Here is a 56,062-nt window from a genome sequence, read left to right as displayed (position 1 = left end):
CTTGGAGGTTTCCTGGGAGAAGGCCCCCTCTCCTCTGCCATTCAAACTCCCAGGCGCCCGCGTCTTTTCCTCCTCCCCTTCTTCCCTAAGGCAGGGTTCCCTTTGTAATTAATCCCAACACTCAAACCAGAGGGGAGGAAAAATGTGTTAATGAGGGAGCGTCCCAGACTGACTGGGGCGGTCGCTGCTCGCAGCTAGAACTCCAAGTAATTAAATTATTTTTGGAAGGAGGGGATATGGTGGTGATGGTGTCAGGGAAATCCCCGTATGCATGGGAAGAGGCGTGCGCCTCTCGCCACTAATTAAAATCAGGGATGACCCTCCCTTCTTGGACCCCTAGGGGGAAAAAAAAAATCAATCTTCCCACGTCCCAGATTCCATTGGATTTTGTGTAGTCGGGTCCGTGGCCCTAAAGAGAATATGGCCAGCCCCAGGGATCTGGGGGCTCCTTCTCCGACAGGAGGGGTCGAGGAAGACAGCCCCAGGAGGGACTGCGGGCTGGGCCAAGTCCAAGAATCGAGGCATTCCCCTGCCTACCGTTCGGGACCCGAGTGTCAGCCCCACCGCGGATTCCCAGGATCGGGGAGGGCCGCTGGGCATCTGAAGGCGCAGGGCTGGGGGAGCGGCGACTCCGGGAAGAGCGGGGCCGCAGACAATGGACGCGGCGGTAGGAGGGGCGGCGGCTGTGGGAACAGCCGGGAGGCGGCACCCGGGAGCTCGCGCTCCCCCGCCCCCTGCACCCCCCACCCTCATCCCCTCCCCCTCCGCCCCCTCCCCCCTCCGCCGCCGGCTCCCGATCTGATTCCTGATCCTTGATTCCTTGATCCTTGGTCCCGCCATGGGAGCCTGAGCGCCCCCTATTCCCCCCTGGCCCCCAGCCCCCGGGGCCTTGAGGGGGAAGAGGCAGCGGTCTGGGACGGAGCAGGGGGTGACCAGACTCAAGAACCCCCCCCTCAACATCCCCCATCGCGCGCGCTGCCTGTCCAGGAGCGCCGAGTTCGGAGCGACCCGGAGCGCTGCGGATACAAAGGCGACGGGCCGAGCGGGGCGCCCGCGGAGCCCACCCGGCAGTTCGCAGCGGCGGGTGAGTGCCGGGCCGCGGGGGCGCGGGCAAAGTTTGAAAAAAAAAAAAAAAAAGAAAGAAAGAGAGAGAAAAAAAGAAATGGAAAAGGAGGAAAATCATGCAAGGGGCCAGGGGGTGACCGACCCCAGAGCGAGCGGGGTGGCTTATGGGGGAAGGGGGGCTGGACTCCGGGCAACCCCCTTCCGGTCCGCTTCCCCACTGCACAGCGGAGTACCCCCCCAACTTTGGGGAGGGGAAGGGGCTCGTGGGGAGGGGGCGGAGCCCAGGCCTGGAGAGCCGGGGACTTTCCTGGGCCCGGGCGGGGGCCTTAATGATCCCAGGGGAGCCGGTTGAAGCCGGAGACTGGGAGCTTGTGTTGGAGGTGGGGGGAGAGGCGTGGAAGGATCGGAGTCTGGAGGTATTGGAAGCCAAGGGTGTTTTGGGGTGCATACACCCCTCAGGAGCGTGGGGAGGGACGGAGGCAGGTATGCGTTAAGGGTGTAGAGTGGAGTCAGGGGGGCGGGTTGGGCAGAGTAGATAGGGTGTATGTACAGACCGAGGATGGGGCTGGAGGCGGTAGACTGTGTATAGGGGCCGAGGGGACAGGCGCTGGCATCCCTCTCCCCACTCATATTTACCCATTTGGGGGACTGTGGGCTCTGCGTTAGTGAGTTTTGAAGGGTTGGTGGAGGATCCGTGTGCATGATTCTTTGTTTTGGTGTGTGTGCACGCCTTGACGTGCTGCATGTTCCTGCAGGTGGGCCCCTGGTTTGGATGTGTAGGTGTTTTTCTGTGCTTGAGTGTGTGTGCACCCAGGGAGCGGCTGACCATGCATCTACTGTGTGTTTGGATATGTGTTTATATGTATACTTAGGGGAGGGCGTGTATGTCTATGTGTGTGTACTGGGAGAGGGGTTCACGGGAAAGAGGTGTGTAGGTACTGAGGAAGGTGGGTGTGTAAGAGCAGAATGGAGTGTATGTGGATAGGCGTGTGTGCACCTGTGTACTGGGAAGGGGTGTGAATCTGTGTTCTCTTGTGTGTAACCTGTGTTGATGGGTATCAGTGTGTGTGCCTGCCTTAGCTGGTATGTATGTTTCTGAGTGTGTGTCGGCGGTACCTCTAGACTCTGCAGGCAGATTTTCCTGGCAAAAATCCCGAAAGGAAGGCTGTCTGCAGGATTTTGAGACTTCGTGGATGGCCTCGCCTGGGTTTAGGGGTAGTGCCTTAAGTATCTGAGACCTATGGGTGGGAGGGAATGAGTTGTCTTATGAAGTGCCTGTTTTTGGGGGATGGGTTTTTCTGGAAGAGGGCGTGTGTTGTGGGGAATAGAGAACAAGGGGTCTGGTTGTAGTCCTAGAGGAATTTGGAAGATTGGCGGGGTCAGGGAGAAGAATAAGAGGAACTTCCTCCCCCATCGTCATAGGCTGGGTTCCAGCGCTTGGAGAAGCTACACTCTTGGATTCCCAGCCTTAGTTAAAAGCTTCAGGCCACAGTTCTCTTGGAAAGCCGTCTCAGAGTTTGCTGCTTCATAGCCTTCTAACTCTGCCCTGACTCTAAGATCCTAAAGTTCCTGAGGAGTCTTGAGATTTTGGTGTGGGATGGAAACAAGAGGAGGAAGCATGTCTGGAGGGTTGAGACCTGGTGGGGAACAGCTTGGGTTCCCTGCCCATGGGGTTGAGAAGGTGGCATAGGGTGTTTCTTCAGCAGCTTTTGCAAGTGAGTCTGTGTGGTTTATCAGACCAAAAAGTTTCCCTTTTCCCTGGTGTCAAGCATGATTGAGATGGAGCTGTGGGTGTGGGGCCAGGGCTGAGTGTCTGTGTGTCGGGAAAGGGCCAGGTACCCATTGCAGGCTATACTGCTATACTCATCATCATGATAGTGTGGTGGGAAGTCAGTGACTATCCAGGAAGTGAATGTCTCTTTCCACCAAGAAGCCACAGCTCCCTTCTCTCCCTGTCCTCTCTCATCCTTTCTCTTTTGGGGTATAGGAAAGGGGTTGCTCACCTCCTTCTTTAGGATGCTAGCCTTCCCCCATTGCACACTCTTGCAGTTTTCTTTTTGCTGCCAGTGGCTGGGTTGAGGCACCCAGTTTTAAGAGCTGAGGTGAGATTGCACATACCCATTATGGTCTCTGGGCAATTGCAATTGGAATATTAGAGTCTCTAATGGGCATGTGCAATTGGAATGTTCCCTCTTTAGTCCTCAGGGCTCCCTACCCTCCCTAAGGCCTGGAGATAAGAGTAGTAGGGGTTAGAAAATGTTTGAACGAGGAACAAGGAACGGGGTAGAGTAGGAAAAGACCTTTAAAAGACCTTTTTTTTTTTTTTTAATGGATCATTCCCCCAAATCCAACACCTGTCTGATAGTTAGGGCTCCCAGGGCTAGTAAGGCACTTGCATCTAAGATGGTGTGCCCTGGCCCTCTGGGGTCCCTTGTTTGCTCTGTATACGCTGATCACATGCATGATATATTATGCTGGTGGGGGCTCTCTTCCAAAGAGGAGGAATTGTGGTCAGATAATAGGAAATGCCATTTCTGAAAGTACTTCCAGATTGGGAGTCAGTGGCCACGTTGGCCCCTCCTCACCCATTGTCTTGCTCCTGACTTCTATTTCCTCTAATTCTTCCGGGGCAGGCCTCTCTGGTGTGTTTGCCTCTCCTCCTGATCCTTTTAGATCTGAGGAAATATCCCCCCTTCCCTGGCCCTAGAGCAGGACAGTTTTTTATCTGCTCATCTGGTTTCCAGGTCCTTCCAGTTAATGGGGAGGGAACTTGACTAACAGAAGCTTTGGCAGGGAAAAGGAAGAGATCTGATCCCCTCTGAGTTTTAGGGACTCCAGTCTTCTCCTTCCCTCAAGTGTTCATCACATTGTGAGGCCAGAGAAAGGAGTCAGAGTTGGTTGGAATTAGTACTTAACAGTGGTGTGATCTGGGCAAGTAATAAACCCCATTCCCCAGCCTCTTAGGTGTCTTAAGGCACATCCTCCAAGCCTAGACTGAGCCCTTCCACAAGGAATCCCTGGTCCTCCACCAAGTGGCTTTCTTCCCTGGTTTGCTTTTAAATTCTGGCTTTGCCACTGTCTAATTCTGTGACATCAGACAAAACTGGTAACTTTTTGAAGCCTCACCTGTAAAATGGAATTAATAATAGGCCCTACTTCTTGGGGTTATGAGGATTAAATGAAATAATAGAGAAAGCACGTTGCACAGTTCCTGGCACATAGTAAATGTTAGCTGGATGGTTCGGATTCTGAGGGATAATCATCATTAAGGGAGAGAGGTCGGAGTCGGGATAGGAGAACTAGGCTTTGGTCCTGATCTTCCTCTGGCCGACCACATTAGGCACTCTCTCCTATCTGCCAGGCGCAGTGTGAAGCACAGGGGATGGAGGGGCAAATAAGATGTTTTCCCAGGGGAGACATGCAAAAACATGTTGATTCACTGCAGCCTAGTGAGTGCTGTGTGGAGGTGTGTTCAGGAGGCCACTGGAGCATAGAGGAAGAGTGCTTGGCCCTGGGGTGAGGTGCCAGGGAAGGTTCCTGCAGGAGATGCCCTGTTAGCTGGATTTTTAAAAAATTAAGGTGAAATTCACATAATAGGAAATAAACCATTTTAAAGTGAACAGTGGCATTTAGTACATTCACAGTGCTGTGCAACAACCACCTCTGTCTAGTCCCCAAACATTTGCACCATCCCGAAACAAAACCCATACCCATTACACAGTTGTCGCCATTTCCCCTTACCCCAGCCCCTGGCAACCACCAATTTGCATCCTGTCTCTATGGATGTACCTATTCTGGATATTTCATACAAATGGAATGATAGAATGCGTGACCTTTTGAATCTGGCTTCCTTCGCTTAACATAATGTTTTCCAGGTTAATCCACATGGTAGCATGTAGCATGTATTAGTACTTCATTCCCTTTTATAGCTGAATATTATTCCCTTGTGTGGACAGACTTTACCTGGTTAAAGGATGAGTTAGGCCAACAGGAAGGGTCTTAGGATGGCACTCCTGGTGGAGGCTGAGCGTGAGCAAGAAGGCACACAGGGTATTTGGTAGTCCTGTACCTTGAAGTATGAAGTGGGGATTTGGCCTCAGTTTCTCTGTCTGTAAAACAAAGTTAATCATCCCTTTCCTGCTTGTGCTATGGGCTTGGTAGAGTTGGAGGTATTAGGGGAGAAGAGAGGCTAGGGTATTATTGCCTCTTCTCAGGGTCTGGGCTGGGGATGGGACTTTTAAAACTTGCTCTTTCCTGGGCAGCTCACTCCTGTATGCATCAACCCTCATCCTTGTGGGGAGCCATCTCCCTGTTCACTTGACATCAGCTTCCCCTCTCTCTGAATTGACCTGAAATTTTCCCTTTTACCTTCCACAGGTGGGTAACCCTGTGCATGATGAGATTTTGGCAGCAGAGGTGAAGGAAAGGCCTGGGACTAAGTCCTACTCACATTCTACCCTACCGCGGCCCTCCCCTTCTTTATCCTGTCTCTTGGTGATGTGGCTTGGGCAGCCCTCTTTCACCTTCTCTGTTGTGGTCTGGATAGAACTGTGGTGGGCCAGGGAGAATGTTTGCATTCCTTGTCTCTACCCTGCTTGGTACAGAGTAGGAGGCAGAGGCCCTTTATGGTGGGGCCCTTTGGAAATGAGGTTTTGCTGTGCTTTGTCGGATGCCCCTGGCAAGATTGGTAATTACAGACATAACAGCTGGGAACTGGTTTGAGAGAAGCAGGCTTGGAATCAGCAGACCTGAGGATATCCTGGTAATCAGGGTGGGGCAGGGAGAGGGGAGAGTGGGATGAAGCTGGGGGCTGGGTAGGGTGGGAGGCTTGGGGCCTCCTTCCCCTGCCGCTCCACACACAGCTGGGCTTAGAGCCTAGAGGAGAGTGGGAGGTGATTGGAACCCAGGTCTGCTTTACTGTAAGTGAGGAAGGAGGAAGGAGAGGAGGAAAGGTGGGGGATCCAAGGGCCTCTGAAGAAAGAAGCAGAGAAGAGGAAGAGGCATGTTGGTTGCTCTCTCAGGCAGTACCTGGATGTGGTCTAATTTAGAACAGGGCCAACCCTGCACCTAGAGGTGGTTCCATCTTATTTTGGGGTGTTTCTCCTTACAGTGAGGTTATGGGAGCAGGAAGTGGAGGGGATTCGCTGTGGACCCACTAAAGGAGAAAAGGTGGGAACTAACATTTTTTTAAGCATCTATTGTGTGCCAGAATCTGTAATATTCTGCATACATTATTTTGCTGAAAACTCTTAACCTTCTGAAGTAGGCACTATTATTGCCATTTTATAGATAAGGGAACTGAGGTTTGGAAAAGGGGAGCGACTCACCTGAGATTACATAGCTCGTAAAAGGCTGTGCCAGGTCTGACTTCAGTGCTCTTCCTTTTCCCAAAGTCTCTTCACCTTCCCCTACTGTCATTCCAGTTCGGTCTGATTGCTCATTATTGCCTTTAATCTTGCACTTGAGTAATTCCCCTGTTTTCTGAAAAGCAAACATGAGTCCAGTGTCAGCCTAAGGAGTAGAGAAGCCTACCCTTGAGGGTGGGAGTCAGAGAACGATCTCATCTCCAGGAGGAGCACCTTGGTGTCATAAGCCTGGGGCGGGGCCAGCATCTGGGCAGAAACCTCTCCTGGGGTGGGTCTCTTTCTCCTTGCTGGGCCATGATTTTGGATGGGGGTTGGGGTAAAGGAGTGACTGTAGGCTCTGGCCACCATGGCCCATGGGGTCTTGTTTGTGAATGGGAGGAGCCTGGTCCTTATTGTCTATAGGGTTTTCTCACAGCCCCTAACAATGTCCTTCAGACTCCTGTTTTCACCAGAGTGTTCTTGGCTCCCTCACCCTGGTCAGAGAGAGAGGGTGTGTTTGTTTGTGGGTCTAGGGAGGGGGTTCTGTTTTTTTTTTTTTTTGAAACAGAGTTTTGCTCGTTGCCTAGGCTGGAGTGCAATGGCGCGATCTTGGCTCACTACAACCTCCACCTCCCTGGTTCGAGTGATTCTCCTGCCTCAGCCTCCCGAATAGCTGGGATTACAGGCATGCACCACCATGCCCGGCTAATTCTGCATTTTTTGGAGAGGCGGGGTTTCACCATGTTGGTCAGGCTGGTCTGGAACTCCTGACCTCAGGTAATCTACCTGCCTCGGCCTCCCTAAGTGCTGGGATCACAGGCGTGAGCCACCACGCCCGGCCCAGGGGGTCTGGTTTTTTAGGGTAAGTAGGGTTTAGATAGGAACAGGTGCTGAGCCCGAGATGTGAATGCAGTCACTTAAAAAACAACAGACTGTGAACAAAAACACGCATTTTGTCACCTGCTTTACTTCAGGAATGGAGGTGGCAGATATAAGGGATGGGAGAGTTGAGAATTTTCAGCAAAGAGTGAGAATCTCAGGTAGGGGGGTGGTCACGATGGTGGAGGCCGGCTGGTACTTGGGCCTTTCAGCTGGCTCTGGTTTTCTAGATAAGAACTGGCCAAGTTGCCAGATCCAAGGCATTGGGCTGAGGCAACAGGAGGTTCTCAGGATGGGGATACCCAGCCCTGCCACCCTCATCCTCAGTCACACTGCATCTCACACCCTGAGGCCCACTCTACCACTTTCCTACAATCCAGCCTTTGCTGACAGTGCCCCCATATGTTCTTCCCTCACACTCCATCCTCACAGCTCAACTCTCCCCATCCACAGCAAGCCCGAGGTTGGCTAACTTCCCCTTCCCAACTAGCTGCTTTTCACATCTTTGCACCCCAGGGCAGGGGCTGGGTGAGCAGGCTTTGAAGGTCTTTTGGGGCCAGGGACAGTTGGGGCCTACCTCGAGCAGCAGGCTATGAAGAGGGGGGCATTTGTTTTTGGAGTGTACAGGAAGCTGGCTTATGGGTCAGCACAACTCACCCACCTCCCATTGTCCACCCTCTCCCTGAAGACACCTCAAGCTGCCTGCTTTCCTTCTTGGTTCTTCCACAGCTCACCTGGTGGGCAGGTACGGGCCAGTTCTCTGCCTAGGCCAAGGGAGGAAGCAGCTCAAAGCCCGGTGGTGGAAATTGTGGGGCCTGCCTGTTGGTAAAAATTAAATGGAGAATCCAGAAGCCCTGGTTACCTTCCCACCAGCTTAGTGTCCCGTCTTCCCACTGGCCCCCACCTGGGACAGATGCCAGGGGGATTACTCACCTTTTCTCCTGCAGCCTTTCCACCCCCAGTGTTCTCTTCAAGACGGACTAGGAATGGGTCTGGGGAAGGCTAGGGAATGGGGTGCTATGGGACATGAATGTGCACACGTGTCTGCTTTTGTGTGCTGTGTTGGGGGGCAGGTACCTTCTGGGAGCTGGGATGGGGGTGGGGGTGCCAGAGAGACAGCAGAGCAGGTCTCTACAGAACCTGCCTAGCCAGGGTGGGTGGAGCTGGGTGGGGCAGGCAGGAGTGATTCCAGGTTTCAGAGGGGGAACAGAGTGTGGGTGTATATGTGTATGGGTGGGTATTTCGGTGTGTTTGTGGATTTAGAGGTCCCCAGCCTCACCCCCGGCCTTAGACTGAGGGAAATTAAGGAAGTAGGTGGAGAGGGGCTTGGCTCTGGCTTCCCCAACTGCTTTTGAAGTAGAATGCAAGCTCAGGTATCCTGGCCAGGAGCCCAGTCTGTGGGCCCTTCCCCTGCGGTGCACCCTGCACTGGGGTCTGCTGTTGAGAAGCTGCTCTGGAAGCCTAGATGCCTGGATGACACGAGCACGGCCAGGATCCCACCCCTCCTCTGCCACTCAGCCCAGTAAGGAGAAGGATCCTGCCCCCACCCTGGGGCTATGAGGATGGTGAGCTCATGTCTGGGGCTGTCCTGGGAGAATGCCTGGTTAACAGGGCGGGGGTGGGGCACCTGGTGCCAGCTCCTGGGCTCCCTGCTCTGCCCTTCCCACCCCTCAGCCCACCAAGATACAGCTGTTCTCTCTGGCCTCCTGGGCAGCACTGTCACCCAAGGACAGCCTTTTTCAGGGTTTAGGAATGAGGGTCAGGGCAAAATCTTCATCCTATTTTTGGTCCAGGGCTGGAGCTGGTCCTTGCCCACTCTGTACCTTAGTCTTTTTGGTGATAGCAAAAGCCCAGCCTCTCTGGATGGGTGGCTTGCCCACAGCCCAAGGCTGGATGGGGATGAAGGAACATCAAGGTTCTTAGTTGTGGTAGATGGATGGGTGCAGAAACCACCCCTTTTGGGGATAGAGGCTCTTTGGTTCTGGCTGTCTTAGCTGAGGCCTGTCTAGTCTCTGTCTCTTTGTCCCTGGTGAGAAGAGTGGGCAGGACAGAGTCAGCAAATCCTCTCCTGTCGTGGCCCTCTTGCAGTTGTGGCTACTCAAGGAACCAGTGTCCAGAGCAGTCTCATGGAGAAACCTGGTCTCACTCCAAGAGGAGCACTCCTTAAAGTCAGTGTTAGCACGATTTTCCAACAATTAGAGGAGGCCAGAAATGGGCTGCCGTAGAAGTAGTGGCCATGGGCTAGTCACCTTCTCTCTCTGGGTCCCACTTTTTTATTTGTAAAATTTGAGGTTGTCCCTCTAAGGCCCCTTTCAGCTTGGTGCTGGAAACTGCTGAGAAGAGGGTGGTTCAGCCAGCTGTGTCCTCCTGAAGGGAAAAGGGAAAGGGAAAGGGAAAGGGGAAGGGGTGTCAGGGGAATGATATGGGCATAGTCAGAAGCTCAGGTACCTTCCTTCCGTCTGTGGAAGCTGTGTTGGATGTCTGCATTTTCAACCCACACCCATCAACTTCAGCCCCCCACCAGGGCCTGACAGTGCTGCCTGGGTTGAGCACATCTGTGAAACTCAGGGGAGGTGTGTGACAAGGAGGAAAACCAAGCAAGTCTCTGAAGTGCGACAGCTGTGTCTCGAGTCTCTGCTCTGCCTTGCACTGGCCTTAGGCCTTGGTGAGGTACTCTGACTGTACTCTGAGCTAGCATGGAGAGCTAGCTCCTGGGATCCTGGGCTGGGAGGTTGGACCCTGGGCTTAGTTCTTGCCACCTCCATGGCTGAAGGTGGGCTTCCAGCACTTTGAGTAGAACTTATATTGATATCCTTGGACCTTGGCACTATGGTTGGTGATGATTAGGGAGCCAGGCAGCTAGGGGGTGCCCACATGCATATCCCTGCCCACGGGCTGCAGTGGGAAAGGGGTGCAAGGCATATGCAGGAAGACCCAGGCTCCTGTGTAGGAATCGGAGACCTTTAGTGGGCAGGGGCCCACAGACGACTCTTCAGGCAGGTTCTGAAGCAGTAATCACACCCATTTCCCTGTGTTCAGGCAGAACCACCCTTCCCTAGTCCCTGACTATGGAGAGAAAAATGGTCCTATCAGAGATCTCTGCCCCTGTCTGAGGAGAACTTGAGGCTTCTTGTCCTCTTTCCCATCGTCTTCCCGTCTGGCTGGAAGTCTTTTAAAAATCAAACCCAAGCACCCTTCGCAGCTGCTTCCAGCCCTGTCCTCGGTGGAGATGAGGAACACTAGGTGCCCTTTTTAGGTGCATGTTTGTGCTCTGTCCCTGCCCCCCTTTTCTTCCGTGGCCTACTCACCCTGGTTTCCACAGCTCTTTCTCCCAGCCCCGTCTTCATCTATGCTCTGTCTCATTACCTCACCCCAGGCCTAAAGTAGCCGGGACTGGGCTGCGGGGTGGGCCCGGGCTAGAGCAGTGGCAGGAGGTGGCGTCTGGAGCTGCCTGCGTCTGGTCATCGGCCCCCAGCACGCGCCACACATGGGGGTGCTGGCGTTTGTGTTCAACGCCTTGCCCACTTGAGCCGCCTCCTTTGAGTGGGAAATGGGAAAGGGTTGGTCCGCCCTGGTCTGTGTTTTGGCCAACACCCACCCCCCTTATACACACACACACACACACACACACACACACACACACACACACACGCACTACTCTAGGGCCCTGCTCCCTCTGCCTGTTGCCAGGTTCTGAGTGTATTTTTTCCAGAGGCCTCCAATTGTTTCCTGAAGAAACCTGATCCCAGAGCTCAGACAAAAGCTGGGGCCGCCAGAGGAGAAACCCCATTCTCTCCTCCTCTGTCCCTATTGCCCCCACCTCCATAACCTCCCTCCCTTTGGATGCTGGGTATGGGTTCCAGGACCCGGCTGCCATCACCTAGGCAACAGGGGGCTTTTGTTGCCATGGTGATCAATGTGGGAGAAGCTGGGCAGCAGGGACAAAAGCCCCCACATTCCCCCCTGCCAAGCTCCCCCCAGTCCCCTTGGGATGATACTGAGACACATTCCATTAATTTTATTTCTGAAAGGCCTTTGGAGGGGAGAAGGGTCTCCTTTTTGTAACAGGCTCTCTCTTCTCTCCCTCTCTCCTCCCTGGCCTCATTTTAACCCCAGATAATCCATGGTTGGTTTGAGCAGGGGACTGAGTGTGTGTGTTTGTGTCTTGGGAAGTGGGGGGCAAGGTGAAAGGCAGTGGGGCACATTCCTTTTCTATAGCCTCCCCCTTCCCCAGACTAGGGCAGCTCCCTGTCCTGCACCAAGTCCGGACTTCCCTCCCTGTCTCGTCATCCCTCTTGACGTTTCCACTTGTTGATCTCATCCAGCGATCCCCTCCCCCCATCTCTTCCCTGGGAACGCTGCCCACCCCGGAGACCCTCCAAACCCCTGATCCCTGAGACTGATTAAATAAGGGGAACTGCTGCCCTTCTCTTTACTCCCCTCTCCTCCCTTCTCCCAGGCCCCCCAGCAGCAGTGCTTGGATTAGTTCCCTGGTGTACTTGAAGACACAGCAGGCAAGGGTCTCAGAAGTCGGGTTCATTTTTGGCACCTGTGTTTGGTAGGGAGGAGAGAAGTGTGTTTTGGTGCTTTTTGGGCACTCTGACTTGGGTTGGCAGGCCAGGGGAGCAGGATTCACGTTGAGTCTTTAGTAAGTAGCAGGGGAGGAAGATAGGGGGCACTAGGCTGGGCAGCTCAGAACAAAAGGGGACTGGTACCCTTGTCTGGTTTGAAATTTATCTGTAGGGGAAATGAAATGGCATCAGTTTACCTTCTGGGTGTGTTTGAAGTGGTGGTTCTGGTTGGTGTGTGTGTGTGTGTGTGTGAGACTTCTTTATTTAGTTGTACTAACAGCAGGGTTTATTTATACCACCTCTTTCCCTAGTCTCAGAGGAAGTGTCTGAGGATTGGAGTATGAGTGATCCTGGAGCTAAAACTTGTTAATTGCTTAACTAATTACTAGCTGAACCATTTATAAAAGCACTTCTTTCACCCTCGTGATCCTTACGGCTACCCCATGAAAAGGCATCATTGTCTTCCCTATTTTACTAATGAGCTTACCAGGCTACAAGCACAGAGGTGTTAAGTAACTTGCACATGGTCACACAGCTAGTCAGTGGAAGAGTTAGGTTTTGAACTCAGATCTTTGAGTGCACATCCCTGGCTCTTGTGGCTGTTGGCTTTGGCAGATGATGGGTATACAGGAGGATGAGGAGATGGACAGCCTGGGATCTAGTGTGTGTGTCTAGACTCTAGTCCGTGGCAGTTGTTTACTTCTCCACCCCCTTCTCTACCCCCATGTCACTCTGTGACCCACTCGTTGCCTTTGAGCCTCCTGGCAAAATTCAGTTTTTATGAAGAAGACTAGAAAGAATAGGCTCGAACCACAAGAGAAATGCAGGTCAGATGTCTAAACTATAAGGAGGAGTAGGCCAGTAGAATGGGTCCTCAGGAGAGTGGGTTGATGAGCCCAACATATATTTTTCAGGTAGGGGGATAAATAAGGGTCATTTTTGCTGCAAAGTTTTTTGGAAAGGCTTATGGTTGGGTTAAGGTATTATGTCCCTGTCCTCTAAGTGTGTCCTTATCACGCACGTGCTTTGACATGGGGATACTGACAAATATAACTAATCCTATGGAGGATTGCCTCCATTGAACTCTGTTAAGAAGATGAATGAATAGATTTCACATGCTTTCATCTCCCTACAGTCATTATAGTTTCCCTGAGAGCCAGAGAGGCGTACAGTCATGGATGTTTTGGTCAACGATGGACCACATATATGATGGTGGTCCCATAAAATTATACTATTGTATTTTTACTGTACTTTTTCTATGTTTAGGTACACAAGTACTTACCATTGTGTTACAGTTGGCTACAGTGTTCAGTACAGTAACATGCTGTACAGGTTTGTAGCCTGGGAGCAATAGGCTATACCATAAGGCCTATGTGTGTTGTAGGCTATACCGTCAAGGTTTGTGTAGGTACATTCTATGATGTTCCCAGGATGCAGCTGCCTAATGACACATTTCTCAGAAGGTATCCCTGTGGTTAAGCGAGGCATGACTATGTTCATTTACTAGGTTGGTATCAGTTCCTTGCTCTGTGCCCATGGGAGGCGAGATGGATATAAATATGTATCAATCATATTGCTTATTCTCAAATTACTGATGGTTTAGAGTAGTTGGAGTAAAGGTAACGATACAAAGCAAATCCATTCTAGGTTTTTTTTTTTTTTGAGATGGAGTCTCCTTCTGTCGCCCAGGCTGGAGTGTAGTGGCGTGATCTCGGCTCACTGCAACCTCCACCTCCCAGGTTCAAGCAGTTCTCTGGCTCAGCCTCCTAAGTAGCTGGGATTACAGGCACCTGCCACCATGCTTTTTAGTAGAGACGGGGTTTCATCATCTTGGCCAGGCTGGTCTTGAACTCCTGACCTCGTGATCCACCCGCCTTGGCCTCCTAAAGTGCTGGGATTACAGGCTGGGATTACCCGGCCCCATTTTAGTTTTTAACATAATCAGCCTCTCAGCAGCATTTGACCTGGTTGACTTAATTCCCACCTCAAAACACTGTTAAATTTCTGGCTGCCTTGAGACCCCACTCTTCTGGCTCCCCTCCTCCTCTGGCCTTCTCATCCCCTTTGCCTGCTCCTTTTCCTCTGGACATGTCTACCTATTGGGGTCCTTTATGTCCATGGAAGAGTTAGGTTTTGAACTCAGATGGATCTGAGTTCTATCTATCCCCATAGCTTTTCATACCCTCAGTACCGCCAGCTCAGACTGTCCTCCAAGTCGGCTCCTCTGACACCTGGCTGCCTACTGTGTCATGGCCACTAACTTAGCAGGCTAGAAGCTGAACTAATTATCTTCCCTCACAAGGCTGCTTCCTCCCCAGTCTTCCCTACCCTACTGATGGTGCTACCATCTGCTCCCTTGCTCAGGCCGGGGATTCTTAACTCTCCCTTCCCGCTCATTAGGTCCTGTTGATTTGACCACCAACATTAAGTCTCAAACATGACTGTTACTCACTCTTCTGTGGCTCTACCCTTAGCAAGCCTGTACTACTGCAGTCGCCTCCTTACTGATCTCCCTGTTTCTATTTTTCCCTCTTTTCAATCCATATCTGCATAGCTAAAATCCTTCAAAGTTTTCCTGTGGCCTTAGAATAAAATAAAGCTCAAGCTCTTCACCTGGTGCCTGGCTGTCTCTGCAGTGCCACCTTCTACCACCCACTGTCTTCCTCAACTCTAGCTCCACTGGCCTTTGTTGGTTCTTTAAATACAACAAGCTCTTTCCTGCCTTTGGCCTTCACACATGTGATTCCTCTGCTCCATGGGCATTTTCCTGCACTCTTTGCTTGGTTAATTCCTATTTCTTCTTCAGGCCTCTGCTGAGGTGTCCTTTTCTCAGACTTTCTAGAACCGCTAAGTTTAAAGTAGTAGCCCTTACTCCATGGGTGTCTCTCATAGTTTGCTGTTCTGCCCTTCCATCATGCCTGCAATCGGTCGTTTATACTTATCTGCTTACTTGTTTGGTGTGCCCCTTCCCTGCTAGACTGTAAACTCAGGGTCTGTTATACCACTTTATACCTAGCAGAATACATGGTTCATAGAAGGTGCTCAAACAAGATTTGATGCGTCAATGACTGAAGATAGGAAGTAAGCGCTCGGTGGATGGTGATGGCTGTTAAGGGAGTCAGGGTCAGCAGGGAAGATAACATTGGGTGCTAGAGTAGGTGGGGGCTCCTATGAGGGGGTGGGGCCGGGCTCTGAAGAATGAGCAGGATTTGGGTGGGGGTTAGAGAGAGGAGAGGTCATTCTCCTCTGCAGAATCAGAAGGTGAAGTATGGTTGAAGATAAGCCTATAAATAGGCAGATAAACTTGTGCCTTGCCTGTTTCAGAACTTCAGGCAAGTAGAAACTTGTCTTCTCCTCCCATCCCCTACCATATTATCCATAGTTTCCACCCCTCACCCTCACCTGGGGCTGTGCATATGTGTGGCAGCCTCAAGGAAGCTGCCAGCCTGATCTTACCGGTAACACTGGGTGTGTTTGAAGTAAATGCTGGGGAGATGGTATCAAGGGAAGCAGCCCACTGTGGGCACACTCAGAAAGTATGAGTGAGGGGAGGAGGTGTAGCATGGGGAGAAGAGGCCTGGGGTAGCCCCTGGACAGAAGCCCGCTCCTTTCTGCTCTCTGAGGTGTCCACTGATTCAGCCTGTTGGCCTGGCCAGAACCTGCCCTCTTCATGCCTCGGTTTCCCTGGCTGAGAATAGGGAAGCAATGCCCTGCTCCTCCCTTCCAGAGGGCTTGGGGTTGGGTCATTCTGGGTGAGCCTTCCTGCCCTGGGAGCCTTTGCTGGCCATCTTCCCCCATGCCTGAGTCCTTGGCACAGCCTGGCAGAGCTCTTTCTAGAGAAGGGTAGGAGGAACTGGGCCCAGTGGACAGCAGGAACCTGGGTGGAGATATTCTCAGGCTATGGCTGGGCTCATTTGAGCCTCCTGTGGCTGTTGTGTGCAGATGGTCTTCCTCTGCCCTGACCCCACAGGGAGCTTGAGCCGCCTCTAACTAGCTTCTTCCTCTCACCAGGAGCGTCGCTGGATTTTCTCTGAGACAAGCCCACCCGTCCAGCAAAATAGAGTCCCTCAGGGTGACAGTTGACTTCCTGAAGGTGCCTCTTGGCCTAAAGAAGCCGGTGCTGAAGGAGGTGGCTGTGGGGCCCCCCAAGAGGCCCCAGCCTGCGGCCCTGGAGCGCTACAAGGCGCGGCGTTCAGACGCCATGGACACCGAGTCCCAGTACTCGGGCTATTCCTACAAGTCTGGCCACTCCCGCAGCTCCCGCAAGCACAGGTGGGCAGGCATGCAGGGTGACATGCGTGGCGGAGGGAGGGTTGGGCGCTGTTAAGAGGTGGGCACGTGCAGGGGTGGTAGGGTAGAGTGGCTGCTGAGAAGACCCTGGTCCACCACTGGACTTTCTATGCCTTTTCTGGCTTCCTGCCGCAGGGACCGCCGGGACCGACACCGCTCTAAGAGTCGAGATGGGGGCCGAGGGGACAAGTCGGTGACAATCCAGGCTCCCGGGGAGCCCCTGCTGGACAATGAGTCCACACGAGGGGATGAGCGGGTGAGCACTGGGGATGCGGTGGTCCAGACCGGGCATTTTCAGACTGCTCCTGAGGGGCTGGAGGCTCCACGGAGTGGGGGAGGGCTTGGAAACCTGGTCTCAGACAGCCGTCAGATCGGGGAGTGTGTTTTGTGTTATACTTAGCTTGGCTTAGTGTCTTAAGGTAGGACCTTCAGGAATTTCAGTATAGAGATCCCTCTGGGAGCAGCAGCCTCTCCTTCCTTATCTCCAGAGGAGTGGAGGGTGACCTGGGCTGTATGATGGGAATTGGCCAGCTCCTCTGGAGCTGCTGCCAGCCAGTCAGGCCCGCTGGGAGTCTGGAGCAGGAGGGTGGTGGTGGTGGCTGGGCCTGGGGTATGTGTGAGCAAAGCTGAGTTTTCCTGGAGCCTCGAGATGTGGGCGCTCTGTGCCCTCTGGTGTCAGCCTGTAGAATGGCGTCACCTAGATCTTGGGAAAGGAGTATGGGAGGAGTAGATGGAGAAAGCCGAAGGGACAAGAAGTAAGGCTGAGGGATGGAGCAGGGACCCCGGGAGAGAGTTCTCCAGGACAGGGGTGAGCAGGTTTTCTATTCTAACCTCTGCTGCCCACTGTGCTCACCTGGTAGGGAGGACAGTGGGCAGAACACAGTCCTGGAATAGGGCAGAGGCAGGATTTTAGGTGACACTGAGGTTGCCCAAGTCTCATTCCCCTTGGGATCATCTTTGGGGGCTGGAGATTCCCAGCTCCTTTTTCCTCAGAAGAAATCTCTGTGGCTGACATTGGGAATTCCTGGGCCTTGGGAGCAGGTCAATACCTGAAGGAAATGTTCTTTTTCCCTCTCTCCCAATCCCTTCTTCCTGGGGCCTGGCCTCCTGAGTTCTTGAAGTGACCCTGAGACATGACCAGCTCACCTGCTACTGGGGAGGAGATCCCAAGCCCTTGGTCCTTGGACGGGGTGGGCAGTATGTCTAGGGGTCAGAGGGCAGGGAGCAGACCCAGGGCTTTGAGCTGAAGGCAGTCAGTGCATCTGCTTTCTATCTTCACATCAGACTCGTTCCCCATCCTGTAGAGAGGAGGTTCCTCAACCTTCCTAATCACTGGTGCTGTCGGGCTGCCTTCATCCTGTAACCTGAACCTCCTGGGTGTCAGGTTGTGATTCCATATCCCCAGGCTGTCCCAGGAGCGAAGGGTGGGTGCTGAAGGCAGCTGGTGGTCTTGGGACTCCTCTGTGGGATGGCCTCCAGCCACTGCAGAGAAACAGCTTGAGCAGACCACACTTAGAGGGACACCTGGGGACCTCAGCCTGGCTACCTTCTTGCCTCCAGAGACAGGTAGCCTCTGCACTGTAGACATTTAGATGGCCCAGCAGAGGTGGCCTTGCAGACCAGAGACCCAGAGTGGCCTTGAGTCTGCACAGTGTCCTTCACGCCTTCACCCCTTTACCCCTGGGGTCTTCTGTTCTTCTCTGTGCTGCTTTGATCAGGTTTACTCCTTCAGTGGTTCTCCATGCCCGGAGAACAGGTGCTTATTGCCCAGCCCAGCACTGCAGCGTGGCCTGCACAAGCCCTGCCTGGCTGCTGTCTGCCTCACCTTCCTGGTTGCACCTTGCTGTGCTTCTGCACAGGGATCCTCTGCTCTCATAGCCCTTGGGTGCCTCAGTTCATGCCATTCCTGCCCTGGAGGCTCCTCCTCTAGCTTCTGCCGAAATCATGGCGTGCTGGAAGGAACTTAGATAGGACTTCCATAATTTTTTTTTGAGATGGAGTTTCGCTCTTGTTGCCCAGGCTGGAGTGCAATGGCACGATCTCTGCTCACGGCAACCTCCTCCTCCTGGGTTCAAGCGATTCTCCTGCATCAGCCTCCCGAGTAGCTGGGATTACAGGCATGTGCCACCACACCCAGCTAATTTTTTTTGTGTGTGTGTTTTTAGTAGAGATGGGATTTCTCCATGTTGGTCAGGCTGGTCTCGAACTCCCGACCTCAGGCGATCTGCCCACCTCGGCCTCCCAAAGTGCTGGGATTACAGGCGTGAGCCACCGTGCCCAGCAGGACTTCCAGAATTAATGTTAATGTTTGAGTGATTCATGTGGATCTTGTTAAAATGCAGATTTGGTTCAGTAAACATGCGGTGGGCCTGAGGTTCCACCTTTCTAACAAGCTCCCAGGTGATGTCCACACTGCTGGTCCACAGATTACATTTTAAGTAGCCAGCCAGCCCTTAGAAATCATTTAGTTCAGCAATTCTGAATCTTGGATGACCATTACAATCATCTGGGGAGTTTTTTTTTTTTTTTTTTAAAAGGTTCACAAGCAGATTGCACTCTCCAATAATTAGCATTATTTTCCAACTTCCCTAAGTGTTCTAATGTGTGCATCTGGGATTGGGAACATCTTCCTTGGAGCCCCCCTCCCCCAAGGATCAGCTCAGGTCCCACCGTTTCTGGAAGCCTGCCTGCTTTGCTTGGCGAGTTTGCCCTTGGATCTCAGTCACTGCCTGAGCAGCATCTTCAGCATTTGTCCTGTGCTGTCTGGTCTGAGGGTCATTGCCGCATGTGTGGTTTTTTCCTCTCTCACTGACCAGTGTCCAGCTCCCCGAGGGCTCGGGTCTTGGATTTGGCCATCTGCAGAGGCCAGACTTTGACACACATTGGAGCTCAGTAAATACTTTGATGGTTGCGTATTTGTTGATTACCCTCTCTTCTTTCTGCCTTCTCCTTTCCCATGTGTTCTTCTCTGTCTCCTCTCCCCTCACCCTTTCTCCTGTTTCCCTCCTCTTCCTCTTCTTATCCTTTCCTCCTTATTGTGTGGCTGGCCCCCTTCTGCCTGTAGGATGACAACTGGGGGGAAACGACGACAGTAGTAACGGGCACCTCAGAGCACAGCATCTCCCACGATGACCTCACACGCATCGCCAAGGACATGGAGGACAGTGTCCCTCTGGACTGCTCCCGTCACCTGGGTGTGGCGGCGGGGGCCACCCTGGCACTGCTGTCTTTCCTCACGCCTCTGGCCTTCCTGCTGCTGCCCCCACTGCTGTGGCGGGAGGAGCTGGAGCCTTGCGGGACGGCCTGCGAGGGCCTCTTCATCTCTGTGGCCTTCAAGCTGCTCATCCTGCTACTGGGCAGCTGGGCTCTGTTCTTCCGCCGGCCCAAGGCCTCGCTGCCCCGCGTCTTTGTGCTGCGTGCCCTGCTTATGGTGCTGGTTTTCCTGCTCGTGGTCTCCTACTGGCTCTTCTATGGTGTGCGCATCCTGGATGCTCGGGAGCGCAGCTACCAGGGCGTGGTGCAGTTCGCCGTGTCGCTGGTGGACGCCCTTCTTTTCGTGCACTACCTGGCCGTGGTCCTGCTGGAGCTGCGCCAGCTCCAGCCTCAGTTCACGCTCAAGGTCGTGCGCTCCACCGACGGCGCCAGCCGCTTCTACAACGTTGGCCATCTCAGGTACTAGCCCACGGCTGGAGAAGGGTTGGGAGGGAAAGGGCATGGGAGGATGTGGAGTGACTGCTAGGGTGGGAGGGTATGATGGTGGGCTGGAGGTGATGGGCTTGGAGGGTTGTGTGGGAGGGAGTTGAGTACTTTGCACCAAGCAGGTTTTCACCAATGTTTGCTGCTTGATAGGCAGGTTCATGTACACGGTCGTGGGGCAAGATCAGTTGGGAGTTATGAGATGGGAATGAATAGGCATTTAGAGGTAGGGAATATTAGAGGGGGATGGACCAAAGGGAAGAAATATGGGGGGGGGTGCACAAACAGGGGCTTTTTGGAATCCCTTTTCTAGTCCTTTCTGGGAGGCGCAGCTTCCTGTGAGCACTCAGAGAGTGGCCTGTGAAGTGACCTGGCCAGAGGAGGGATCCCCAGAGAAAGAGATAAGGAGGAGAGTTCTTCAGCTCCCAGTAAACAAGCTACCCCTCGAGGCCACACAGAATATCAGTGGCACGTCCTGGGTCCTGTAGAGGATCTTGGGGGAACGCTGAATGGGGATGAGGTGATCTTTGACTGGGGACCCAGGCCCAATGCCCTTTCTCTGCTGGGCTTTGGCATGGTGGGGAGGGACTGGCAGGCCCAGCCCTGGGAAAGGCTTGGGAGCCTGGTAAGTAGACCTCAGGCCCGGAGTCAGGCTTCTCGGAAGCAGCTTGTCCCTGTCCTGTGTCCTCTCCTGCCCTGCCAACCTGCCCTAATGTGTCCCTTTCCCCTGTGCCCCTTGTCTGTCCCTTCTCCCACCCCCTCCTGCCGTCTCCCCCACAGCATCCAGCGCGTGGCAGTGTGGATCCTGGAGAAGTATTACCATGACTTCCCTGTCTACAACCCTGCCCTCCTCAACCTGCCCAAGTCCGTCCTGGCCAAGAAAGTGTCTGGCTTCAAGGTGTATTCCCTCGGAGAGGGTGAGCAGCCCTGCTCCTCTGCCCTTCCCTGTCTCTTCCCAAGCAGGACTCCAAGTTCCCACCTCTCTCTTACCCTTTGTCCCTTGCTTTTTCCTTTCCTTAGCCCATGTTCTAGCCGCTTCTATTCAGTCATTTCCCTTGACTCCAGGTGGCTGATCTTAGCTGCTCATCCTACTTGCTGTCCCTTTATGCTATGGCGTGTCCCCTGATCTGGCTCCTCTGTGTCTCTCATCAGCCCTGGTCTAAGCCCTTTGGCTCTCGGAGCTGCAGAACCCCCTGCACTGGGGAGGAACAACTGCAGGACTCTTGCGCTTCCAGTGCCTTCCTTGTTGCTTTCCTATGGCCTCTCCCAGAGGTGGCCAGGAGGGTTGGGATTAGGAGGTATTGCTGGGTGGTGGGAACAGCTTCTTCTGGACATGTCAGGCTGCTGTCTCCAGAGCTCCTGGAGTGGGAAGAGAGGCCACACTCTGATATGACCATCTCCTCTATCCTGTTCCTGTGCAGAAAACAGCACCAACAACTCCACTGGCCAGTCTCGGGCTGTGATTGCAGCGGCGGCTCGGAGGCGGGACAACAGTCACAATGAGTACTACTATGAGGAGGCTGAGCATGAGCGAAGGGTGCGCAAGAGGAGGGCCAGGTGGGTCCCTGGGGGAGAAGAGGAGAGGAGGTGCTTGTTGGGTGAATGGGAGAGGAAGACCAAGGAACTTCTGTAACTGCTGGAAATATAGGGCAATGAAGACATGAGTTGGGGGTGTGTGCTTGTTTTCCATTGCTGCCCTAACAGATTACCATAAACTTAGCAGCTGTGAAACAGCACACATTTATTATCTCCCAGTTCCATGGGTCAGGTGCAGGCTGGCTGGAGGCTGTGCTCAGGCCTCACAGGCTGAAATCAAGAGGACTCTCATCTGAGCCTGTGCTTTCTCTTTCAAGCTCATTATTATGGGGAGAATTCAGTGCCTTGTCACATAGCCCCATAGGCAGTTTACATGATGGTAGTGCACTTTTTTTTCCAGCAGAAACAGGTCTCTGACCTCTGCCACCAGCTGGAGATAACACTGATTTTAAAGAGCTCATGTGATGAGATCAGGCCCTAAAGGACAGTCTTCTTTTAAGGCCACTGACTTGGCACATTAATTACATCTGCAAAATGTACCAAGATTGTTGTCTAATGAGGGGATGGGAGTCTGGTAGAAGTGGAGGGTATCTTTGAATTCTGCCTGCCACAGTGGGGTAGGGACCCAATAAAGGGATGTGAGCTTTACCTGCAACAGCATGGACTCAGGCTAGACTAGCCTGCCTGCCAGTAGATCTTGAGAGGACTCACCAGATGGTGCTTTTGTTGCCTTCAAAAAATGACGTTTTATTGCCTATATTTTGGTAAATTCTTAAATGCCATCCTAGCTTCTCCCTTTTCCTATTCATATTATTAAGTGAATTTAGTCAACCCTGAAAAATCTTACTTGGTGCCTACTCTGCTGGGTTCCATCTTGGTCTGTCGGGAGTTCCCTGAGGGAGGAGCAGAGTGCCTCGGGACTTGACCACGCACCTGGCCTCCGCCCCATCTCCCACGTGAACTCCAGGCTTCAAGGGCAAGAGGTAGCCCTTACCTTGTTCCTATTTGAGGCTGGCATCCCCTGTAGTAGAACAAAGATCACCAACTCCATTTCTGTGGCATTCCAACCTGTCTCTAATTGTCTTGGAAATGGCCTGAGACTTGGGAAGGAAACCAGTGGTGTCCCTACCCCTTTATCTTCTGCCCTGACCAGGGTCATCCAATCTCCTGTACTGCCACCACCATTTTTGGCACATAGAGGACTCTTTCCTTTCCCCATTACCTTGCTTTTAACCAGGAGCAAACTTTTTCCTTTGTTTACCTGAGATAGAAGGATCTTTTCAAAGGGAATTTACTGAGAAATGTAGGGGAAGCAAGAGAATAAAGGAAGAAATGATAGACATACACAGATCCACACCTATATACCCAGAGTTCCATCTGAAATGACTCAAGTTCCCAGGTTCCTGGGTTCTGCATAGAAGGCCTCACTTTCTTTCTTTGTCCTGTCACTTCAGGCTGGTCCTGCTCTTAGGCCAGGGGGCTTTTATTTTGGTTTTTGGACTTGAAGTGCAGATAATTGCATTAATTGCTCTTTTCAGCTTCTAACATATTGTCATTATAGAGTTTTTCATGGTTCTTTATTCTGTTTCTTCTTTTCCTCCAGTTCCCACTTTCACTCCAGCCCCACATTTTAGGCATCCTGTTGAGTGTGTTTGACTTCCTTAAAAGCTATATGTATCCTTGTGCAAAGTTAGTGTTAGTGTAATGATCTTTGTTGGTGTTGGTGTGTGTGTCTGTATGTATGCTTTTTTTTTATTTTATTTTATTGAGATGGAGTCTTGCTCTGTCCCCCAGGCTGGAGTGCAGTGGCATGATCTCAGCTCACTGCAACCCCCGCCTCCTGGGTTCAAGTAATTCTCCTGCCTCAGCCTCCCCAGTAGCTGGGATTACAGATGCACACCAGCATGCCCAGCTAATTTTTGTATTTTTAGTAAAGATGGGGTTTTGCCATGTTGGCCAGGCTGGTCTTGAACTCCTGACCTCAGGTGATCCACCTGTCTCACCCTCCCAAAGTGCTGGGATTATAGGCATGAGCCACCACACCCGGCCATCTATATGCTTTTAATGTAAATGGATTTTTTTTCCTGCTTCCTCCTTAACACTGCGTTTTTGAGATTCATCCAAGTTGTCTGTGCATCTAGTTTGTTGCATCTTTTTGCTGCACAGTAGTTCATGGAATACTCCCAACATCCTATCCAATATTTGATTTATAGTTACCTTCTTTCTTTTTTCCATTTTGATGGAAAAGTAATATTTTACTAACATTTTCATTTGCATCTCTCTAATTGCTAGCCAGTAACTACTTCGTATATCTTTTAGCCTTTCAGTCCTCTTGTGAATTTTCTGTTCACCTCCTTTGCCCTTTTTTCTCTAGGTTTCCTGTCTTTTTCTTCTTGATAGAAATTGTAGCAAATTCTTTGCATGTTCTAGATATGAATCCCTTGTTGGTTTTAGATGTGTATATTTTCCCCAGCCCCATCAGATGTCAGTTAATGTTGCCCATGCTGTCATGGTTGAATAGAAATCTGTCATTTTGATGTAATCATATCTACTAATTGTTGAGCCAATGAAGTATGATTTGGGGGTCTTATTTAAGAAGGTTTTCCTTAAAGTTTGATGGAATGCTTTGTCTTTCCTATAGCATAGTTCCTAGTTGTCTCTCTGGGTTTGACACTAGGTTTGCCCTCTGAGTCCCTGGGCTGGGCCCACTGAACTCTGTGGCTGTTTACTGTTCCCAGTGGGAGAAAGGCACTATTGCCTCTGGCTTTGTATTACTTTGGGTGAGCACAAAGGCCTGACCTCATTCAGGCTACTGGAGTGTTGGAGCTAGGGGAGAGGAGTGGGGTGGGGGAAAGAGAGGTGGGCATCTGGCCCAGTCCCCTCCTGTCCCCTAGGCTTGTAGTGGCGGTGGAGGAGGCCTTCACTCACATTAAGCGGCTGCAGGAAGAGGAGCAGAAGAACCCCAGGGAGGTGATGGACCCCCGGGAGGCAGCCCAAGCCATCTTTGCATCCATGGCCCGTGCCATGCAGAAGTACCTTCGGACCACCAAGCAGCAGCCCTACCACACCATGGAGAGCATCCTGCAGCACCTTGAATTCTGCATCACGCATGACATGACGCCCAAGGTAGGCCTGCCCTGCTGCCAGCATCCTTCCTCCTTCCCCAGCTCCTCTTGTTTCCCACCTTCATTTTCCCTTATTCTCTCACTACTTTCCTCACTGTCCACCTCATTTCTCTCTCCTCACCACCTCCTCTTTATAATCTTCTCTCTCATTCCTATTCCACCTGCCCCATCTGTGTGGGGTGAAGTCTTTAGGTAGATGAGGAGAAGGGAGTCCTCAGGACCATTTTGGGGATGGCTGAGACTTATTTCTCATCTCTATGAGGGCTCCGGAATTACCAGATCCAAAGGCCCACTTTCACCTCCATTACCCTCTTCACCTCCACTAGCTGGTCTTGGCTTTGTGTCATTTTGAGCCATTGCCCACCTTCAACTCTATTGCCAGCTTCCTAGAATTGCTTTCCCTGAGCCACCCTTGGTGAGCAGGTAACTAAAGATGTTGCACTTTAACCTTGACACCTCTGGCTCCCTCCTGGTGCAGACCTGCTTGGCACGAATCATACAAGCTGTGTGGGAAGGAAGGAAGAATGAGGGAGGGCTTGCCCAGGTCACAGCCTGGTGCAGGGAGAAGAGCAGCAGATAGGGGTCAGGGGAGCCGAGTTCAGTCCTACCTGATGAGCCACATCCCCCTGTGCACTCCGGCTTCTTCATTTATAAAATGAGGGTCTGAAGCAGATGATCTCAGGCCCCTTCCTGCTGTAACATTCTGAGGTTCTAGTTCATATGCATAGAGTGAGCTCAGGGACGTCCTTCTTGTCTTTGGAAACTATGCCCTAGGGGATGAAGGACAGTGGGTAGATGACAGAGATTCTTATGCAGCCCCTTCTTTCCACTTCAGGCCTTCTTGGAGCGATACTTGGCGGCTGGACCTACCATCCAGTACCACAAGGAACGCTGGCTGGCCAAACAGTGGACATTGGTGAGCGAGGAGCCGGTGACCAACGGCCTCAAGGATGGCATCGTTTTCCTCTTAAAACGCCAGGACTTCAGCCTGGTGGTCAGCACCAAGAAGGTCCCATTCTTCAAACTCTCCGAGGAATTTGTGGATCCCAAGTCACACAAGTTTGTCATGAGGCTGCAGTCTGAGACCTCAGTGTGACTGTGCAACAGCAGGGGGAGTGGGAAACTCTGGGGGGTCCTGAGGGGGTGGGAGGGGGCTTGGTTCTCAGGCCCAGCCACATTCCTGCTACCCTTCTTCTTCTTGCTTTTTTTTTTTTACTTGAATTAACGCACCCCCACCTTCTCTCCTCGCTTCTTCCTTATTTTACCCCATGTGAACCTGGAGAGACCATCCTGCTGTCAACAGTACCTGGGAAGGACCCCCACCTCACCAACAACTTTTGTATTACTCTAGGCCCTGCAGGAATCAGTGCCTCTCTCCCTCTTCTTTCCCTAGTCTTTTCCCAGATTACAGTCTCTCCTGAAAGGGCACAGGGCCCTGCTGATTGTACTTTCCCCTCCTGAGCCCCGACTCACAAACCCAAGTTCTTAAAGCATTTCTCTTCAGTGGCCCAACAGGGTTTCTCTGGGGCACATGGACATGACTCCAGAGAGCCACAGTGCCAAACTCCTCCAGGGCAGCAACTGACCCTCCTGTCCCTCACCCCAGCCACAACAAACCCTGGGTTCTAGGGCAGGGATACTCCTGCCACACAGCCCAAGTTAGAAATCTCCTTGCTAGGAGCATTTGCTTCCACATATATTTAGAGCAAAGAAGGATCCCATCCTTTTCCCAGAAATCTCCACCTAATGTTTTTGGTTTGTATGGTCACGTGACCATAGGCAAACACGTGGAAACCCTCTGTGACCACTTTTCCAGGGACTTAGGGGAAGGTACCTTTCTTCCAATTTGTCTTCCTAGGCAGCCCCTGAGGAGGAGGGCTGAATAGATCCCTCAGGTTTTGGAGAGACCCCCATCACTGACTCCTGCTCCCTAACCCTACCCTCACTTTCGTCCCCACTCTTCCCAGTGAAGGATGGTATGTAGACTCCTGTACAGACATAGTGGCTTGCAGACCCTGACCCAGCCCCTGTGGTCTTAGACAAATGTTTTTATTTTTGTCACCAGCCACCCCTGTCCTGCCGCCTTCTCTCGACTCCAGAGACCTGTTGCCTCATCTCTTTTGGGGAAGAGCCGGCAGCTCCTCCTCATCCCCTGCCTTAAGTCCAGTTCTTTGCCTCAGGGGTCTCGTTTCCTTGGCCTTCCAGGGTCCCCACCCCTTTTCTCCCTGCCTGATTCTCTGAGCTCTGGGCTCCGTCTGTACTGGGTTGAGGGGCAAGGATTACTGCCTTTTGTAGGTACTTCACCCCTCACCCCATTTTAGCTTCCATAGTCTTTGCACCAAATCCAAATTCTTGATAATTTAGATCTCATTTTGAGCAAAATTTGCTGGCCCTCTAATAAATATTTTCAATATAAATCTGAGCCTTTGACTCAGACATTTTTGCCAAGGAGAGTAGAATTAGGAAGTACCCATATACATCCAGCCAGGATCCACATGGAGGACCTTTCTGATGGCTGCAATGACTAGGCCATTCCTCTGAGTAACTCACAGTGTCCTTTTGTAGGCCCTTCTTTTCCCTGAAAGACTGGTTGGTACTTACCTTGCAGAGCACATCCTGGGGTAAGATCCCCAGGGTCTCCCCTGGGAGGCTCCCCCTCTGTGTAGCGCCAGCCCTGGGAATGATGGAGCCTAGTGATCGGGGTTTCTCCTGCTGTCCTTTCTGCAAAAGTTCACTTGTTCACCCACCACATGCTAGAGAGGAGCTCATTGGCCAATGCTTACCTTGTCCTCAAAGGGGTGGGTTGTGGAGCTCACTTAGGCAGGGCCTCTGGCTGGGGCCAGGGTTATGAGATAGGCCTGTATGAAATACGTCCTGTTCTGGGGGTCTGTCTCTTTTCTTCTCTTCAAAAACTTTGTGTCAGAGGAGTCCCTTCTGAGTCACATAAATACCTCACTATCCTGGAAAACAGGGCCTGGATGGTGACTGGGGTCATTGCCTTTGTGGACAGGATGGAGTGTGGTGTGGTCTAAGGAGCAGGTTGGGGTGGGGGAGAGGGAAAGGATTTGGGATCTTAGTTGCTGCCCTAGGTTAGGGGCTGGGGAGTGTTTATTTTAAGATCCTGCCATGTTTTTAATCACTGTGATTTTTTTTTCATTCCCCTTTCCTAAAAAAAAGAATTTTTTCCTCCAACTCTCTAAGCACTAAGGGCTGTGCCTGAGAATGGTAGCATTTTGGTCTTTTGCTTCAGAACTGTGGTATCTTTGTCTTCTTTCATTATTATTATTATTATTATTATTATTATTACTATTGTTTTTTAAAATGTCAGGATGAATTGTCAGACATATGGCCATGTGTTTGTCCTCTGCTTCTCCCCTGTGGGAAGTTGTCTCCATGCTGTGAACTGCTGTGGGGTGTGCAGCTGACTCAGTCCCTCTGAGCAGTTTCCCCACTGTGTCTGTCCCATCATGCGCTGGATCTGCTCGGATCTGCTCATTCTCCTGCTGTGGGGGTATGCCCACCTCTTACCCCCTTGACACCATAGGGCTGCTGTGGCTGGGCCTCACCAGCACTGTCTTTTGTGTGACTCATGGCATCCTCGTTCATCCCCGCTGTGCCTAGCAGGCCTTCCTTTTCACCACCTCGGAACGCTTGCCTTTCCTCCCTCCACAACAGGACGCTGTGCCTCAGTCCTTCACCTACCTCGCCACTCTGCCACTGTCCCCATTGGTCCTTTCTCCTAAACTGGTCTTTGTCCTCTCTTTGTTTTTTCTTATTTCCCTCTTGTCTCTCATTTTTTCTTCCCATTCCTCTCCCATTTCAGCCCTTAACTTTTCTCTTTCCCATCTCCACTCAGTATTCCAATGGCAAACCCTGATGATGTAACACCTGCGATGAGACATCGGACTCTCCGGAACTTTCTCATCTGACACGTCTTTTTCCCAGGGTTCGTACTTCTCTTCTCCTCCATTGGTCCCAGGCGAACTCCCCTGTTCCTCTGTGGTGTCTGTCAGTCCGTCTGTCTTCTCTTTCCTCTGCCCTTCCCACAGGGCAGTATCTGCTGATGGATTCAGTCCTGGTGTGTGATTGTTGTGATTTGTTCTTCCGTGCGCAAAAGGAAGAGGGCTTTTTGAGTCCCTTCCAAGTGAGATTGTAAATGTAGAATTTTCCACTGTTGGATCTAGATTTTTTTCCCTTTTTTTTGGGGGGGGGGTGTTACAGAGCTGAGACCTTGTGCATGCATGTAGAAAATTGTAAAATGTAAATTTTTTTTTAATATATAAAAAGCTTGTTTCTACAGTTTGCAGTGGATCTAAACATTACGGCAATTTTAGGGTTTTTTTCTTAAACATAGGAACTAAAACTGTACAAATTTTTTTTATATAAAATAAAGACATTTGACTTTTGTGGGGGCATTCTGTTGCTTTTCTTTCTTTACAGGAATGGGAGCAAACGAGGGCCAGGGAATAATGAATATATACTCCTTGTTAGGGAGGGAATGGGCAGGAGGGGGCAGTGTGAGCTCATCATTGCTCTGCAGGCCTTCAGGGTGTGTTGGAGAGAAATGGGAAAATGAAAAAGGAAATTGCTTATTCTGAATCCTGATTCTAAAGAGAGAGAAACAACAATGTGAGGGCTTAACCACTTCCTGGTGTAGTTGTCAGGATAGAGAAAGAAAGATTACTTCCTGGGTCCACCCTTCTGAGCAAGCTTGTGTCTGTATGGCCTCTAGGGCAGGAGTGGGTTTCTAAAACGTCTTTCTAAAACATAAAGTGCCATAGGAATTTCAGGGGATAGTTGAGATTTCAGTCAGTGGTGACAGCCCATCACAATTCATTGAGACAAGTTTCTGTAGTATATATCTTAGTTCTAAATATGTAGAGAGTTCGGTGCTCTGTTGTCACTGTAATGCATTTAATAAGGTACTAAAATCACCCTCAAGAGATTGGGTCCCTTCTCCCAGTCTTACCTGGACCTGACCTCTGTGACTTTGGGCAAGATGCTTAGCATGTAAACAGCCTGCTAAGGTTAAAAACAAGCATTTCTGTATGGAGGTGGCCTATTCACTAGATTTCCTCCTCCTCTCCCCTGCCTCATACTCTGCCAGGCTCTGGGGATGCAAAGGCAAGAGAGGCTCCATCCTGGAGGATGACCCAGTTTACAGGGGTGACAGGCCGGGTGACCCTAGTGCAAGGCTTCATGGCGTGTTCTCAGGCAGAGTGTAGACAAACCCTGGCTGGATTCCAAGGAGCTCGGGGAGTTTCCTTCAAGAAATCTAGGAAGTTTGTTTAAGACTCAAGATGGGGGAACACACTCACCTTGAGATTACATTTTGTTCATCTAAGTATTCCTAGAATTGAAACCAGTTCCTCGCATATAGTTGGTCCTCAATAAAAAATTGTTGCATGAATAATGAACTGAACAACTAACAATACAATAGGGGCTCATGAAAGGGATCATATACTTGCTTCTCCCTTTAAAATTGCACTCCAGTCTTTCTCATGTGAAAACAAACAAAAATACTTCCCTTGAAACTGCATCGCCATTCTCACGGCTCTGTTCTTTCTGTAGGTTTGTAGAATAGTTTCACTTGCTGTTTCCAGTTCATTTCAGAGTCAACTTGTGACTTACATTGTGACCAAATTTCTACCTTAGCATGCCTCTGAAATTATTCTTGTTCTCAACAGCCAAGCATAGTAAACACCTTTTAAGTTTATTCTTTATTTAGTGCCTATGATGTTCCCAGCCTGATACTAAAGTACTTTCTCTGGTAAAGATACTGGATATGGTCCTGCCCTCACTGAGCTAACCTTGGTGGACCCTTGAGAAGGCTAGTTAACCTCAGGGACCTCCTCTTGTAATGCTGGCCCCAGGAATTCATAGATTTAAAGCCAGACCTCAATATTTGATTGATAAGATCATATTTTCTCTAGAGGTTTGCTGCAAGCAAAAGTGATAATCCTGACCATTTGTCAGGCAGCAAAGGGTATTTGTAACTTTTGTTTGAAAGGATGTGTTTTCCACAGAAGTTCTTCACATAGCACTGAAGTTAGGGACCCAGCTTGGTGGATTGTCAGGGTCATGCCTGGGACTTCATGACATTATATGTGATTATATGTGATTACATATGCTGCCCATGTGTGATTTTTGTTTTTTAGCCTTTGTCTTCTTTGAAATACAGCCGAGAGGGGGAACTGGGGGCTGGGGCTCTGGATGAGGAGACATAAAGATCTTTAGACCAAGGTCTCAGTGATTTGTTATTAGTTTTTTATTTTTTAATTTTAATTTTTTTGTTACTATTTTTTTTTGTTTGTTTGGGATAGTTTAATGGCTTCTACAGACTGAAAGTCAGCTTGCTTAAAGTAACCCTTGGCTTTTTTGTTACTTTAAGCATATGATAGTAATGCTCTTCCAATTGCCAGGAAGGCTGGGGTAGGGGAAAGTCAGCCTTTGGAAAAGCACTGCAGCATTAGTGTACACATGGTCATGGAAGATGCTAGAGAGATAATAAAGGACCACCTACGTAGTAAATCTTGGAGAATAGTCATCCCTGTCTAGCTCCCCAGTTTCTTTTCAGGCTGAGAATGGGGTCCATTTCTCTTGGTACAAAGGGCAGGGCAGGCATGACATCCTACCTGCTCATAACAGTGAATGCCACATTTGAGTATGTAGAATAGTGGGAGAAGGTACTGGTTTAGAGTTGGGAAACCTGGCCAAGGCATTGGCTTCTCTCATTTCATCTCAGCAAGTTTTGGGGGCACACTTACTGTGTGGTAGGCATTGTGATACAAAGATAAATAAAACATTGGCCCCCTCCCCTTGGAGCTCATGGGACTTTTGCTAGATAAGTTGGGAAATTTTATTTTGTCATATGTTGTAGGCAACCCGAGGAAGCACACTATTTTCCTGGAGGTGGTAAATACCATCTGTAAAAGGCAGACTGAAGCCAACAGTGTGTGAGGGTATTGAGCCTGATATGTAAACTATTTTGATGTCACTTGTCAAAAATAGCCATCTGTACTCTGATATCCTGTAAGGGGAATGACTTTGGTTATAAGGTTATAAAAATTAGGAGTATGGCTGGGCGCAGTGGCTCACGTTTATAATCTCAGCACTTTGGGAGGCCGAGGCGGGTGGATCACCTGAGGTCAGGAGTTCGCGACTAGCCTGGCCAAGATGGTAAAACCACGTCTCTACTAATAATACAAAAATTAGCTGGGCGTGGTGGCACATGCCTGTAATCTCAGCTACTCGGGAGGCTGAGGCAGGAGAATCACTTGAACCCGGGAGGCAGAGGTTGTGGTGAGCCGAGATTGGGCCACTGCACTCCGGCCTGGGTGATAAGAGTGAAACTCTGTCTCAAAAAAAAAGAAAAAAAAAAAAAAGAAAAGAAAGAAAAGAAAAAAGAAAAAAAAATTAGGAGTATGAGGTCTTCGGTTGTGTATTGTCCCTTCTTGCTTTTGGGCACAATTAGGTCATGCTGCTGCTTCACTTAGGGTAAGTATGTGGTTAAAAGTATGTGGTTTTAGGATTTTTTAGGGCAGTGGAACTACTGTGTATGTGCTATAATTGTGGATACTTGGCATTATACATTTTTCCAAACCCATAGGATATACAGTACCAGTAGTGAAGCCTAATGTAAATTATAAGCTTTGAGTGATTAATTGGAACAAATGTACCACTCTGGTGGGGGATGTAGATAATGGGAGAGTCCATGCAAGTGTGGGGGCAGGGCATGTATAAAAAATCCCTGTACCTTCCACTCAATTTTCACATGAAACTAAAACTACTCTAAAAAGGCTAGTTACATTTGAGATCAGGAGTTCGAGACCAGCCTGGCCAACATGGTGAAACCCTCCCCCGCCGTCTCTACTATAAATACAAAAATTATTTTGGTGGAATGCGCCTGTAATTCCAGCAACTCGGGAGGTCAAGGCGTGAGAATCGTTTGAACCCGGGAGGTGGAGGCTGCAGTGAGCTGAGATTGTGCCACTGCACTCCAGCCCAGGCAACAGAGCAAGAGTCCATCTCAAAAATAAATAAATAAATTACAAACAAACTCTATTTAAAAAAACCTGACTAAGAAGACATCAAGCACAACTTTACCTAATTCTAGACACCGCTCTAGTAATAAAAGTGATAGTATTATAGGTACTTGTGATTCAGGGGAAAAAAATGCAGGTGTGTGCTGTTTCCCCTGAATCCCTTAACAGTGTCACTATGGAGCTTGGAAATCTGTTAAAGACCACTGAAGAGGAAGCTGAAGCTCTGTTGGTCCATCAATAATACTGTGACAACCAAAAATTTGCATGAGGGGACTTAAATGAGTCAGGAAACATGTGATTTAACTTAGTGAAGATTTTCACTCCTTTCAAGTTCCTGTTAATGTTAGTTCTCTTTGACATACGAATGTGTGATTTTAGGGTGGGGTTGGCTGGGATGGTTTTTACTGTAATAAAGAACACTTGTTGAAGGACTTCTTGTCTTCTGTCAGTTTACTTATATCTTAACACAGTACCTCTGGCCTCAAAGATGGAATCCAGTTAAAGTGAAAGCAGATCCAAACTGTATCATCAGGGAAAGCTGAGCTTGTAGAATTCATTTTCAGGGACTGGTACGAGATTGTGTACTTCTGGTTTGGAGCATATTGAAGAATTCGACCCTGGGCAACTTTTTCCTGGAATTGAAATGTTCATCGGGTTTTTACTCTGTTTTGAAATAGGTCCCCAAAATAGAGTTTTTCAAACTTTAATGGTGCATATAGCAAGTGTACAAATCACTTGGGGATTATGTGAAATACAGACCCTGATTCAACAGGTCTGGGGTAGGGTCTGAGTTTCTTCATTTCAAACAGGTGCCCAGGTGTCTTAGTCAGCTCAGGCTGCTGTAACAAAATACCATAGACTGACTGGGGGTCTTAAAATCCAGAAATTTATTCCTCATAGTTCTTGAGGCTGGAAGTCCGAGATTGGGCTGGCAAGCATGGTTAGGATCTGATTAGAGATCTCTTCTTGGCTTATAGGATGCTGCCTTCTTGCTGTGCCCTCACATGGCAGAGAGAGAGAGAGAGAGAGAGTGAGAGAGCGAGGTTTCTTATGTCTCTTGTTATAAGGGCACTAATTCCATCACGAGGGCCCTAGTCTCATAACCTCATCTAAATCTAATTACCTCCCAAAGGCCGCATTTCCAAATAACATCAAATTGGGGGTTAGGCTTCAACATATGCATTCTGGGGCAACACAGTATAAAGCACCAGGTGCTGCTGCTGATGTTCTACAGACCTTATTTTGAGCAGCAAGGCCCTAAAAGAAGCTTAATATACCCCTGACAATTTGAGGGTCCTAAACACGCCTTACTTAACTCTAAGATAATTGATGCAAGAGATCAAAATTGTTAAGAGGTCTAAATTTTATGAATGTAATGAATAGTTTGGTAAGGTCATTGTTGCTCATGCTATAAAATTGTGCCACCTGTATCAAATTGTGATTTTATGAGAATCTTAAATGATATGTTGTGAGATAGGCCTTACATGTGGAGTTTATACAAAAGCAGTTCAGTATGCAACTTAACTGATCCATGAGATGTTAATAATGACACAAAAAAGGGCCAAAATGAGATCTTATCACTAAAGGCCATAGAAATTGAAGGAGCAGTTTCCAATATAAATTATCTTTGGCTAGAAATTTTTTGCCAACATGACTGTATTAGTCTATTCTCATGCTGCTATGAAGAAATACCCAAAACTGGTTTAATTGACTCAGTTTCTCATGGCTGGGGAGGCCTCAGGAAACTTGCAATTCTGGTGGAAGGGGAAGCAAACACATCCTTCTTCACTTTGTGGCAGGAGAGGGAATGAGAGCCAAAATGCTGCCAGTCTCTTTGCGTTGCAAGAGTGACATTTACTTCAGTTCTTAACAAGTTCCTCATCTCCATTTGAGACCACCTCAGCCTGGACTTCATTGTCCATATCACTATCAGCATTTTGGTCAAAGCCATTCAAAAAGTCTCTAGGATCTTCCAACCTTTCCCACATTTTCCTGTCTTCTGAGCCCTCCAAGTCTCTAGGAAGTTCCAAAGTTTCCTGTCTTCTTCTGAGCCCTCCAAACTGTTTTAATGTGTGCCTGTTACCCAGTTCCAAAGTCACTTCCACATAATTGGATATCCTTATAGCAGTACCCCACTCTCTGTTGTACCAATTTACTGTATTAGTCTGTTTTCATGCTGCTATGAAGATATACTCAAGACTGGATAATTTATAAAGAAAAGAGGTTTAATTGACTCACAGTTCCTCATGACTAGGGAAACCTCAGGAAACTTACAATCATGACAGAAGGCAAAACAGGCATGTCTTACATGGCGGCAGGTGAGAGAAGTGAGTGCCAACTGAAGGGGGCAGCCCCTTATCAAACCATCAGATCTTGTGAGAACTCACTATCATGAGAACAGCATGAGGGTAACCACCCCCACGATTCAATTATCTTCATCTGGTCTCTCCCATGACACATGAGGATTACAGGAACAAAAATTTAAGATGAGATTTGGGTGGGGACTCAGCCAAACCATATCAATGACCAATAGAACAGAGGAAATTCATGAGTTTTACCATATTTAGATAGTTTCAGATAAGGTGACTTAATGTACTTCAATATTTGCATTAATTGCTATGGGTATAGAATGAAAGTGTGATCCTTGAATATCTGAGACATGTCTCAGTTAATTTAGAAACTTTATTTTTCCAAGGTTGAGGACACATACCCATGACACAGCCTCAGGTCATGATGACATGTGCCCAAGGTGGTCAGAATACAGTTTGATTTTATACATTTTAGGGAGAGATGAGACATTAGTCAACATATGTAAGATGAACATTGGTTTGGTCTGGAAAAGGCAGGACAACTTGAAGCAAAGGTGGGGCAACTCAAAGTGAGGAGGGGGGCTTCCAGGTCATAGGTAGATAAGAGACAAATGGTTGCATTCTGTTTAATTTTTGATTAGCCTCTCCGAAGGAGGCACTCAGATATGCATTTATCTCAGTGAGAAGAGGGGTGACTTTGAATAGAATGGGAGGCAGGTTTGCCCTAAGCAGCTCCTCGCTTGACTTTTCCATTTAGCTTAGTGATTTTGGGCCCCAAGATTTATTTTCCTTTCACAAAAGTAACACCATATTTCAATAATTGTAGGTAGCATCATATATCAATAATTTAGAAATATGTTCTCAAGTTTCTTTGCCCAAGTGGTGGTCACTGTACAAACTTCAAGATCTTAACGATCTTGTAGTTAAATGTTGCTGGAAACTGTCTTATCTGTGTTTACTGTTTTTCACTCATTCTGTCATTTAACCAATATTTGTTGAGCACCTTCTATGTGCCAGGAGCTATGCTAGGTATTGGTGGCATGGCACTGAATAACATGGACATAGTCTTTGTTCTCAGATAGTAATCACTTAATTTCAAAGGTGATGAATGTAGTGATGAAGTATAGGGGACTATGGGATCTTACAGTAGGAAACTGACCAAGGTTGTCAGGAAATGTTTCCTTGAAATAAAGGATGGGGCACAACATCTTTTTGACTGGGAAGAGCTTCCTCATTCTCTTCAATAACCAAACTCTATCCAAGAAATTGCTGTCTAAAAATTGAGTGTCAAAGTAATTGGACCTTGGAAGTTGTCAAAAGATTTCTTGAGAAGGCTAGCAAGGATGTATAGCAAGGGGAACGCTTGTACACTGTTGGTGGGAATGTCAATTAGTACAGCCACTATGGAGAACAGTATGGAGGTTCCTCAAATAACTAAAAACAGAACTACTATATGATCCAACAATCCCACTGCTGGGTGTACGCCCAAAGAAAGGAAATCAGTATTTCGAAGAGATGTCTGCACTCCCATGTTTATGGCAGTACTATTTACCATAACCAAGATATGGAAGCAACCTAAATGTCCATCAATGGAGGAATGCATAAAGGAAATGTGGTACATATATACAATGGAATTCTGTTATTTGCAACGATATGGATGGAACTGGAGGACATTATATTAAGTAAAATAAGCCAGGCACAAAAAGACAAACATCGCATGTACTCATTCACATATGGGAGCTAAAAAAAATTGAAGTTATGGAGAGAGAGACTAGAATGATGTTTACCAGAAGCTGGGGAGAATAGTAGGTACAGGGGGATAAACAGGGAGTGGTTAGTGGATATAACAGTACAGTTAAATAGAATGAATAAGTTGTAGTATTTGGTAGCACAATAAGGTGACTGTAGTTAACAACAATTTATTGTATATTTAAAAATAACTAAAATAGTGGAAGTGGAATGTTCTTAACACAGATAAATGATAAATAAATGCTTGAGATGATGGATACCCCAATTACCCTGATTTGATCATTACATACTATATGTCTGTATCAAAACATCATATGTGCTCTGTAAATATATACAACTATTACGTAGCCATATAATTAAAAATATAATTAAAAATAAAAATGAATTTCTGAACAACTAAGGGACTGCTATTTTACTAAGACTCAGTGATGGCAACTGAAATAAAAGTTACAAATGAATCTTTTGTTTTAAGAATAAAATCAAAGAGAGGGAGAAGAATTGGAACATCTAATGTACGCTGTGTATATGTACACATAATTGCTCGACACTAAAGAGAAGAGGACCTTTGTGGAGCCCCTCATGTTTATACCACAGAACCCATACCTGGTACTTGCTATTTCTCAGCTGCCATGGTTCTTTCTGAGGGCAGCGTCTTGCCAAAGCTTACCAACAGTTTCTGAAATAGTATTTACTATTTGAGGAGAGCTCTGAGTTAAGCATTTTCAGTTCAGGTGTTGTTTTCCCCTTGAATTTCCAGCAAACCATGTGGAACCTCTGCTTCCTCAGATTCCTGGTATGGTGCCATATTGTGGTCAAAGAGATGTCCAAGAAGTCCCGTTTGCCTCAGATAGTACCTCACAGAGTGTCAGTATCTTAGGAGGTCATTACTGGTCCAGACATTCTGTCTTCATTAAGTAATCAAAGGGAAATAACATTCTGGAAATGGAATAAAACCAGCCATACATATAAAAGAGCAATTATAAATAAGAATGTTAATTTATCAATTTATAACAACTGATAGATCTAGTTTGGGAACTGGAGTTGGTCATTTGTACAGGTATATTCCTGATGGGACAGTTCAAATTGATAAATTAGCATTTGTATATTAAATACAGAACCAGACAGGAGGAATTGGAAATTCTGAAGGACATCGTTAAATGTTGCAGTACTTCAGTCCCCTTTTCTCTTTTCTACATACTACCCATGGGTATCGTCATCTCATCCCAAGGCTTTAAATACCGTCTGTGTACCAGATAGCACAGCATAGTAGTAATGAACATAGGCTCTGGGGTCAACCTGCCTGGGTTTTTCTTCTGGTTTTGCTCCCAGTAGCTATGTGGCCTTGAGGAAATTTTCTGTTTCTTTATCTTTAAAATGAAGACAATAACACAGTGCCAACCTCATAGGGATGTTGGGAGTGTAACTCAGAAAATATTCATAAACTACTTAGATATGCCTGGCATGTAGTAAGTACCCAATAAATGTTAGTTATATACCAAGTACTCCCAAATCTCTATTTCTTGCCCTGACTTCTCCCCAGAATTCTAGACTTATAAATCTAAGTGCTTATTTGACATCTTCACAAAGACATCTAAGAGATATTTCACACTTACTATAGAAAGTAGTAGCCTAGGGAGATAAAGATAATGTTTGTCTGTGGGGCAGAGAGCAATGATTTTACCAGGCTCTTGAGCACGGATCTGTGTCAGTAAGCAATCTGCGCTTACTTTCAGTTTCAAGTGACTGGTGGTGATCCAGGTTCACGTAAACAAATTCTGTTTGTGGTCTACCCAAACATCTATATCCTCACTACCAACACCATTTATTTTAGCTGTGGGGACTCCTTAACTAGTGGCCACTGCCTTATTGCTTGTTGGCTTGTGCCATGGGGCTTACTGTTTCATCATAATAATACCCCTCCCTCCTTCTGCCCAGAGGAGAAAGAACAAATACCATTTGGACAGCTTGCTTCAATCCAAACTCTTACCCCTCAGCCCCATTAACAGGTAGAACAGTGGGTATCCTCATTCTCCACCTCTCACTCACTACTTGGATGAGAACAGTCACTACTGGATCCCCAGGAGTCTCTCAGATCTTCCAAACAGGCCTGCAAAAGGGCCATTGTACTTTCCTCTTCCCGAAAGCCCTATCTCTGTCAGCATCTCGTCCTCATTGCCAGAACTTCCAACAACTATGAAAAGCCTGAGATTTTATGCCACTTCTAAACTAATAAGTTTGTCTGTTAGTTTCATGGGTACTGAAAAAAACATGAGACTCCTGGGTCAGAGACAAAGGACTTTATTACACTTGGCCCAGTAGGTAGCATGAACTTCATATTTGCATTAGTTCTCCTTGCCTCTAAGTTCCACTGGGTGATACGGAGCAGCCAATCTGGATGCTCTGCATACAGTAAGTTTGTGTCATGGTTGAGGAATCCTGGGATTAGGAAACCCTAGTATTTTAAAGAGCGTTTACTTGAGACATAAATATCTTAATACTGTGACCACTTTATGTAGTTCTTTCCCAGACTTCCTTTTTACTGCTTTTCCAATATTGTTTTTCATTTAAGTGACTGACAAGGTGGTCAACCTGTTAACATGCTGCCCATGATTCAATGTAGATATGTACCTCAGGCAATCTCTCCTTCCAAACAAAGTGTACAACTAGATATGCTGCTTCAAGTTCTGCCTGCTGGAGAGATTTTCTTTCATTAATGACTTTGAAGCCTCTACTGAGTGAGGTTCACTGTAGTGGAGAGGCCATTCCCATTCATCTGGGGTTGACACAGCATGCAAATCCAGGCCCATGCTCTTTCTTCCTCCATTAACTGTTCATAGGGAATTCCTCATGAGGCCGTTGATATAGAGCAAGGGAGAGGTGGAAGAGTAGCTGGAATTACAAAGTCCCCTGCTTATGCAGCGTACTTGTGTATTCTGGACCTGTTCAGACCCACTTTTGTATATTCCACTTCTGTTTTATAATGAATTCCTGCTAGGTAATTCAGTTTTATATTTGGTGGTTCAGAAAACACCCAGTTCATGATGGACAGTTTGCGTTGCATGATAATTTGGTGTCCCGAGGCAGACATTCAATTTCTACCAGCTCTCAGAAGCAAGCTAGGAATTGCTTTTCAAATGGCGAAAGATTGTCAGCACAAGTGGACATCAGCTTGCTGCAAATCTCCTGGGGGGATATCAAAGACTTCCAAGGAGGAAAAAAATCAATCTAAATTCGATTACAAAGAAATGCAAGAGACTCCAGGCCTCAATTTCTTTGCTTTGTATAAAGGTAAAAATGATAGATTTATTACAATTTGAGTTATAAATTTAAATTTACAATTTAGTTACAATTTTAAAAGGCTAAAAGAAGCTTTTTTGTACCAAGCTGTAGAAAGTTTTAGTATAATTTGGTAAAACGATAAGAGAACTTAATTTTAATTAAGTTTTACTTACACTCCTAATAAAAAGAAACCATGTAATAAATTAAATTATTTCGTGAATTTGGGGTTAAATTGTGTCTACCTTTTTTTGCTGTTTTTTCCACAGCATGAAATAAAAATGCAAGCATGGCATATTAATAATTCAATAATTTGTATTTCTGTTTTAACAAAAAACTAAATTATATGGAACTATCTAAATTTCAGTTGAATTAAGATAGTTAATTAAGATAGTTCTAAGATAGTTAATTAGAACTAATTAACAATTGTCCTATAAGTGAAATAAGTAATTATCGCCTATCCATTATTTAAAAATATGTAAATCTAAACATAGATATATGCAACTACATTGAGTTATAATTTAAATAAGTGGTATATCTGTATAACCGGTTCTTTTATAGAAACCTTAGGCAATGTTGCACATTATATAGACCTACAGAGCTAATCCATTTATACTGTACGTGTACAGTTTTAAGGTGTTATTGGTTTTCTGACCTTTTCTTTCCTTCCTTTGTTCCTTCCTTCCTTCTCTTTCTTTTTCTTTTTTTTTTTTTTTTTTTTTTTGACAAGCTCTCACTGTGTTGCCCAGACTGGAGTGCAGTGGCAGGATCATGATTCGCTGCAGCCTCAACTCCTGGGCTCAAGCAGGAGTCCAGCTAATTTTCTATTTTTCTTTTCTTGCAGAGACAAGGTCTTGCTATATTGCCCAGGCTGGTCTTGAAGACCCAGTCTCAAGCGATCCTCCTGTCTCAGCTTCCCAAAGTACTGGGATTACAGGCCTGAGCCACTGTGCCCAACCCCATTTCTTAATAGTGTATTGCACCTGAATATTGATTTAAATATACTTTTGAAGTTTCTTAATGGACTTTGAATGCAATAGAATATTAAATTAATACTCAATAAATGTATAGTATAATATTGAATTAATAAACCTGGCAATTTTTAAAAACTTTAAAATCAAGACATAAGACATATAGTACATAGCCACTGTATAGTGCTCATGTGTTTTTAATCTCTATTTTTAAATATTTCTTCTGTAATCAATCACATTAAGATAATAAAATCATACATTATAAACATTTAAAATAAAATACTTGATAATATTGTGCTTTATAAATGAGAATTTTAAAGATTTAAATAAATACCATCATTTAAAATGTTGTTTTGGCTATCAAACAATGTGAATGTCGTACTAGGACTAGTAGCTGAAAAGAAGTGAAGATTTGCCCTTGGTTATGAGTCTGTGCCTCTTGTGAGGTGCTAAAGAGTCTGTTTTTTGTTTGTTTCCATGTATTTTGTTCAGTTAGCAGAACATTGCTCTGCCAGAGTGGGCCCTCTTCTCAAAATTAACATTTAAGGCCGGGCATGGTGGCTTATGCCTGTAATCCCACCAATTTGGGAGGCTGAGGCAGGTGGATTGCTTGAGCCCAGAAGTTTGAGACCATCCTGGGCAACATGGCAAAACCCCGTCTCTACAAAAAATACAAAAATTAGCCATGCCTGTAGCCCCAGCTACTTGGGAGGCTGAGTTGGGAGGATCACCTGAGCCTGGGGTGTCGAGGCTGCAGTGAGCTGAGATCACATACTGCACTCCAGCCTGGGTGACAGAGGGAGACCCTGTCTCAAAAAAAAAAAAAATTAACATTTAAGTTGACTCTGGTTTTATGCTTTTGGATATTTCATTGATTGTGAAAACAAGGGTTTCTTACTCCTGGAAGAACAAGCATTTCTCAAGGTTCTTTTCTTACCCTCTTGTTGTGGTTGTAATAAAATCGTTGTTTTGGTTAATAACTCTGGACTTTTTTACTCACCAGTATCTTTGTTATGACCATTATCAATTGACTATATTCCCCTGGTAATTCTATCAAATGTTTCTCTTCTCCAAAATCAGATCTCATATTCAGAATTTTTGGAGACCATTAGAATGACTTTGTTTTTGCTTTTTTTTTTCACCCATAGTCTTTGGGGCTCCTTAGGTAGATGCTTGGTAGCACCAAGCTTGTGTGGTCTATCATATGGCACATGTGAACAAAGAAAGGGCAAAAGGAATTATTAGGCATGGCTGGTTTGCTTCATGAGCCCAGAGTTATTCAATGGTATTGTACAGGTTATCCTCTATCAGGCCTTAGGGGAAAGGGGGCAGCTCAGCTCCCCTTGTGGGGGGCATTAGTAAATAGTTGGATTGATTTATATAAGCAAAGTGTTGTTCACCTACATATTCTTTAGTGACTATGTGTATCTTTATAGGATGTTCATCTAGTATGTTCATAAGTAAGGGCTTATTTGATGCTCTGCAAGCGATCTCTAAAAGACACTATTTCTCAGTTTGCAATATCCTTGTCTATTAATAGTAATCTGGGCACACATTTTATGGAACAGATTATAAAATCTGAAAACCTCAAGATTTACCAATGTTTTCACTGCCTTTAATTTCTTACAAAATTAAATGAAGGCAATAAAACACTAATGGAACTTAAAACTGGCCAAGAGGTATAGCAGTTTATTCATTCAAAGTACAGTGACCAGATGTTCTGTCCATAAATATAATGAACATGACTGTTATAACAAATATAAGGCTAGCACTATTCTCAAATGAAATATGAACAAGTAGGTTCATGAGATGTCTGGTTACTAATGGCCATGCACTGGTGAGACATCCATGTGATGGATAATGTCGTCTTAAATTATTATAAAGCATTAAGGGCAATTCATTCAGAGTTCAAGAAGCCCTGACTCAATGGATGAGAATCAAGTTTCATTCCAAAAAGACATTGTTTGGACTTTACTGAGAGGGGTCTAATCCCGTTAAGCTATTAGTAAGGCCTCTGTTGAAGATATATGTCTCTTACAATAAGGAAATATTGCCGTCACCCATTTAAACATCTGCTTGCTATTAATCTCTGTTTTTCCTTAGACATTGGGACTAACAACAAATTCACCTTTTCTTTGTTTCTTTCTTTTTAAATTAATATCTATTTTTAATTTCAATAGCTTTTGGGGTACAAGTGGTTTTTAGTTACACGGAAGAATTGTACAGTGCTGAAGTCTGAGAATTTAGTGCACCTGTCACCTGAGTAGTGTACATTATACCTAATATGTAGCTTTTTATTCCTCACCCCCTTCCACCCTTCCTGCTTCTGAGTCTCCAATGCCCATTAGACTTACTCTGTATGCCTTTGCATACCCATAGCTTAGCTCTCACCTGTAAGTGAGGACATGTGGTATTTGGTTTTCCATTCCTAAATTACTTCACTTAGAATAATGGCCTCTGGCTCCAAGCTGCTGCAAAAGGTGTTATTTCATTCTTTTTTATGGCTGAGTAGTATTCCATGGTATACATATATATCACATTTAAAAAATCCTCTCATTGCTTGATGGGCAACTGGGTTGGTTCCCTATCTTTGTAGTTGTGAATTGTGCTGCAATAAACATACATGTCTAAGTGTCTTTTTGGTATATTGACTACTTTTCCTTTGGGTAGATAACCGGTAGTGTGATTGCCAAAGTGAATGGCAGATCTACTTTCAGTTCTTTGATAAATCTCCATAGTTTTCCGTAGTGGTTGTACTCATTTACATTCCCACCAGGAGTGAGTATGCATTCCCTTTTCACCACATCCATGTCAACATCTATTGTTTTCTGACTTTTTAATAATGGCTATTCTTGGCTGGGCTCAGTGGCTCACGCCTGTAATCCCAGCACTTTGGGAGGTCGAGGTGGGTAAATCACTTGAGGTCAGGAGTTCGAGACCAGCCTGGCCAGCATGGTGAAACCCCGTCTCTACTAGAAATACAGAAATTAGCCGAGCGTGGTGGTGGGCACCTGTAATCCCAGCTACTCGGGAGGCTGAGGCAGGAGAATCACTTGAACCCGGGAGGCGGAGGTTGCAGTGAGCCGAGTTTATGCCACTGCATTCCAGCCTGGGCAACAGAACAAGAATCTGCCTCAGAAAAAAAAAAAAAAAAAAAAAAAAAAAAAGGCTACTCTTGCAGGAGTAAGGTGGTGTCTCATTGTGGTTTTAATTTGCATTTCCCTGATGATTAACAGCATTGAGCTTTTTTTTTTGAGTTTATTAGCCATTTGTATGCCTTCTTTTGATAAATGTCTATTCGTGTCATTTGCCCACTTTTTATGGGATTATTTGTTTCTTCTTGCTGATTTGTTTAAGTTCTTGTAGATTCCTTGTAGATATTAGGCCTTTGTTGGATGCATAGTTTGCAAATGTTTTCTCCCATTATGTAGGTTTACTCTGATGATTATTTCTTTTGCTAAGCAGAAGCTTTTTAGTTTAATTAGACATCATTTATTTATTTTTGTTGCATTTGCTTTTGGGGTCTTTGTCATAAATTCTTTACCTAGGTCAAAGTTGAGAAAAGTTTTTCCTAGGTTATCATCTAGATTTAGTCTTTGATCCATCTTGAGATAATTTTTGTATATGGTGAGAGATAGCGATGCAGTTTCATTCTTCTACATGTGGCAATCTAATTTTCCCAGCACCATTTATTGAATAGGGTGTCCTTTCCCTAATTTATGTTTTTGTCTGCTTTGTCAAAGGTTAGTTGGTTGTAAGCATTTGGCTTTATTTCTGGGGTCTCTATTCTTTTCCACTGGTCTATGTATCTACTTTTATATTGTATGGTAATTTTTATTTATTAAAGTAGGTGCTGACTACACAGGTGTTTATTATTATCCTTTTCTTAACTGATTTGAAATTTTAAAAAACGTGATTCTGTGCAGTGCTGCTAACTTTGCTAGGAGATTTGAAAGTTATACTATTCAAATGTTCAAGCTAATTGAATATTTGAATAGCACTTAAATTTCCAAAGCATTTTTTGTTATTTAATTTAATCAACAGTGCACATAATTTTTGATTATTGGTTGTAAAGAAATCTGCTGACTTGCTTGATAAAATAACAAGTTTGCCAATACAGATATTCCTCAACTTATAATGGGATTATGTCCCAATAAATCCATCATAAATTGAAAATATCTCAAGTCAAAAATGCACTGAACATTATAGTTTAGCCTAGCTAAAAGTGCTCAGAACACTTACATTAGCCTACAAATGGGCAAACTCATCTAACACAAAGCCTATTTTATAAAAAAGTGTTGATATCTCATGTAATTTGCTGACTACTGTACTGAAAGTGAAAACCAGAATGGTTATATGGATATTTGAAGTGCCGTTTCTACTGAATGTGTATTGCCTTTGCACCCTCAAAAAGTTAAAAAATATTAAGTTGTTAAGTCTGGCACTGTCTGTATAGTGAGACTTCACATGACCTATGTAGCGTGGCTCCAGGTAACAATTCTCCAACTTGTATCTTGGTTCCCCATTTGCCTTATCCATGGGCATCTTCATTCTGGCCCAACAGCAGACTCATCATTACTTTCCACTTACTTTTCCATAGCATGGTTAAGACCTTCCCTTCAGGAAAAACTTTACTCTTACCCAAAGGGATGAAATTTTTCCTTGGAACCTCAATAGGCCTACTACATAAGAATTCAGTTTTACAAGCTCCACACAGGAGCAACACATTACAGACAGGAGGGCAGGAGGGGTTGTTGTTTTATCATTGTGGTCCCTCAACCACTGTAAGGTAATAAGTAGGCCAAAATAATAGGGTAGATGGCTATAGAGTCCCTGAAATAAACTGATGAAGAAAAGCGGTCATTAAGATTTGCCAGGTTTCCCATCACTTGCAACATGCCACTCCAAGCTCAGCAACTGGATATGTGTCAAGTGACTAATGGGATGATATCTCAATTTTAACTTCACTATCACTATCCCAGTCTGGAATAAGGTTTTGCTAGACAAGTAAGAACCTTCTTCATATGTTGCTATGTCTGTAGCTGAACCATAATCTTCACTCAATTTTAAACACTGGAGTTGGTGTTTGTGAGTAACAACGGAACTGGGCTAAGGTGAGTTTTGGCCAGTGAACTGAGCAGCTAGGGCCTTTTTCATGCAAGGTCTAGGATAGAGAATAATGCATACAGTATGTCCATACTGACCACGTTTGCAGGTGGTCTGTATAAGGTAATTCAACAGTAGCAGAACCATTGACAATTTCTTACCTTTGGGCTACACTTTCTGGAGTTCATTAGCATCACTACATGATATAAATTAATAATTTCTAAATTATCTAAATAATTATCTATGACTAAACTAGTCACTGTAAATAGAGTCACTTCATGTCACTTCATGATTTAATATACTATATTGTATTTTAATGAACTGTATTCATTCATTCATATATATATATATATATATACATATATAAAATATACCTATGTAAACATCATCTTTAGAAGGGCATCCTCTGGGTAAAAGACAATGTAAATGAAGTGAGGGAAGAACAATGTGGTGTATTGTATTCAGTCTTAGTGTTTTTTGTTTTTTTAGAGATAGGGTCTTGCTCTGTCACTCAGACTGGGGTGTAGTGGCGTGATACTACAACCTTGAACTCCTAGGCTCAAGCGACACTCCCATCTCAACCTCCTGAGTAGCTGGGACTATAGGCGTGCACCATTTTACCCAGCTAATTTAAAAAGTTTTTTGGGGGCTAGGCACGGTGGCTCATACCTGTAATCCCAGCACTTTGGGAGACCAAGGCAGGTGGATTACTTGAGGTCAGGAGTTCAAGACCAGCCTGGCCAACCTGGTGAAACCCCCATCTCTACTAAAGATACAAAAAATTAGCCAGTCGTGGTGGTGCGCACCTGTAATCCCAGTTACTCGGGAGACTGAGGCAGGAGAATAGCTTGAACTCAGGAGGCAGAGGCTGCAGTGAGCTGAGAATGTGCCACTGCGCTCCAGCCTGGGTGACAGAGCGAGACTCCATCTCAAAAAAAAAAAAAATTTTTTTTTCTTTTGCAGAGATGGGGTCTCATTATGTTGCCCAGGCTGTCAGTCTCAGTATTTCTTTTCATTTTGATGTTTTATTAGTGTTTGGTTTCTTTTGAGTTTCTAGAATTGCATTGGGACTTACTGGGGGTTGTCAAGGTTAGTTTTTACACCAGTAAAGGATGAACCCAACAAGGTAATGGCCCAGAGATTAGATCCAGGCATCTGTGACATTATGGGCTGAGGGGATCTTAGGAAATTTTTGGAAGGGTGTAACTGAGTACTTTGCATTGAATTTTGGGAAGTCTGTTGCATTCTCTTAATTCACCCAACAGTACCAGCCAAACTATAATACAAAACTTGAGGTTCTTACCTGAAATATGAATGAGAGAACTATGCTATGCTTATATTTCTACATAACTTGCCTTCTTTCCACATGCCTATTTTTTGTTTTGTTTTGTTTTTAAACTAAACTGGTTGAAACTGAATCAGCACGGATTTTAAGCTTTCTTCTGGTCCCAGGTTTAAACTGAGTTTCCAGTCTTTGGTGCCTATTGCTAATGGGATGGTGGTGGGGTGTTTACGAGGGTGGGGCGGGGACCGTTGGCACAATCCATCCTGTTTCCACAGCAGATACCTCCCATTTCCTGTTTTTTTTTTTAACGTTCTATATAGAAATAGTTTGTACAACTTCGAATAAAAAAAAAGAGTTTCAGGGTGGAAAAAACCAAGCCATCTGCAAGCCCTACTGAGGCAGAAATCCACCCTAGTCTGGGCAGCCTGTGGCTTTGTCTGAAAAGGGACCTTACACATTCAGAGCTTCTGTTCCTGGTATCCTCAAAGCCTTGGCTGACCTTGACTCCCTGGCACAACTGGCTCCCCTGGAAAGGTGGCTTGGGATTTGTGAGTTCAAGACTCTCAGTTTTGCACTAGGAGACTGGGGTTAGGAAGAGCATGCAGTTTAAATCTCTGTTCTGTTCACTAGACTTCATGAAAGCAGTGGTGGTTCTATCTTAACTCCTTTTGGCTGCTTTGCCTCCAATGTCTCCATGCTGATAATGTTGCTCTTGTGATGAATGATAACGGACTGATATGGACGTGTAAGAGAATAAGAATAGCGACAGTCATAGTGTTTGCATGGAATCTTCTGTTTTTTTCAAAGCATATTCACATAATTCTTCATTTGCACCTTTCTGAAACCATCTGAAGAAATGTGACAGAAGAGAATGGGACCCAGTAACAAAACTAACATTGATAAATTATTTATGAAGTGCCAGGCATTAAGCTAAGCTATATACAGTATTGACAACACTTTATTTATGTACATACATATTTACATACATTTCATAATAACTGTGTAATATAGGTACTGTTATCTACCTCTACTTTACACAAGATGAAATCGCTGACAAAAAATTGATTAATTGGGCCAAGGAGACATAGCTTATAAGTGTTGGGCTGGGATTCAAACCTGGTCTGCCATCTGCAGAGTCCAGTGTTTAACCACTAACAAGTGGAATCTAGGGTAAAGGGCACCTGTGTGGTATTATAACTCAGGTTAGAATCCAATTCGTTACCTTAGAACCTGGGTTTCCTGACTTTTATCCAGTGATTGTTTCTTGCTTTTTTCATTCTTTTATTGTGAAATATGTCATACACAGACTATATTGGATGAACACACACATTCAGTTTTTGTTGAACCATGCATGTGAAATTGTCAATATTTGCTCAGATTTGGCATGTAACAATAGCAACTTCATGATTTAATATACCATATTGTATTTTAATGAACTATATTAATTCATTCATGTGCATATACACACACACACACACACACACACATATATATATATATATTTTTTTTTTTTTTTGAGAAGGAGTCTTGCTCTGTCACCCAGGCTGGAGTGCAGTGTGTGATCTCAGCTCACTGCAACCTCCATCTCCTGGGTTAAAGCGATTCTTGTGCCTCTGCCTCCCGAGTAGCTGGAATTACAGGCATGCGCTGCCATGTCTGGCTAATTTTTGTATTTTTAGTAGAGAGAGGGTTTCACCATGTTGGCCAGGCTGGTCTCAAACTCCTGACCTTAACTGATCCACCCGCCTTGGCCTCCCAAAGTGCTGGGATTACAGGCATGAGCCACCATGCCCAGCCAATTCATTCATATTTAATGAACCTATTTAATGAACTACTATATCCTGGTTTAATGAACTAGTTTAAAGTTAAGCAAACCCTAATATAAGCAGCACACAGTTTAAAGAGTAGAGCATTGCCCTCTATGTGCCCCTCCTCCTCCTCCTTGCCCTCTGTAGATAATACTATGCTGACTTTTGTGATAATCATTTCTTTTCTTTGTAGTTTAACAACTGTGTTGGCATCCTTACAGAATATAGTTAGTTTTGCTTGTTTATGTCTTTATATAAATGGGTTATACTGCAAGTGTTCTTTTTCAAGTTGCTTTTTTCATTCAATATTAGGTTTATGAGATTTTCCAGACTGATGCATGCATTTATAGTTTTAATTAATTAATTGATTTTTATTTCAATAGCTTTGGGGGTACCAGTGCTTTTTAGTTACATGGATGAATTGTAGAGTGGTGAAGTCTGGGCTGTTAGTGTATCCATCACCCAAATTAGTGTACATTGTACCCAATAGATAATTTTTCATCCCTTATTCTCATCCCAACTTCCCCCTTTGTGAGTCTCCAATGTCCATTACACCACTCTCTTAGATTTCCAATCCATGAGCATGAGATTGTTTGATCCATGAGCATGAGATTTGTTTGTGTCATCTATGATTTCTTTCAGCAGTGTTTTGTGGTTCTCCTTGTTGGTTAAGTATATTCCTAGGTATTTTTTTTTTTTGGTAGCTATTGTAAATAGGATTGAGCTCCTGATATGATTCTCAGCTTGGTTGTGTTGGTGTATAGCAGTGTTATTGACTTGTATACATTAGTTTTTTGTAACCTTAAGATTTGATGAATTCATTTATCAGATCTAGAGATATTTTAAACAACTAAACTAGATCTACACTTGGATCCAGCAATTCCGCTACTGGGTGTCTACCCAGTAGGAAGGAAAATAAGTCATATTAATAAAGACACCTGCACATGTATGTTTATTGCAACACAATTCATGATTGCAAAGATAAGGAATCAACCCAAGTGCCCACCAACCAATGAGTGGATAAAGAAAATGGTGTATATACATGCCACGGAATACTACTCAGCCATAAAAAAGAATGAAGTAATGTATTTTGAAAAAACTTGGATGGAATTGGAGGCCACTATCCTAAGCGAGGTAACTCAGGAACAGAAAACCAAATACTGCATGTTCTTACTTTTAAGTGGGAGCTAAGCTGTGGGTATGCATTTATAGGGTTTTTTTTGTTTGTTTTTTGTTTTTGTTTTTTTTTTGAGATGGAGTCTCACTTTATTGCCAGGCTGGAGTGCAGTGGCACTATCTCGGCTCACTGCAACCTCTGCCTTCAAATGATTCTCCTGCCTCAGCCTCCCAAGTAGCTGGGACTACAGGCACATGCCACCACGCCCAGCTAATTTTCATATTTTTAGTAGACACGAGGTTTCACCATATTGGCCAGGATGGTCTTGATCTCTTGACCTCATGATCCGCCTAACTTGGCCTCCTAAAGTGCTAGGATTACAGGTGTGAATGACTGCGCTTAGCCTATAGTTTTTATTGTTGTTGTATGATATTCCGTTCTGTGAATAAATCACAGTGTACTTATTCATTCTACTGTTGAAGAGCATTTTGGTTGTTTCTGGGTTTTAGCTAATTAGCACAACACTCCCGTGAACATTCCTACATGTGTCTCCTGGTGCAGATGGCAGAAATCCCTCCAAGTCTAGTGTACATATTTATGGGTAGATTTACTGAGTGGAAGACAAAGCTAAACCATTTACACTAAATGACTCTGCACCCAGCAGGTACCAAGTTTCCATTGCTCCACATCCTCTCTTACACTTGGCGTTATTAATTTTAATGTGTTTGTCATCTAGGGGTGTGTAGTGATCCTTCGCTGTGATTTTAATGTACATTTCCTGGATTATTAAAGAGGGTGAACAATTTTACGTATCTTCAGTGATCATTTGGATTTCCTCTTTGCCCTTTGGGAAACGCTGTTCATGTGTCTCCCTCTCTCTCTCTCTCTCTCTCTCTGTGTGTGTGTGTGTGTGTGTGTGTGTGTGTGTTCACAGGAATTCATTACATGTTTCTGGATATTAGTCCTTTGTCAGTTACATATACTGTAAATATCTGCTCCCAGTTGTGGCTTGGTTTTTACTTTCTTTATGGTTTCTTTAAGTAAAAGGATTTTTAAAAATTTAATGTATGTGTATGATTAGTGCTTTTTATGTCTTGTTTAAGAAATCCTTTTTTATGCCAAGATCATGAAGATATTCTCCTATATTGCCTTTTAAAATCTTTGTATTTTTGTCTCTTACATTGAGGTCTTTCATACTCTTAGAACTGAGTTTTGTGTATGGCGTCAGGTAGTGGGAGGAGGTCTAGTTGTTCCAGTGTGATTTATTTTTAAAAATCCATTGTTTTCCTACTGATATGCATTGCTATCTTTGTTATGTGTCAGTTTTCCATGGCTTTTTCCAGTGGGGTGATCACTGTCCCCTGTTCACATTTGAGAACAATTGATGATTAACTTTATGTACTTGTTCTCTCCTCCGTTTATTGTTTCTATGTGGTTATTTTACAGATGTAGTATCATGAAAACACTACAGTGTAATCAGTATTATCTCTTAACTTCCTTGATTTAACTCTAGTCAGACTACCCATTCATGACTTGTAAGTCCCCTTGGATGCTGTGTCCCCATCGGTGGCCTCGTCCCAAGTCATGCAAATCAGAGCTGCGTGTTTGGTAACTGTTATGAATAGTTGACTCTCAGGCTTTGATACCTGGGGAGAAGAAGGAGAAAATTCAAGTCACTAAGCAAATAATTTGGGCAGTAAACTAAAGGAGTAGTACCTGCAGAAGTTGCATACTAAGCTGGAAGCAAGAGGTTCTCCGTCCTTTCTTTAGCTATTTTTTGTGTGATCCTGTTCTCAGTTTTCTTATTTGTTGGGCTACATGAGCTACACTATCTCTTTCACTTCTAAAATTCAAATGAGACTCTGTCACCATCTTTCTGTGTGACTATATGTATCTAAATATCTTTTTGGTTTTCCTTTCCATAGCTCCAGTTTCTCTTACAGAGACTATTTAGAGTGAGTACTAAGTAAATATTTGATTTCTTCCTGCTTTGGGTAGAACAGCGCTGATGTATCTAAGGAGGAAATGGAAAAGAGGACTCTTAGTTGATGAGAGTTGATGAGAAGTTTATGAGAAAGGGCGAAGAGCCACCCAGTCTGCCCCTGGGGTCACTTTGAAGCTTAAAACAATACGTCTTCTTTGAACCTGTTTCCTCCACTAGCAAATGAGGATATCAATAGCTACCTCACTTTATAAACTTGTTGGGAAGATCACATCAGATATTATACCTGTAAATAATAAAGCATCTTTTAAATGGAAACAACTGTATAGGCATTCACTAGGCATCCACTCACTCTGCCACATCTTATTTGCATAGCTTCTTAAGGTTTCAAAGACCTTTCACACACATCTCACTTGACTCTTACAACCTACCTACTAAGGAGGCAAAAATGACAAGGAATAGTTGTGTTTGTCCAGGGGCACACAATCAGAATTTTAGAACAGATATTACCAGCTGTCTCATTTATCTTTCCTAATCCTCATTGTACAAATTAAAAAGCTCAGGTTCAGAGAAGTTAGAAGACTTGGCCAAGATCACACACAAGTACACTATCAGGGAACATGCCTTCTTGCATCTACTCCAGTATTCCTCCCATGATACCATGTTGTCTCTAAAGAAGTTCTGGACTGTGAAATCCTTGAGGACTGGGATCATAAATCCAGCCTTGGTAATTTTGTTTCCAGATTGTAATTTTCCAGGCACCTAGCATATTTGCTATCCTTGCATTTCTTTCTTTCTTTCTTTCTTTTTTTTTTTTTTGAGACAGAGTCTCGCTCTGTCGCCTAGGCTGGAGTGCAGTGGCCCGATCTCAGCTCACTGCAACCTCCGCCTCCCGGGTTCAAGCGATTCTCCTGCTTTGGCCTCCTGAGTAGCTGGGATTACAGGGGCACACAACCACACCCGGCTAATTTTTGTATTTTTAGTAGAGACGGGTTTTCACCATGTTGGCCAGGCTGGTCTCAAACTCCTGACCTCAGGTGATCCACCCGCCTCGGCCTCCCAAAGTGCTGGGATGACAGGCATTAGCCACCGCGTCCGGCCTGTCCTTGCATTTCTTGGTGGTTTACAGGATTATGACTTCTCCTTCTGTCTTTTCACTCACCCAATGTAATACACAAGGATCAATCATGCAAGTTATTATCAACTTAGTAAAAAGTGAGTAAATTCGCTGAATAAGATATGTTTTTTTGAGACAGCATCTCACTCTATCGCCCAGGCTGGAGTGCAGTGGTGCGATCTTGGCTGACTGCAACCTCTGCCTCCCAGGTTCAAGCGATTCTCATGCCTCAGCCTCCCGAGTAGCTGGGACTACAGGCATGCGCCACCATGCCTGGCTAATTTTTGTGTTTTTAGTAGAAATGGGGTTTCACCATGTTGGCCAGGCTGGTCTCGAACTCCTGACCTCAAGTGATCCACCCACCTCGGCCTCCCAAAGTGCTGGGATTACAGGCGTAAGCCACCGTGCCGGGCCAGAATAAGATATTATATACCAAAATGTAAATAATCTTAGTTTTAGTGATTTTGGTCTACTTTACTGATAGGGCCTCTTGACATGGTTGATATCAAAGTGCTGCCTTGAACGGTTTTATGCGGTCCCTTGGACTTTCCCATTGATGTCTCCTAACTTTTTACTCTGTTGCTCTTTGTCCTTTACCCAGAACATGCTCCATAGCCATCCACCAGTGCCAGCCCATCTTTGAATGCTGTACTCAATTCCCTTGGCCTTTGCTTCTGCTTTAAAGCTGGCAGGCTTCTTTTACTTATATCAGCTTTCTGTTTGAACCTCAAATGCTCAAAAATAATTCCTTTTAAACATTTCCTGCCACCTTTCTTGGATACTAATGTAGTTCTCAGAGTGTATGGGGGATTACTCATATAAAGCCTCAGTGCTTCAAAGTGAGGAATAACTGTGTAATAAATAGATCTGGCCAAGGATGAAATGACTGTTAAACAAGACAGTCGCTGATATCACCAGACGTTGTCTAGCTAGGCTGGGTAACTACCCATCAGACGTGTTACAGAGGCATTTAAACAGGTGATGGGAGTTTAAAGTGGTCTTAAGAGCTTTCCGACACTAAAAATATCGTGATTCTGTGTTAGCAAATTTACTAGCAGATTGACTGCTCTTCTACTTTTATGAGTCTCCTAAACTGAAAATGGGCATGAGGGATCTTTTTGGGATGGTGAAATGTTCTAATATTAGACTGTGGTGATGGTTGTCCAACTGGATACATTTACTAAATATCGTTGAACTGAATACTTCACACCAATGATTTCATGGTATGTAAATTATGCCTCAATAAATCTGTTTTTAGAAAGTCTCTTAAGACTATAACTGTCATATTTTGAAAACAATGTATTTATTTTAAAACATACATTATATATGTTTAAAGTGTATGCTAATAATTTATACACTTTTAAGAGGCTAGATATTCAAATAAGAAGTTAAATTTAATACCTGGAAAATTATCTAGAATATATTAAAATGATGCACACTTAAAGAAACATGGATGTAAATCACTACCAAAGCTGTTGCCCTATTTTAAAAAATTATTTAGTTAGTTTTAAATTTACATACAGTTAAACTTATTCTTTGTGGTATATAGTTTCATGGATTTTTGCAAATGCATATAGTCCTGTGACCACCCTCACAATCAAGATGCAGAACAGTTTCATCACCCTCAAAAATTCCCTTGTGCTACCAATTTGTAGTCAACCTCTCTCCCCACCTGCAACTCCGGCAACCACTGATGACTTCTCCGTCATTATAGTTTTGCCTTTTCAATGACATTATACAATATATACAGTTTGAAGAGAGATTTTCAAACTTAAAATGTATTCATTTTAATAGTTGAATTATGAAAATAATGGTTATTTTGGGGTTGGAGGGATTTCCCTGCTGGTAACTAGTCAGATGAAGAAGAGTGAGGTAGACGGAGGCAGTATAAGACTAGCCTGAATTCAGTCACACTTGTAGAATCACAGGTGGTTAGACTTGGAAGGGTTTTTGGAGTCATTTAGCTAACATCCCAATATGAAGAAACTGAGGTCCAGAGGGAAGAATGAGTCTCAAACTTGTGCAACTGTGTGGAGCTGGCCTAGCACCCAATTTCCCAATAGTCAACTTCAGTATGCTTTCAACTACTATACGCCCTGATTCGTACTATCAGTTTTGCCTGACTCTGAGTTCTAGCACAAATTCTTCCCCTTTGAAATTCCTCTGCCACATCCCTGATTGCTGATGATCAAAACAATACTTGATATATATCACTAGCACTGGAAAAAAGGACAATTTCTGAACTATCATCTCATTAAGTTATGATTCCTGACTCTTTGCATCATGAAACCATAACTCATTCACGACTCTTAACTCATCATTACTGGGTGGGTGTTCATTCTGTTATAGGCAAAATGCCCAAGAGAAAATACACAATCCAGAATTAAGTCATTTTAAAAGGCAAGAACTGGAAAGACCATTAGAAATAACTTGAGGTGGTTTTTAGGCATCCTTAGGCATCTCCAAAGTTCCCATTGGGAGCACCTCAGGAGAGGGGTAAGGAAAAGGCTCAGTGGTAGCTGTGCCACCTCCTCTGATAAAACCATTTGTGATCACTTTCATTCTTCCTGAAAGGCTTCCTGTAACATTTCTTACAGCGCTGATATGCTTGTGGTGAATTCTTTCAGCTTCTGTATGTCTACAAAAGTCTTTATTTTACCTTTTTTTTAAGGTTATTTTCACTGAGTATAGGATTTTATGTTGACAGGCGTGTGTGTGTGTGTGTGTGTGTGTGTGTGTGTGTGTGTGTGTGTGTTTCCCTCCTTGCTTTTAAGATGTTGCTCCAGTGTCTTCTGGCTTGCATTGAGAAGTCTCTTTTTTTTTTTTTTTT

General features: G+C 45.7%; 1 protein-coding gene across 2 annotated transcripts; it reads left to right on the top strand.

Annotated features, from left to right (window-relative positions):
• The first annotated feature begins 951 nt into the window (after positions 1–951).
• On the top strand, positions 952–28,914 carry VANGL2 (VANGL planar cell polarity protein 2). 2 transcript variants are annotated; one of them, XM_034938495.3, is made up of 8 exons: positions 952–1,084; positions 15,872–16,132; positions 16,286–16,406; positions 19,215–19,822; positions 20,627–20,763; positions 21,268–21,403; positions 24,277–24,508; positions 25,343–28,914. In XM_034938495.3, the coding sequence occupies exons 2-8, from the start codon at positions 16,062–16,064 to the stop codon at positions 25,601–25,603; spliced, it is 1,566 nt and encodes a 521-aa protein (XP_034794386.1). In that variant the 5' UTR covers positions 952–1,084; positions 15,872–16,061; the 3' UTR covers positions 25,604–28,914. The 2 variants fall into 2 exon arrangements, with proteins under 2 accessions (XP_034794386.1, XP_008962518.1); XM_008964270.6 differs by lacking the exon at positions 952–1,084 and adding an exon at positions 8,522–8,854.
• The last annotated feature ends 27,148 nt before the right edge of the window (positions 28,915–56,062 follow it).

This window comes from Pan paniscus, chromosome 1 (assembly GCF_029289425.2).
Source record: "Pan paniscus chromosome 1, NHGRI_mPanPan1-v2.0_pri, whole genome shotgun sequence".
Taxonomy (NCBI): Eukaryota; Metazoa; Chordata; class Mammalia; order Primates; family Hominidae; genus Pan; species Pan paniscus.
The sequence above is the reverse complement of the archived record's forward strand: the minus strand, read 5'-3'. Positions and strand labels throughout refer to the sequence as shown.

What these genes read in the sequence shown, in the direction of transcription:
- VANGL2 (XM_034938495.3), top strand. Translation starts at nt 16,062, where the DNA reads ATGGACACCGAGTCCCAGTACTCGGGCTATTCCTACAAGTCTGGCCAC. An exon ending in CCACACGAGGGGATGAGCGG is followed by an intron (nt 16,407 to 19,214) that starts GTGAGCACTGGG and finishes TTCTGCCTGTAG; the next exon opens with GATGACAACTGGGGGGAAAC. An exon ending in GTGCGCAAGAGGAGGGCCAG is followed by an intron (nt 21,404 to 24,276) that starts GTGGGTCCCTGG and finishes CCTGTCCCCTAG; the next exon opens with GCTTGTAGTGGCGGTGGAGG.